Source organism: Megalops cyprinoides, chromosome 16 (genome assembly GCF_013368585.1).
Source record: "Megalops cyprinoides isolate fMegCyp1 chromosome 16, fMegCyp1.pri, whole genome shotgun sequence".
Taxonomy (NCBI): Eukaryota; Metazoa; Chordata; class Actinopteri; order Elopiformes; family Megalopidae; genus Megalops; species Megalops cyprinoides.
In genome coordinates, this window is record NC_050598.1 from 29577975 (window position 1) to 29649452 (window position 71478).

At 47.3% G+C, this 71478-nt stretch overlaps 5 protein-coding genes across 5 annotated transcripts in view; 2 read left to right on the forward strand and 3 right to left on the reverse strand.

The window, feature by feature from the left end:
• Window positions 1-8208: 8208 nt before the first annotated feature.
• Window positions 8209-37496, reverse strand: LOC118790820 (mitogen-activated protein kinase kinase kinase 11). The gene is made up of 10 exons (XM_036547893.1): window positions 35559-37496; window positions 20826-21006; window positions 18375-18523; window positions 17380-17555; window positions 16645-16885; window positions 14964-15080; window positions 12163-12328; window positions 11838-11944; window positions 10835-11377; window positions 8209-9272 (listed from the first exon to the last, which is right to left on the reverse strand). The coding sequence occupies exons 1-10, from the start codon at window positions 36313-36315 to the stop codon at window positions 8656-8658; spliced, it is 3054 nt and encodes a 1017-aa protein (XP_036403786.1). The 5' UTR covers window positions 36316-37496; the 3' UTR covers window positions 8209-8655.
• A 3435-nt stretch (window positions 37497-40931) lies between these two features.
• On the reverse strand, window positions 40932-45335 carry drap1 (DR1-associated protein 1 (negative cofactor 2 alpha)). The gene is made up of 7 exons (XM_036548593.1): window positions 44990-45335; window positions 43674-43746; window positions 43157-43250; window positions 42490-42612; window positions 42121-42211; window positions 41607-41698; window positions 40932-41519 (listed from the first exon to the last, which is right to left on the reverse strand). Exons 1-7 carry the CDS (start codon window positions 45029-45031, stop codon window positions 41342-41344), a joined length of 693 nt encoding a protein of 230 aa, XP_036404486.1. The 5' UTR covers window positions 45032-45335; the 3' UTR covers window positions 40932-41341.
• Window positions 45336-45454: 119 nt separating this feature from the next.
• On the forward strand, window positions 45455-48374 carry c16h11orf68 (chromosome 16 C11orf68 homolog). Its single transcript, XM_036548592.1, has 2 exons — window positions 45455-45529; window positions 46495-48374. Exon 2 carries the CDS (start codon window positions 46524-46526, stop codon window positions 47268-47270), a length of 747 nt encoding a protein of 248 aa, XP_036404485.1. The 5' UTR covers window positions 45455-45529; window positions 46495-46523; the 3' UTR covers window positions 47271-48374.
• Window positions 48375-48613: 239 nt separating this feature from the next.
• Window positions 48614-65393, reverse strand: LOC118791121 (putative transcription factor p65 homolog). The gene is made up of 11 exons (XM_036548384.1): window positions 65209-65393; window positions 58433-58465; window positions 57662-57798; window positions 57007-57152; window positions 55906-55997; window positions 55272-55406; window positions 54599-54703; window positions 53707-53922; window positions 53271-53348; window positions 52688-52774; window positions 48614-51896 (listed from the first exon to the last, which is right to left on the reverse strand). Exons 1-11 carry the CDS (start codon window positions 65213-65215, stop codon window positions 51043-51045), a joined length of 1890 nt encoding a protein of 629 aa, XP_036404277.1. The 5' UTR covers window positions 65216-65393; the 3' UTR covers window positions 48614-51042.
• Window positions 65394-68237: 2844 nt separating this feature from the next.
• Window positions 68238-71478, forward strand: part of LOC118790875 (serine/threonine-protein phosphatase PP1-beta catalytic subunit) — a 21090-nt gene continuing 17849 nt past the window's right edge. The window contains exon 1 of the mRNA XM_036547990.1: window positions 68238-68476. Within this exon, the coding sequence (XP_036403883.1) occupies window positions 68425-68476 (52 nt within the window). The 5' untranslated portion in view covers window positions 68238-68424. The remainder of the gene's footprint in view (window positions 68477-71478) is intronic.

Consider the following 71478-nt stretch of genomic DNA (forward strand, 5'->3'; position numbering starts at 1 on the left):
CACGTGTACCCTATGCTGGAGGAGAAGTCCTACATCCCGTGCCACAGCCGTGCCGGGTCCGAGCACACAGGTGGGCACGCTGGCGACTGCACGATGTTCGTGTGGAAACTGAGTCTGCAGGGGCGGTGCTATCCCGGGAGAAACGGTGAGGTGGGAGTGCATTCACTGCTGCTCTTCTCATTTCATTTATTCTGCTCCGCAAATACATGTGACAAATACTGTTAAAAAAAAACCTATTAACTGGCAAATGTTAGATTTTAGACATCAAGCAGCATATTTGTTATGGTGGCATGGAAAACATCAATAGCTATGATTCAAAAGCCAGTCAAAGTGATTCAGACAGGGCAATCCAGCAGGGGGAGCACTAGCGACCACAGGAGAGTGAGGTTTCTTAAAGCACCAAAATGAGCCATCGTGTATTATCAGTGTTTTGAAACGGATTGCAAAGCCTTCTAATTGGTGCATAATGGTCAGTGATTGACAGCATGTGGTGGTTCCATTCATTGTGATGTATACACTGCAAATCTCTAACAGCCAAAAAAAGCAGGGGCATAGCCACAAAACAGCAAGAAACAGAGACAATAATGGAGAATTATCTGACCTATCAGATAAAAGCACTGGATTAGCATAGCATTATCCCCAGTTAAAATGATTTTTACTTTGATCTTTTTTAATCTCATCTCCTAGAAATTGCCTAGCAACAAACAATAAGGGCAACCATCGGAGCAACCATTAGAGTGACATCAACATTAGAATACACATTGCATCATAACACTAGATCAGATTTCACTCTGGGTAAGGGATCTTAAGGTGCTGGGATCTAGGCGTATTATACGGCTGGGTTCCAGGGAACCAAGAATAGGTGAATAGGTGGGTTTTGACGAAGCAGTAGCAGGAGATCAACAGCAATTATTCCAGTTCTGATTGTTGCTGAAATTGCTCATCCCACCACTGGGGGCACCAGAGAGGTAAAAAGCCAGGTTTAAGATGTATGGCTTCTGCAGGCAGTAATTACCTGGTGACCAAGGAGTTCATGCTGGTGTGTGGTGTCTCCTGATCATCTGTGCTCTTGAGTGGTCAGCCCACTGAGCACCATGGTCTTGAATTTGGTGCATGGTGTGACTGGTGGGGGAGGGGGGGGGGCTAGGGTATGGCTGGACGTGGGCGCATCCAGGGAGACTGAACAGCAATCAATTGGCCCACGCTTTGTTGAATCTGTACATTTAGACCTATGACGTTCGTGGAAAGATGTGCAACATTCACCCAGTGAATGGATGATTCAAATAAAGTTGCACAAACTAGAAATGTCAAGTCCTTTTATCTTATAAATGCATAGCAAAAATGAGCAAATCATTTCTAAATAACATTTGAAGTTTTGGCTCGTCTGTTTTTTGCAACAATATCAGGCACTATTTGAGGGAAAAGAGAATATTTTCCAGCTGAACAGTGAACACTTTTCCTCCAAAAAATGAAGGCACAAATGAATCAATTGAAGGAAATGAGTAGAATTTAAACAGAGTTCTGTCGCAGTTACTATCTGCAGTGATTCAAGGGAAACGGCACACTCCTTCCGTATTCTTACGCGATTAGAACTGAACATATTAATGACAAGGTTTGTGAAATTATCTTTTATAACATAAAGGGTCTACTGCAGACATTTTTTCTGAGGGCACAGTTCTCAGTGTGTCGTTTCCTGACAGCTATTTATGTGCACTTGGCTGTGTGGGACCAATGCAATGATTAAAACGCATGCGCACCTGAATATCCACCCACATAGATCAAGCAGTGGTCTACAGTCACACACACAGAGCAAGGCTAATTACTCGCGTCCAGTTCTGCCCTGCAACATGGCCAAGGGAGTTTCTTTCTCAATGACATTTCAAACAAGATTCATCACAAAACCATAGGAGACACACATTCTGTATTGTAAAACAGTGTCTAATATTTCATTCGAAAAGCAAGCATCATAATTATTTCATAAATCACTTGCTTTTTTCCATTATCTTCGTTTGTCGTGTTAAAAAAGTGCTTCACAGGGACAGCTTAGACGCACTTACAGGCTTTGCATTATTCAGATAATTGTAATAATCAGCCACACAGCACACTTAAAGTAAACATACTGTACCATACAATTGTGAGTTGCCTTGTCTCAAAACCACTAACAGTATTTTCAGTAAAAAGACATACACACAAATTATGGCCTGCATTGAAATATCTGGGCGTTCCTGTTTTGTTTTTTCTCTCCTCCTTCTTCTTCAAATGCTGCAGCGTCACATTCAGAATGCAAAGACTCTCTTCCATCTTCCTGAACACAACATGTCACCGCGGCAACCCGCTGACAGGGCGTGTTCAGTGATCTGTGCTGAACACGAGTCTGCCCGCACCCCTGTCACGCTCATGTGCCCGCCCCGCCTGTCATCACCTAGCGCTGTCCCTGAAAAACCCCTGTCTGCTCGCTAACTGACATGCCACTGAGTGTTCACAGTTCCGAAAAAACAAAAGCAATCCGTTAAACGAACCATAACCAGCCTATCTCAGCTTACGACAGACAAAAGTTCTCAATGACCCGTTCCTTATTATGAAGTGCTGTAGTAGGTCCAAAGAGGTTTAAAGGTGCCCCTGTAATTCAAGATTGGATCACAGTGATGCCAGGTGATCTATTCACCTGAGTTGAATGCAAACTGTTCCATTACACAGGGTTATAGGTTTGATGCCCACTGTTGTTAATTAACCCAAACTGCCTCAATAAACATCCAGCTGCACAGACACCATGTAAAAAGTTCATAAGATCGTCTGCAAAGTCAAAAAAGAAAAAAAGAAAAAATGTACAACCAGAAATTATTATGAACATGGTAAGCGCCCCTCAGCTGACATTTTATATTTTGATTACCATTCCCGTTGGTATGATAAATACATCCATACTTCATTAGCAATGCTAAGGATATGCTGTTTTACGTTTTCAAAAAAAAAAAAAAAAGAAAATGAAAATGAAATAAATGAGATTAAACTAGATTTCTGGATTGTGTTAAATTTTATTTGGTCTCTTTTTGTGTTGTTTTTTTTTTCTTATATTCCACAGGTTAAACCCCATAAAGGTATTTGAAACAGACACACACACACACACACACACACACACACACACACACACACACATGTTCAGACCCACACAAACAGAGCAGATTAGGCCCAGCCCAGTGCGAGATTTCACAAACAGAAAAACAAGATGCGACCATACAGGCATTCCTCAAAAACCCGGCGCTCAATGTTTTATTCATACAGGCAAGAAAACAAAAGTCTGGAAGTTATTTATCCGGGCTCTGAGAAAATGAAACATAATATTCTTTATATAGCCTATGCTTAAATATGAAATAAATTCAACAGAAGAACCTTTCACAAACAAAAAAAAGCAAGCAGGTGTTCCACCAAGAGAGAGCTCAGATAATGCATATGGCTGCCATCATATGTACATGTGATGGGCCTTACGTGGGGGAAAAACAACTAACCACAGCCTGCCCTCTATCAGTTTAACAGTCTGGAACCAATTTCTATTTAATTGCATTAGACATGCTTTTTCCACACAAGGCTACTCTGTGTACGTCTGCCTGATTGGTCGAATTTTTTTCACTTGAAAGAAAAGGTCAGCTCCAATTGGTCAGTTCTTTTCAAGTAATGCTCTTCACATTGTGAGCCCATTGGCTCACCACTGATTGGCAGCAGCGTAGGGCCTCCCCTCTCTGTCTTGGTAGATCAACGTCTCACGAGCATACATTTTAAGTATGGATGCCTGCGGGGGACAAGTGTTCCTTTTGTCTTGCGATTCTCACACAGTACACATGACAATCAATGTCCTCCCAAAACAGGAACTGGCCCATTTCACGATGCTCCTCATTCTGAAATGTGCGCCTAACAACCAGAGGCACTTTGTGTTTGAACACCGATGACAGGGCCTGCGAGTTTCGCCCCCCCACAAGCATCCAAATTTGCCTTTAAAACTCCAGTGAAGACTTAATACAAAGCAAAGTTGCCCAGTTCAAAAGCAATCAAGCATCCTTACATGGAATGTATCTCTTGTCCAAGTAAATCTTTTCATCCAGTGTATAAAGGCCACTTTTTTAACAATATTTGCTTTCTCAAACAGTTCTGCACCTGCTTAGCATCATTTCCAGTGAAATGCTAACCGACACATGTGATGGTCTGCTCTTAACACTGTATCTTCTTTACTGTATAGCTAAGAATATGCTGAAGAGAACAGGAGACTCAATGCTTCTTTCCACACTGTCCCAGCACATCACAATCCTGCAAACTGGATACTGCAAAAAACTAATGTCATGTTTTATTTATGAAATTGCATCAAATGACATTGATTCAAGTAGCAGTGACTGAACAAACACTAAAGGCCCGCAGCGACAACCCCACCTCCCCCCATCCCCCTCCCCCCTCCCCGCTCCACCCCATGTGATTTTTCGCCTTGCTCCGTTTGATTATTGTCTGACATAAAAAGGTACCCAGGCACTGAAGATTGGTCCCTAAAAAACAGGGAAATGCAAAATACGCCCAAAAAGTGCGCTGTTACAGGGCTGTTTTACTGATGAAGCACTTGCCTTATGCAAGCGCGGTATGCTAATACCCAGCGGTTGTCTTGGAAACTGATTGGTGTCCTTGCACAGAAGTCATTACATATTGTTCGGGGCATGTGTGAGAATCTGATGAAGCTGAGAAGTGAGGAGACAGAGTGACATATCTGGCATGATTAGAATATCTATCTAAGGACAATCTACCTGCTGCACTCTCCATACACCCAGACAAACACTTCTCCTGGGTTTTAATTTTTTGAAACACTCTTGGTCTTTCCTACGGAAATGAAAAAATTTCTCCTCCAGCAACTTCTTCAGAAAATAACAGGAACAAATGAACTGTTACAGCTAGGACGAAACGCATCGGTGGTGGAACGGTCCTGACGTTGCATTGTGACATCACGCTGGTATGACCTCATGATTCCAGGGTACACTGGACTTCAGCGAGCAATGGGTGTGTTTTATTAGGGCCAAACAACAAAGCAATGTTGCCGACCATCAATTTACTCCAGACCACTGAATAATTAATACAAAGTGTCATGTCATAAAAGGGAGGGCTGAGGGAACCAGTGGAGTGAGACTGATTTGAAATCTATGCTAACAATGCCAAAACAGAGAGGTGTAATGGCTGTAGCTATTGGCGTGACTGATTTTTATACGGTTACCCCTTTTAACTGTGTTAGCGGCTGACGCGGTGCTCACAACCCTGAGTGCTCCCCGGTGAGGGATGCGCTGTTTGTATTTAATAAGCAGGAGATGATCTCCGCGGCCCTGACGCTTTCCTGGCCCTGAACCCGCCGTTTCCGCCGCCCCGCCGGCGACTCATCGGCCCGATTTACACTGATGGCTCGGGATCGAACGCTCGGAGCAGCCGCCTTATCTCCCCTTGCCGCGTTCCAGCACCCTGTCACCACGTCAACCGGCCCCACCGTCAACCGGCCCCATCGACTTCAAACGATGGGCAGCACACTGAAAGCCTGAACAGGTGGCCACAAACCACGTACGTGGGTTTTGGTGGAAAAACTATATCTATAGAAAGGACACTGCACTGTGAATGAGGTAGGTGTTCTTTCAGATCTTATCCTTATCCTAAATTAGTGAAGTATTAATTGTGGAAATCAGCGTATGACATTTCTTCTGATAAAGGGCTGATAAAGGGCTTCCCGACACAGTCTTCTGCAGCTATTTAGAGGGACTGTGCCCTCATGCAGACTAAGACGCATTGCATTGAGAAGGCTTAAGGTTTCACATAGACCTGCTTAACAAAAAGCCTCCTCTGTGATGCTGTTCTCCATCTCTCCCTGATCCTTCAAAGTGAAAATGGGAGGCTACCACGCTTCAAGAGGAATCTCGGCCGGCATTTATCTTTGGCATTAAAAACAAAGGCAGATTTAATTGCACTGCACCTTCCGGGCGATTGTCAATGCTGGGTGCTTTGATCACTGCAGCCCTCCGTCACAGACAATAAAGGCATCACCCAAACGGATACCAAGTCACAGTAACATATTCCTGTCAAGAGGGAGCCGTTTTCTCCCTCAGAGGGAGACCCACAAGGCTGGGTTTGTCACAGGGGACAGGAGCAACACGCTCCAGTTTACAGCCTGCGTGTTCTTCGGTTGAGTGTTCTCAGGCCAAGCAAACATGGATGTGAAGTTCACCTTTTGGGCTGCCAGTAGTGATGATGAGGTGAGATCTCAAAGACAACAGGGGGATAGATAATGAACATTATGACCTAAATTACTTCATGACGACCTAATGTCGGCAAGGGGACGAATCCAGGAGTCGCGACCAATTCAGCTGCCCTCAGTGGATCTTATGAGCAAGCCCTGCAGCACTACAAAACACTATGTCCTGCTCTGCTCGGTGCCAAGTCAGCTTACAAAACCCAGAGTCCTCTACTGCCCTGCATGAACAGTAAACCTACAATACCCAGAATCCCTTGCACCCCTGCAATGAGAATCAGCTGAGAATCAGGTTAGACTCTGCAGATTTCTGAAACAAAGTACAGTACAGTACATGCACAAAGCACTAATTGGGCATAGACAGGGTGAAGCTACTGGTTAAGAAACAGCCAGTCAGCAGTTCAGTGGCGGATGGAGAGGGTCAGGGTGGCAGAGGGGCTAGCCTGATCTGAGACAGAAAGAAGCTGTGATGAAGACTAATGATGAAGTCCTTCTTTAACACCCCGGCTTGTCATATCTCATGATTATTTTTGAAAACCACTTTTTTTTCGTAGATTTCTCTACTTCTGTTGAATGAGAACCAGCACTGTACAGTGATGTGGATAATAACAATGTTAACTGGTCACCTGCTTCTCTGGCTGCTGCGGACATGAGCTCTTCTACATGCTTCTCAGTAAGGTTCTGCCCTGCCTGCAGTTACAGCTGCCTGTCACTGCACGCATCAGAAGTGAGGGATCTTCTGCACAGCGTGGCAACATTGGTCAGCTGACTGGGCCAGAGACATGCTGGATTTCCACCAACAAGGTCTGTGAAGGTGTCCAAATGGGATTGGACAAAACCCATCATCGAGGGCTGGAGACCCCCTACTTTCCAGGTATGGATCGGGAGCAGAAGTGTCCTGTGACCCTGCGGGCCTGCAGCGGACCGGAGCAAGCGCTCTCTTTGGCATTACTAGAATGTGCGAGGTTATTTCTTATTTCCTGCTTCTCAGTCATCGATACACGGCTCGTCCCCCGCCACCTTCCCTGTCACAAGCACAAGCACGGGGGGGTCACCACCCTGAAAGCAAGCACTAATCCTTCCTCGTATAAATGGATTCTCACAGTGTGTCGTTTACTGACCGTTATAGGAATGTTATTTTCAGGGGCATGAAGGATTGTTTTTCAAAGAAAATGATTATCTGAGGGAAGGTGTTTGATCAGACCCATTTACCAATGATCAATTTGCCAACTGATCAATTCAATCAGACTTCTTGAGGTCATCTACTTGGATGCTTGATGCATCCAGTGAGATATTGAAAAATAGCTTAAAAATAAACCCAGGAACAATTTTACTTCTCAGACAAAAAATTAATTTCAAGCATGAATTATATAGGCAGATTAAGCTATGACATCCGAGTCAAGCACAGGTGATCTCTCATTTAACAGCCCAACGTTAGGTGAACTTCTCGAGATTGCAACACATTTGACCCGGAGCGATACTGCCTCTGCAGCCAAAAAATATGAGCTCCCTCATCTCAGCGCAATAACAGAGTCAGAAGCATGTGGCCACAGGTTAAGGACAGGCAGCTCCTCGGGGTGTAAGATTTACAGCTACCTTCCAATAAGCAACTGTGTTACCTCTGCAACAACCAGCGCGCTGACCCCCATTCCAAATAACGGCTTCCGTTAAACATTAGCGAGCCGAGGCAGACCGTACGGCTCCCCAGGGCAGCACCCGCCCAGGGCCTGTGAAAGAGTGCTACGAGGACACCAAGGGGGCGCCACTTTCACCTCACTCAGCCTTAAAGCACCTGATAGTTTAATGTTACATCCCACAGTACGCCAAAGACCAGGAAACCTTTTAAAGAGGGAAAAACTCTAAAGCAAGGCAAATTCCTCAGAACAACGCGCTGCAGGTTCGGCACACCTCCACAGAGACGAGCGCAGCAACCAGAGGCGTGTCATTCTGACGTGTGCAGCAGAGAGGCAGGGGGGTGGGGGTGGGGGATGGGGGGGTGGTGGAGGAGAAGGAGGCACCGGGGCCTCTATCCTGTGGTCAGCTCTGGGGGTCCCCTCAGACCTCGACCAGGACCAGGTGAGAACGCTCTTCACATTGGAAAGTGGACCAGTTTCTGCGCTTCTGCTCCATTCAGCCCTGTCCCCAGCCTCAGAGCTCCAGTAGCTGAAGGTTATTTCCACTTTAAAAACAGTGATGAGGCACTGCCATTAGGGGGCAGTAACGGGGCTGTGTGGGCCTGTCTCCTACGGGAAGTCTCCAGTGGGGTGTATGTGCATTTCGGAGGATTTGGGAGTGGCAGAGAACCATGGCAGCGCCGCCCCCACCCCACCCAATCCCCCCATCCCCGCGTCAGTGTCCAACCCGTCACTGCGGTTTCCCTCCAGAAAGGGGGCGGTCCCTCAGAACCTGTCATTGGCGAGCTGCGTCGGGGACCTCCAGGGGCTGAGGCCTGTTAGCAAGGCTCTCCCAGGCTCCCGCTTGTCTTTGGCGTCGAGGGGCGGGCTGCCCCTCCTCCAGCCCAGGTCCACCAGGGGGGCGTCGGCGGGGGACAGCGGTGGCACCCTGAGGGCAGACAGGGAAGGGCTGACGTTGGTGGAGCAGGGGGCGGAGCGGGAGGCACGGAAGGGGGCACAGAAGGGGTCGAAGGGTGAGGGAGGCTCCGGGCTGCTGAAGGGGTCCGCCCTTTGGGCGAACGGGTCGCAGTCTGGGGTGGGGAAAGGGTCGCAGTTCGTGAAGGGGTTAGTCGGGGAGGGCTGGTGGCCCAGGGGGTGACAGAGCGGACCCCCGGCCTTGTCCGAGTTTCGTCCCACCCCCCGGCCCCCTCCCCCGGCGGAGATGAAGCTCCAGGGGTCGATGCGGGGGCGGACGGGGGATGGGCGGGGCCGCGGGATCACGTTCACCTCCAGCCGCCGCGTCTTGGGGCTCCAGAGCCGCGGGTCGGGGAAGAGGGCGAAAGGGGGCGGGGTCAGGCTGTCCCGATCTGGGCTGTCCTGCGAGCAAATCGGGAGGTCCAGAACTGCAATAGGAGGGGGGATAGGCAGGGGTTAATCTGGACTGTCCTGAAGAGGTGGATAACTCAGTGTGCTGCAGTGGTAAGGGGCAGGGCTCGTAACTGAAAGTTCCTTAACCGCCTCAGTAAATAACCAACTGTATAAATGGATAAAATTGTAATCTACTGTATGTAAGTCACTCTCTAGTGACTCTCGAGTCTGCTAAATGACAATAATGTAACTTGGCTCCAGTTCTGGACTACAGCTCCCATCAGCCTCTGGTACAATTCAAGGGGCAACAATCCACAGTATCTACAGCAGGATCTGCAGATTTACACTGTGCTTACAGCTAATAACCAAGTATACACAGTGCCCTCCCCTTATATAATCATAGCAATTTCTTCAAAAAATTAATGAAAAGGAGGGGTGAAAAACACCCAAGTGAGGCCATGGAGTGGCACAGGTTTGGTATGTGGGGCTTTACGACTGCTTCTAATATGATTTCACTGAATAAAATGAATTCATCAGAATGGCATCACTGCTCTGAGGTGATATGGATCTGGACATCTGTAGAGTTTGTGCTACAGCAGGGAGCTTCTGTCAGTCCCTGGCAGACTGCCCAGCTCCAGAACACCTCAGGAAGCGGTAAACACACGCTACCATTGGCCCAAGGGGGTGCGGTGGGAGGCCATAAACAAACAATTAGAACCAATCAGGGCTTGACTTTCTGAGCATACCCTGAAGTGGTTACAAACAGAACTGCAGTCGGAGACGGGGAAGCTGGGGAGGATGTCCAGAGGCTGGGTACAGGGCAGTTTCGGATAACTTCACTTGGGTGATAATGAATTCTATTCCAGACCACCACTCAAGCAAGACTGGACTAAGTCTATGCATTACATTACATTATTTTCATTTAGCAGACACTCTTATCCAGAGCAACTTACGTAAGTTACAACTTCATACATAGGTAACGACTATACAGCATATAGGTTACAGCTTCTTACTTTTCTGGATAGTTACTGAGGCATGTCTGGGTTAACCACCCTGCCCACGAATAAAACAGCAGTGCCCCAGCAGGGAATCAAATTACCACCATCCCACACTGCCACTATAACTTGGACCACATGGTTAAATCCATCATTATCTATCTATATCTACCATCTATGTTACTGTGACAGTATACAGTGTAATAATATTACAATGCTGATGGTATACAGTGTAATAATGTTACAATGCTGACTGTGTACAGTGTAATAACGTTACAATTATGACTGTGTACAGTGTAATAATATTACAATGCTGATGGTATACAGTGTAATAATGTTACAATGCTGACTGTGTACGGTGTAATAACGTTACAATTATGACTGTGTACAGTGTAATAATGTTACAATGCTGTGTACAGTGTAATAATGTTACAATGCTGACTGTGTACAGTGTAATAATGTTACAATGCTGTGTACAGTGTAATAATGTTACAATGCTGACTGTGTACAGTGTAATAATGTTACAATGCTGACTGTGTACAGGGTAATAGTGTTACAATGCTGACAGTGTACAGTGTAATAACTTTAAAATGCACCCTCACCCAGCTGTGAGGCCAGCTGACTGTGGCTGGAACGCCTCCTCTTGTCTGGTCCTGCCCCCCAGGGGTCGGAGGGGGGCTCCCCATTGGTGTGGGGCGCCCACTCCCCCGGGCTGTGCCGGAGGGGCTCCGGGCAGTGCCGCTCACGAGGGTTGGGGGGCGGGGGGGTGAGGGGCATGGGGCAGCTCTCGAGGCGGTGCAGGGTCAAATCAAGGAGGGGCTGGGGGACGGGGTCAGAGTGGGAGAAGGTGATGAGGTCGTCCACCACGGGGGGGTCTGCGGGTGGGGTTTCGGGCCTGGGGGGTTGCTCCGTGTCCATTTTCGAGGGGTGGGACCGGGGCGGCACTTTGGGCGGGGCCTCGATGCACCGGCCCAACGCGACGGAGGCCAGCAGGGAGGCTCCACCCAGAAGAGCCCTGTGGGTGACCTTAATGGCTCCGCCCACGCCTCGCTCGGGCCTGGGTGAGCCCGCTGGGGATCCCCCTTCTTCACTGCCAGAATCCCCCTGAGGTAGAGCAGTCTTGGGGAACTCCCTCACAGAGAAGCCTGGCAGACAGAGGGACATCCACACTCACACACCGGCCATACTAATGTCTGCAGTCCTTTCAGCTGCACAAATAAACTCAGAAAAACATTCCTGAACCGGTGATTGCAAAAACTAGCGCAGTGAATTGAAATACATTCAGCAAATAGACCTGGGTGCATTCGTCTCTATTGTACTGTTTTAGATGGAAGATGTGAAAAATGCAGCAATTAGCACAGGGTCAGCCACTGGTTAATTTATGATTATATTATTATCAATTATTTACGTGGTGTGGAAAGTCAGCGCAGGTGTGTGTAGGATGTGTGTAGCGTGTGTGTAGCATGTATGTAGGATGTGTGTAGCACGTGTGTAGCATGTATGTAGGATGTGTGTAGCGCATGTGTAGCATGTATGTAGGATGTGTGTAGCGCATGTGTAGCGTGTATGTAGCGTGTATGTAGGATGTGTGTGTACAGTGGTTACCATTTTGGGTGGACTGTGGTGTGGAGGGTCTGTACTCTTCAAAATCTGTCTGCAAATGCCCGTTCTCACTGCTGTCCGTTTCCAGGAGTTTGGCTCTCATGGAGAGACTGAAACACACACACACACACACACACACACACACACAAAGATCCACAGACAGACGGACACATGGCAAAAACAGCTGTGAACACTTTCAGACCCTGCATAGAAAATCAATATTAGTCTGGTGTACCAGTGGAGTGGAGAAACAGAATCACTGTGGTGTAGCAGTAGAGAGGATTTTTGAAATAGCAGACGGAGAGGTTTTTTTTTGGGGGGGTCGTACCTGTTCTCCTGGGAACTGAGGCGCAGGACTTTGGGACTTTTGGGGCTCTGAGGGGTCCAGTGGGGCCTGATCCGTCGCTCCCCGTTGGGCTGCCGGCTGGGCAGGGGGGGTTCAAGGGGCCACACTGAGCTCAGGCCAAACGCCCTGCTGTTCTGACTTGGGCTGACTGGAGGTGGGGGGGGGGGGGGGGGGGGGGAGACAGAAAGAGGGGAGAGAGTGAGAAGGGGGGAAGGGGCAGAGAGAGAGAGGGAGAGAGGGAGATGCAGAGGCAGAGGCAGCAGGAGAGGGAGAGGAAGAGAGAAAGAGAGAGAGGGAGAGTGAGAGAGAGTGAGCGTAAGAGACAGAGAGATACAGAGAGAAAGAGAGGGGGGGGAGAGAGAGAGAGAGAGAGCGAGTGTAAAAGAAAGATACAGAGAGAGAGAGAGGGGAAGAGAGGGAGATGCAGGGGGGAGAGAGCAAGAGGGAGGGGGGAGAGTGGGAGATACAGAAAGGAGAGAGAGAGAGAGAGAGAGAGGGAGAGACAAAGAGAGAAACAGAGATCTCCAGTGTTTAAACTGAAACACATATATGGTCACATGCATGAGGCCTCACACACACACACACACACACCCCTAATAAAAATAAACAAATGTGGGCGGGCAACCTACTACACATTCTGACAGAGATGTTAAAACACCTCCCTAAACTCTATGGCAAAATTCATGCCAGAGATGTGAATGGCACGTGCTCACACATTACATATGTATTACTGTATGTGCGTATCCATTCGCACCAGAGGCTACAATGTGTGATTCTACACGCTGCTGCTGCTGGTGTACTGATCTCAGGAGCCTCTCTCCACTTTCTGTGCCTCCCGGTCCTCTACGTCACGCCCAGCAACCAGCCTCGGGTTGTTGGTCAGGGACAGAGCCCCTGGCTGTGCAGCTCTGACCCCCGCTGTTCTCTCTGAGGCAGAGACGACACAGGCCTGGTCTTGCACATCATGGAAAATCATGGCTCGCCTTGCTCACCTACAGTCCCGGTTATTACAGGCAAATTCAGGCAACAGCGCTCACATTTCCCTATGCTAGACTGTCCTAACCACTTTAAGTCCTTACCGCTTTGCTTGGAACTAAACAGAAATGATGCAGACATGCGGAATAACTGCTAAATATATTTAACAGCAAGCTGATTATTTTATCAGTGCCTGCAGGAGGACGCCAGACACAAAAACAGGACGAAACAATGCAGTGATTTATTAAGGTGTTTCACGTCCCAGGATGGTTCTGTTTGCCGGGCAGCACGGCCCTGAAGGGAAGAAGCATTCCAAATCACCAAACCAAAACCAAATCCGGTACAGCCGCAAGCGTGCTGCTCACATCCAACACAGCGCGGCGCTCCAGCAGGGAATCACACCAACAACCTTCCGGTTACGAGTCCTGCTCCTTAACCATTACGCTACACTGCCGCCCCAACTCATTTATGGCAGACATATAGCCTTCACTAAAGCACATCACCTGCTCTCATCAGTACAGAAGGGGTTAATCCTGAGAGCATGCTCTCATAATTAACCTCTTTCTGTCTGTCTGACGCTCTGGAGATACCTTACTCTGCGTGCCAAGGTGGGCGGAACAGTGCCACTTACATTACATTTACATTACATTACTGCCATTTAGCAGACGATCTTAAACAGAGCGACTTACATCAATTAAAAGTTTTTTTTGTTGCTGTACTTTCCATGAATTGTCGGTGAAACGCCAATGAATAAGCACACGTATGTTGCAACAGACGTGTGCATTATGTAAGGCGTTTCACCTTCCCTGTCCCAAACGGGTTTCAGCTGGACCTGTACCGTCTACCCAAACACAAAAAATACAGAGCAACAACGTGATTTTCAAGTTGTTACTTGTAACAATTTGAGCTTGGTTGCTTCATCCTGATGGGTCTGCTTTCAGCCAGACGGGTCTTCCTCATATGAAACGGACACCTCTCCTACACACGCACGGTACTTTTTAAGAAAAAGTAGCGATAATCTCGATATTAGCTTTATCAGGCCTAACAATAAAGGCAGGGATGACCACTGAGGAACGAGGAGGAAGAGGTTTTCTCTCTTCAAATGAAAGGCGGTATCTGTTGAACCAGAGTGTGCTCGGTGAAGACTATTTCCTTCCTACCACACAGAAAATGCAAAAATTCACAGTGATGTCAGGAGCTGCTCAGACCCTTGAAGATACAGTAAATAGCCATCTGTGTAGCATTTCCCCTGCAAACCCATGCAGCTACATTGTCAATGTTCAATTTCTGTGACAGCCTAGAAGAGTAACTGGGTAACAAATGAATAAAACATTAAAAGTATGAACACTGTTTGCATGCCAAAACAGCCACAATTAGTTGTTTTTCTGCTTTAAAGGTAAAGCAAGAGCTCCCCCACCTGGTTGAAAAAAAAACATGCATACAACAAAAAAATCATCAGGAGGACAAGCAAACATGAGGCATGGGATAGTCTGACTGAGTAAGACTCTGGCAAGACTCAGCTGAGAAAGGAAGGAATGAGGATTTATTAATATATATATAATCTACATGTATGTATGTATGTATGTATATATGTACATATGCATGTGTTTGTGTGTACGCATGTGTCTGTCAGATGTCTGTGTGTGTATGTGTCTATGGGTGTCTGTGTGCATACTGATGTATGTGTGTGTAAGGGTATGAGTGTGTGTGCAGGAGAGAATGGAGTGAGGGTTACAGGGAGGACCTATGGAGGACAGGGAAGGAGGACAGTGTGAGTCATGGGGGGGAGAGGAGGGGGCAGGACTTACGCTGGATAGCCCGGAATCTGGGGCCGAAGGAGGGGGAGGACCCAGAGCCCAGGTCAGGGGAGTTCTTCCTCTTCTCCAGGCCCGGGGACGCCTGCACCGTGATCTTATGGATGAAATCTGAGGAGAGACACACACACAGCCTCAGAAAGAGAATACCCAGAGACTCACACACACACACACACACACATACACACACACACACACACACACACACACACACACATACACACATACACACACACCCTCAGAAAGTAGATGCCCAGACAGAGAGCTCACACACAGTGTCCGACAGGACATCACAACACAAAGCATGAGCTACCCTCAGATGAACCTCCATACAGCGAAAAAATGCTGAGACTGAAGGTTGGGTCTTTTCACTTGTGTAATATCCACTGTCACAAAGTTTTTAAATCACCATTAAAATTAATCATATAGTCCTTTTCTGTCAAGCATGCTGTATTAGAAAGCTTCAAGGGTGTTTTTACAAGGAAACACAGGGAAAATGTTTGGTTGGGATTACCCAGCATTGAATCATCTGTCTCATAAGGGACTTGATATGTATATCACCAGTGTTCATTTTCAAACATCACTATTATTACATTACACAACTGGCATTTAACAGACCCTCTTATCCAGAGCAACTTACATCAATTACCGTTTTTTACAATGTTATCCACTTATACAGCTGCATATTTACTAAGGCGATTGTGAGTTAGTACCTTGCCGAAGGGTACAGCAGCAGTGCCCCCTGTGGGGAACAGAACTGGCAATGTTCTTGGTTGTGAGCCCTGGTCCATAACCACTATGCTACATTGCCGCCCAAACACTCACAGCTCTGACTTTACCCAGAGGCAGGAGTTCCAGCAGAGGCTGAAATACGAGTGCATTCACAGCAAACAGCCTCTGGTGCCATTTAGCGCTCAGACTCGATGTTCTGAAGGAGCATAAATATTAGCATTGTCCTTATAATAAATGCATGAGTTACGGACTGTGTGTGCGCTGGAAGGTCAGAGGCCTGCAGAGGGAGGCTTGGCTGCCGCACAGGCCACAGTAAGTCACCGCTGTGAGAGCGGAGAGGGACGAGCTCAGAGCAGCACAGCTGGCTGGCCTCAGATCAGTAAGCGCGGAGGCAGGGACACAGGGAAGCCAGCTATTCTAGGCTGGATCTGGTTGCCACGGGAGCAGGAGCGAGCAGCTGACAGGAAGGCAGAGGGCGTGGCTGGATGGATCTCCCTCTCATTAACCCCCACAAGCTGACCACCCTTTGGCTGGACCTGGGCCAGGCTGACCACGGTCAAACCACGGAGTCGCACACAAGCACGTGCACACACACACACACACACACACACACACACACACACACACAAACCTGCACACGTGTGCAGACGCTCACACATAAAAGTGCAAATACATGGGCCAACACAGACACATATGCACGCACATACAAGCCAGAAGGCAAGGGGAGAGGAGCGAATTTGCGCTTGAATGTCTGCTTATTTGAGTTTGTGAAGATTGTGGGTATGTGTGTGTGTGTGTTAGCCTGCTCTGGGCTGTGTGTGTGTGGCAGCTGGCTCTGAGCGGTGTGTGTGTGTGTGTGTGTGACTGAGTGAATCTGTAGACATGTGGACACGTGTGAGAGTGTTCGTCTGCTCGTGTGAAACAGCGCCCCCGTGTGGCCTACCCTGGGGCATGCTGATCTTCTCCCCGTTCTTGCCCTTGAGTTTGTGCTTCTTGAAGGTGCCCTTGCGCTTCTTGACGTTGGGCTTCTCCTGGTTCATGTGCAGGATGAGCAGGCTGAGCTCCCTCTCGAACACGTCCTGCTCCCACTGCGCCAGCTGCTGCTCCCGCTGCCGCAGGAACTCCTCGTGCGACTTCTGCTCCAGAGCCGCTCGCTTCAGCTCCTCCTCCCGCGAGCGCAGCTCCTGCACCACAGCACAGAGAGAGCGCAGAGTCAGCGGCAGAGTCAGCCACACACACACACACACACACACACACACAGACACACACACACACACACACGCAGACACACACACACAGACACACACACACACACACACACACACACACACACACACACAGACACACACACACACACACACAGACACACACACAGACACAGACACACACACACACACACACAGACACACAGACACACACAGACACACACAGACACACAAATCACTCAGAGCAGACTACCATATACACACAGCCCAAAGCAGGCTACCACACACACGGGGTACATGACAATCTATCATACACACGCGCACCCAGCCTACAGCCCAGTGTATCAAACACACAGCACAGTCTCTGCATCTTTCCCCTTCACCCCTCTTTAATCCTCACCCTCCCTCTCCTCTCCTCTCCTCTCTTCTCCCCTCCCCTCCTCCCTTCATGCCCCCCCCCACCCCCTCCCCACCTTCTCCTTGGCTCGCAGCTCGTCAAACATGTCCTGGATCTCCAGTTTCCAGTCCTCCTGCAGGGAGTGGAAGGAGTCCTGGGGCATCTCCTCCATCACCTGCTGCTCCAGCGCCGTCAGCTGAGCCAAGATGGAGGCAAAGCTGGGCCTGTGGTGCGGATCCTGGTCCCAGCACTCTGCAGGACACAACATAGCATACCATAGAATGCATAACATAGCACAGCATAGCACAGAATACATAACATAGCATAGCATAGAATACATAGCATAGCATACCATAGAATACATAACATAGCATACCATAGCATAGCATAAATCCAATGTATACGGTGTAATGTGTGTGCTGAGGTGAGAAGGAAGCGTTTCACTCTAAGAGCAGAGACGGAGGTACAGAGATTTCTATGTGACACGGCTCCTGAACTACATCTCACCTGTGACAGAGAGCTTATCACACTGTCCACTGTCACACTATGAGTCTGTAAGAGCAGTAACAGCAGTAAGTGGGTCTGTCAGTGAGTACTGACGGATTTATCGCCTTGCAGAAACGCTTCCAACAGTGACATATGTACACCTAGATCAATATTTGTGCAGGTGCAATGAGGGGAAAAAGTCCTCTTGACCACTGCATATAAGAAAGAAATCATAGAACCGCAGTGTCCTTAAAATAATAATTGGGGCAATGCGATGAGAAACAACCATGGTGCCAGCAGGGGGCAGTGTGCAAAACTCCATTGGCAGTAATGGAACCCCCACAAAAGCTGTTGTTTAGTGTTGAAGCCAGTGAGTGCACAGGGCGATTAGTTATATGAGGTTGGGAGTACAGCGTGATTGGCTGTCTGAGGTGAGTATACATTGTGATTGGCTGTTCGAGGTGTGAGTACTGTGTGATTGGCTGTTTGAGGTGAGTATACATTGTGATTGGCTGTTTGATGTGTGAGTACATTGTGATTGGTTGTTTGAGGTGTGAGTACAGTGTGATTGGCTGTTTGTCTCACCTGACATGAGCTGTGAGAAGGGCTCGGGGCAGGTGGATGGGATGGGCAGAGTCAGCTTGTTGACGGCCACTCCGTAGGCCACCGCCAGCCCGTCAATCCCCCTATAGGGAGCCTCTCCCGTCAGCAACTCCCACAGCAGCACACCGTAACTGCAGAGAGGGTTACAGCACAGTGCGTACGAGTGAATCCTACAGCTCATATACAATCACACACAGGTGAGTCTTACTGCACATATACAATCACAAACGAGTGAGTCTTACCGCACATATACAATCACACGAGTGAGTCTTACCACACAAATACACTCACACACGAGTGAGTCTTACTGCTCATATACAATCACACGAGTGAGTCTTACCACACATATACAATCACACACGAGTGAGTCTTACCACACAAATACAATCACACACGAGTGAGTCTTATAACACAGCAGATGCACAAACACACACAAAAGACAGTTCGAGCACAGTGAATACAGAAACACACACAAGAGAGACTTACAGCACAGTGGATACACAAACACACACACCCTATCTATTTCACAAGACAGAGGAACAGCATACACACACACGCACTGCAGCCTGTGCTACACATGCCTCGTGAGCACACACGCATGCACTGTACATACAAACGAGGCCCTCTGTCCGCTCCCTTCAACATCAACCTCAGAGAGAAACACGTAGCCGTCACAGAGATTTAAATATCTCGTAAACAACATAAAAACCAAACCCAAAGCCATAAAGTAAGGCGCACACACACACACACACGCACGCACACGCACACACACGCACACACGCACACACGCACACACGCACACACGCACACACACACAGACGTGCGGGCGCACACGCGCGCGCACACGCACACACACACACACACACACACACACACACACACACACACACACACACACACACACAGACGTGCGGGCGCACACGCGCACACACACACACACACACACACACACACACACACACACACACAGACGTGCGGGCGCACACGCACACACACACACACACCATGCATGGTGTGGCCACTCAGAGCCATTTCACACTGTGCACAGAGATGACCTGGAGCTCTGGCACTGGCAGCACCACCCCAGCAAGCCACGGCAAAGACCGTTCAAGTCACGGTTTCAATTAAGGAACCCTTTAAGTAGAGTTCACAGCGCAAAAAGTTTATTTAGGAACTGTAATTATGGGATGTGAATTGTGACTCGGCAACAGGAAGTTTTGGGGATTTTTTTTTTTTTTTTTTTTTTTTTTACCCTGAAACAAGGCAATCTGTCAAAGCACAGAAAATATGAACCATGCAGTCAGACCCCACAGAAGAGAAAAGGAAAAGAGAGGCAGATGCACGCTCACGCACTGAAGCGAACTGCCACCATAGGCTGCTCTCTCCAAAGTATCGGTTGTTCTAATTCAATGCATGCATCTTGACTTAAAATACATTTCATGTTTTCTTGAGTGTTTTCTCAAGTGTGTTCAAATTTCGCAGTGAACTTCAGGGAATATGTCTGGTTGGACGCATCATGTCAGTCATGTGTGGGGTGGGGTGGGGGCTTTTATGCGCCAAGTACATCCAACAAAACACTTTCCCGTGGTTCCATCTTCGCATTCAATCACCAGCCCCCCACCCCCAACACTAAAGCTCACTCTGAAACATGCACAAACCATGCCACTGCTGAACGTACTCAAGACTTCCCAACAGAACAGAACGTGCGTTACTGCCAAAGAAGCAGCGACACTCACTTCCCCCGTCCCTGTCATGGAGCTGCTCTGTAGGGAAGAAGTTCAGACTTCATTCCGATGCGCTTTCTACGCTGCGTTTCATTTCCTCTAAAATTAACCTCACCTTACCCTGGCAATAACACCATTCTGTATCAAAGGTAATGCAGTATCAAATCTTCCGCTATTCAACAGCATGTGCAACCTGTGGGCCGCGCCTAATTATTTTCTACAGTGTGGCACAGCGGTTGGACACAGAAGCAGGAGGCTGCAGGTTCAGTTCAAGGGGGTTAGTGATTTCTGCCGTTGCAGTGAACGAGGTTTGCAGCCCAAAGTGCTTTTGTAAATATCCAGCTATGAATCGCAAATGAATTACTTGTAATCATATAAGCAGTGCAAGACGCCTGGCACCCCGCCTGCTAAGCAAATGAATAATCACCTGCACAATGTGATTGCGGCCGGCACGGCGCACTCATGACAATGAGCACGGCTCACCCCGAGTTACCTTAATGACTCCCCAGCAGTGCGGGGGCGGGAGTGAGCCTCAATCCATCCCAGACCTGTTCTGAACCACCTCTTCAGGTACCGGGAGGAACACGGGCCCCTTACACTGTTCGTACACCGTGTCCCCAACTTCCTCAACATGACACCACACACTTCCCCTCCCTGTCTCACACCCACACTGTCTCACCCCCACCCTCCTGACAGCCCCCCGGCTCACCTCCACACGTCGCTGCCCTTGGAGAAGGTGGAGGACTTGATGACCTCAGGTGCCATCCAGGCATAGGTGCCCGCCGTGCTCATCTTGGTAGTTTTGTGCCACTCGCGCGCCAGCCCGAAGTCCGTGATCTTCAGGGTCTTCCCCTCCATGTTCTCATTCTCTATGGGCTGGGACAGGAGAACTGCAGGACACACACACACACACACACACACAGAGACACACACACACAAACACAGAGACACACACAGACACACACACACAGAGACACACACAGACACACAGACACAGACACACACACACACACACACACACACACACACAGACACAGACACACACACAGAAATACGCGTGCACACACACACACGCACAGAGACACACACACACAGAGACACACACACACACACACACACAAACACAGAGACGCACACACAGACACACACACACAGACACACACACAGAAATACGCGTGCACACACACACAGACACACAGAGAGAGAGAGAGAGAGAGAGAGAGAGAGAGAGAGAGAGACACACACACACGCACAGCGTAAGACTTTCGTTTCCCCTTCTGCTTCTGTGTTGTAAAGAACAGCACGATCGCACACTGAATGTGGGCTGTGTTAAACATCCTGAAAGTACCATGTTTCACATCACTTTACAATGAAATGTGGAACAGCGGAAACCAGGCCTGTGGCCTTTCCTGCACTCAGGGAGCGGCTCGCTCACCAGCCATCCCGCTAATCAAAGCGCCCCAGACAGGGGACGCAAATGCGCGATACACCCACAGGGGAAAATCACACGGTGCGACCCTGAAATGCTTCCCCCAAGTCATTTCCTTTCATTTACTAAAAACAAGCTTCACTGCAGACCCGCACAGCACAGTGAGGACTTCCAATCAACTGCCTCCACAGCAAAGAGATAAGAACAGCAGCAGGGCATTGGCATTAGACTCATCACCAGAGGGTTGTGGATTCCATTCCCTCTAGTGCGACCAGTCACAATATTTACTAATGTGCTTAACCTGAACAAAGTAAGCGTCCAGCTGTAACTGGGAACACACAAAAATGAAACCTCGCTTACGCAAGTCGCCCTCACCAAAGGCATCTGACAAGGAAATGAGTGTGAAAACGCTGGCATGAGGACAGAGAAGTGATTCTGGGCGCGATCAGGGAGCAGGGGCGAATGGGACGTGACTGTGACACGCACTGGGACAGGTGGCACGGGGCCAGCGTCGCGTGGATTACAGCGCGCAGCCCAACCCTCACAAGACCAGGCATGCGGACCTCTCCCCGCTGCCAGTCTGAGCAGGGAGGCCACGAGCAGGACTACAGTATAACTAGCGCTTCCGCACCCGCTAATAATATTTTCGTAGGGGAATGTGTAATTTGTCTGTCTCTCTCTGTGTCTCTCCGCCAGGCCTCTCCCTCTCTCTCCTGCCGTTACCTTTCCCCGCTCTCCTGTGCCTCTCTCCCGCCCCCCTCGTTTGGACAGCCACCCCGCGAGCCGCCCGGCTGCACGGTCACAGCCGCTTTGGCGTCACGGTGGAATGTGTCGCGGCAGAGCCAGCTGTCTGGGGAACAACGGCGTTGTGCAAGAGCCTGGGGCCCAGAGCAGCTTTCCCAACGCTGGAGTCACCGCTGGAGTCACACACGCCGAGGGAGTCACTGTCACCTGACGCTGGCTCGGGACACGCAGCCATCCCCCCGAAAGGCCGAACCCCCCCCCATCGCTGTGGCCTCACCTGGTCTGCGATGCCCCCACAGCCACGCCCGTGCCTCGGATCACAGAGGCGCTGCCTCACGGGTGTGTCTGAAGCCTCTGTCTCAGACTTCCTCTTTTTTTAAAATTCTATTTCATTTTTTAGACTTCAATGCTCCGCTACCCAGAGCTGTGCCTACAGCTCAGCACTGAAAAGGAACACTTACAGTGAAAAAGCGATCTGTTACAGGGTAATACCTTTTAAACAATGCAGAAATGGCAGCAGCGCACACACTACAGCAACCCCGCCCTCTCAGTAAACCGTGTCACAGGAATAACACACGTGTCATTAAATGGTGTAAAGGTGCATATCTATCACCTTTCACCTGTACTGAGGAAACACAGGCTCTTTATCTTCTGTTCAGCTCTGGAAAAAGTAACATAAGAAGGTAACATAAGGTAAATTAACAATAACTTAAGGTAACATAAGGCAATTCAGGTAACATAACAATAAAGTGGGTAGCAGTGTGGCATAGTGGTAAGAAGCGAAAGGCTGCTGGTTCGATTCACCGCTGGGGCAATGTTGTACCCTTGGGCAAGGTACTTAACCTACAGTTGACATTAATGTAATGTAACGTGAAGGTAACACGCTTGAAATCGTCTAAGTCTAAAAAGGAGCTGTTTATGATATCATACTTTTTAAAAGTGCACTTATGTTTTAGATAGAAACCAGTGTTCTGACTCCCGCTGTGCTTTTTGCGAACAGCAAAGCCCAGTCTGGCCCACTTCAGCCCATAAGACCCAGCACAGACATTCTGCTCACCTGTCCTCATCTCGCAATGTATTTCTGCTGACACGTCCTATCAGTGCCTGCAGGTGCCGCCGGCTGTCTGAAACAGACGTGAGCAGGCGAATCTGTGCTCACAGTGAGAGAGAGCAGAGCAGCACTCAGTGAAGCAGGGTCAGAGACACAGGGAGTTCTGCTCCCTCTCTGAACAGGAGAGTCTGTGTTTCTGACGCACTGACTGCATTCTTACCGCTGCACATAAGTCTCTCTCTCGCTCTCTCTCGCACACACACACGCACGCACGCACACACGCATACACACATGCACACATACACTCTCACACACACACACACACACACACGCAGCAGAGGACCTTTCTGCCCTTGTCTGTCTGAACACCACGGCGATTCGCTACCCTCAGGTGCGAATCAAACTCTGTGTCTGTTTAATTGTTCATTCGTTAAATGCTTGTTAACAGGAAGTTGTCTGTCGATTTTCAACCTCGTCGGTAACCGAGCTCTTTCATGTCGCTTAAGTCTGAACAGGATACTTGTTAATCTTTTAACTGTAATTGTCTTTGCATCAGATGGCCATGGGTTAATCCACCTCCCCTGCCGATCACGCCCTAGCAAATACACGTGTGTGACTGCAGTTGTGCACTCAGGTTGATTCTTTTCGTGTGGTGTTTTTTTTTTTTATAAATTATTGTTATTTGAATATTTGCTCCGTTGTGTTCTTTTTGTGAGAAGTGTTCCGTCAGAGTAGGAGAGTGCAGGAACAGCGGCTGCCTGACTCTTTAGTTGCAAAAGTTCTGCTGTGCAATAATGCATGAAAAACAAGTATTGGCAATAACCACAGCACTTCCTGTGGCCTGCACCCATGACCTCACACTCAGGAAGTGAAGCCCATTGGCTTAAACCCTTCCTTTCTTTTTTAAAAAAAAAAGGAGAAAAAGAAAACACAGTTCTCCCTACAATACAAACAAAATAGCAGAAATGGAAAATCTATTCTTGACTTGGGGTTAACATAGGCCGCAGCCTTTAGCCTCTCATGGGGTCTGTTACACGAGCAGAAATGACTCAATCAGCTGCAAGCTTTCCGAACGCAGGGCAGACAAGGAAGGGGCTCCACAGGTCTGCTCCTCCAGGGCAGGGCCTGGCTCAGGTGTCAGCTGAAGGCTGACCTGCTGTGACCCCTGCTGGACGACCACACCGCACACCAGCATCTCATCAATCTCCCCACAAACACAAGTCCCTCCTCCACATCCTGCACTCAAGCAGAGTGTTCTACAGCTTTCAGACCACACAACCGCCACTCTCTGCTCTCCACAGTCAGACCGGCAAGCTCGGCAATCACCACTGCTGTCCCACCAGCAGGAACTTACAAACCAAAGTGGAAACCTTAACAGGTATCTAGTTAACATTTTATTATTTAAAAAATTTAGCTTGGGAGGCAACTGACAAAATCTAATATGGTTGGACTGTGTGAACCTTCATAAACCACATAACACAATGAACCATCTGCTGTAGGTGCATCGGGAAACCGAACCTACCTCCACCCTGCTCACTGCCAGGTCAACTCACCTCTTAATTTTCTGACCTGGCAACCCAACACAACTCTACCTATCTACCAGCTCAGCAGCCTGGTACAACCTAACCCGTCCAACCCAAGCAATTTGCTTTAAGTTTTCCACTTAAACTCAACACACTCAGTCTGGCAACCACCAGGAAAGGCTGCATAGACCCATCTTAGTACTGGCATTTATGTCACATTGTCCAAGCACCATAACCATAACCCACCATAACATTCCTTGCTTCAATATGTCATTTAACCTTTGACCTTCCAGTATCAGGGCAGAGACTGATAATGAAATAGCCACAAGGCCACTGAACCCTCTCTGATCCACCTTCCTGAACATGCCAGGAATATACCAAGACTACCAAGGCAGAGGGGATTCTCTGAGAGGCTTTCACAGCCTGAAATCACTGCTCTAATAAAAGTCTTTCACAGTAAACCGGCCTCTCCATGAAGGTGTTTTTTTTTCCCCTGAGGCCATGTGTTTTGCTTTGGACTACAGATACGGCCAACCCCAATCCTAGCCTTTTCCAATATATGACTGTAACCCAACGACTGGCCACTATCTCGCTACTTTTATCAGTTCAGTCAGGGAATACAAATCAGTGAGTTGTTTTTCTGAATTAAAGTAGGAAATATACAGGTAACACAGAATGCCACAGAAGCCTCAGTAAATAATAATTTAAAATGGTTCGCTGGCAGGAGACACTGCCATTGTCTTCTCTAATAAACGGATGTGGAAAACTTCATCAAATCCCCAATAAAATCTTTCCTTTCCTGTATTTGGTCTGAATGAACCGCTTATTCAAAGAGTCACACAAAACCCATACAGAAAATCAGACCAGTCATGGGCCTGTAGTTTAAAAAGAAACAGGGGTAGTCGATCAAACATTAACAAATTCCCCTTAAAGAGGCGAGGACTTAGTGTGTGCCCACTTCATCCAATAAACATTTACTTAGTCACTTTTACCAGGAACGCTAAAAATACATTTCAGGTTTCAATTCAACAAAAAATGACCTAAACGTCTGACCTTTTCCAGAGACAGCTCTAGTTTTGTTTTAAAGGTGAAAGGAATCTGATAATGATACAAAGCGAGACAGTATCCAGCAGGTTGCATCTCTGCCTGGGTTCGATGCATTTCCACACATTACACTTGATGATGTGTGTCTGCGGCTTCTTCCAGGCGTCTGCAGGGACTGAAGCCACGCATGAGGGCTCAGCAGAAGAACAATTCAAAAGCGTTTCTCCGTGCAAGAACGTGACCCCGTCTTTGCTGACGTCACCCGGGACACCAGGCCAGGAAGTCCTCCAGAGAGGAAGGGGAGCTGGGGGTGGACAACTGCAAAAGTCAGCCATCCATTTGTGATTCTGCCAGGCGCAGAACAAGCAAAGACTGACGAACAGCGTGACTGCCATCATCATCATCATCATCATCCTCAGTAGCAGCAACAGCCAGGCAGAACCTCCAGGAGTGACATCAGCAGTAGGACACGCCCACCTGCGCATAAAGAGGTGTAAATGCTTGGAATGCTCGAGGGGGTGGGGTCGGGTGGGTTGGGGGGGGGTAGAATGGTTCCGCTCTCCGTGCTCCAGCCCCCCTTTCCGTCTGTGCTTCACCAGGCCACACTCTGCCCGTAGGCGACGGGAGAATTCGGGGAGGGTGGGGGCTTTCCCAGAAAGAACGGGGGCTTTGTTCCGGGAGGCCTCTGCGGCCTCTCCGCCGAAACAGCCTCAGGGAGAGAGGGAGGGAACAGAGATTGGGGGGGGGGGGGGGGGGGGGGGGGGGGGGGGGGGGCATCGGCACGGGGGGTGGGGGGGTAGGGAGACAAGCTCCAGCGGCGTCAGGCAGCTCAGGGAAAAACCTGCCGCCTTAGAGTCACGTACGCTCAGTTTCAGTCCACATTCCTGAAAAGGGACGATGACCCCCTGACACACTTCAGTGAACCCCCCCATGGTGGGCTGACCTTCCTCTGACCAACCACTATCCATCGCTTACCAAAACTAACGGGTTTGGACCGAAACAAATAAAAGCCACCTGCCATAAAAAGAACTTAAAAGTGCCATCAATGAGCGTAAAAGTCTGAGTGTGTCCTACACAGCCAGACGGCACCACTCCTGCCTCGACTCACCCTCTCAGCACTTTCCTCTCACCATCCATTAAATTACATTCAGCAGACACTCTGATCCAGAGCCACTTACATTGGATACAGTTTTTTTAAACAATATTATCAATTTATACAGCTGAATATTTACTGAGGCTATAGTGGGAAGTACCTTGCCCAAGGGTACAGCAGCAGTGCCCCTGTGGGGAATTGAACCAGCAACCTTTTGGTTATGAGCACTACGCTACACTGCTGCCCTTCCTCTCATTCTCCCCTCTGTGACAGCCACCCGCTCACCCCTGGACTAAAGTCAACAGCCAGCCTAAAGCGCAACAAGCCGCAAAAATGCCTCAAACATTAAACTTTACACGCTACTTCTTTAACAACCAGTAACAAGTAGACTAGGAGTAGCTGCACAGTAGCCAAATCTGAAACTGTAGACGAGTATTTAAAAAATGAAACTGAAACAAAAAAAAATTCATAGAAGATATCAGACAAAAAAAAGGATAAAAAACAAAATGAAACAAGCTTGTGTTCAGTTACATTAAATTGTTTAGGTGAATAAAAGAAAAATATTTTTTTCATATGTTAACTTGTTTTTATTTCTCAATAGCCTGGGGAAGAGATAACTTTCCTTTATTTAGACTAAATGCACTACCTCTATTTTGTTCATTTTTAATGAAAAATTTAAAAAAAAATCCAAACATACTGAAATTTTCTTTAAGAAATGGATTATGTATGTAACTTGATATCTTGGTAATTATGTAAGGTTTTTCAAATTATAACTCTCTTAGACTAGTGACAGATGCAGTTTAATGTAAATTGTACCAATACCAAGCATCTGGATTGGTGAAAATTTCTGTCAGTCGAAACACAGGCTTTGCCCCAAAAACCCGGCTGTCGTCTTTCTGAACCAGCGTTTCACACCAGTATCCAAAGTCAGCCCGAATGGCCTGAGAGCGGTGCTCTCTTTGGGTCGAGTGCCGCGATCTGGAGCCACAGGCCCTGTTTTTCTGAGAAGTCCCCATTTAAATGCAGGCGTCAGAGAGCGTTTCCTCTCTGCCAAAGGCAGAAAAGATGGATGAACATGAGCTGAAAAGGCTTTCCTTCGCCCCCCAGACCAGCTGCGCTTTTGGGTCTTTGTGTCTGATAATTAATTAAGCCATAAGTGAATAGATGCTTCCTAAAAACAGTTTAAATGCGTTCTAAAACGGGATGCCTGCACTGACAGTAAACAGTCCCCAAACATAGTCCCTACAGTATCCTAACCCCTTACCTGGTCACCTTTTCACCACCGTCACCTATTTAACCGTTTGTCTAGACAGCCGATACGGGGTGGTGGTCTTTGAAGCGAGTTGAAGTTTAACTTGCGCTCCTTCGGGAATCTGGCAAACACAGGCCTCTCTCTCTCTGGCCGCACCAGGGCCAGCGTTTGAGGGCGGCGACTGGCTAAATCGCGTCAGGTGTGAGCGCAATCTCGGTTCCTCTGAAATCTCGACCCCTTGCACAATTCCCTCCCAGGCTCTGGGAGCGTCACTTTCTTGCGCTTCTGGGCAGAAGTGCAAACCTTTCCTTCCTCTCTTAATTCAAGTGGAAAGAACTGCATCTTTTACACGTTATCACATTCCACAGCTCTGTGCCAAGTCTACTCTCCACGTCTAGAGCTGCTCATCTTAATGAAACAGACCGACAGACGAGAGACAAAGGACAGAGCAGAACAATAAACAGAGGCGAACAATAACCTCCTTTTTCAGCAGGCCCAAACCGTTACACAAGGGTGTTGTCTCCGTTACACAAAACCACAACAAGAGCTATGTTCTTCCTGCAGTCTCTAATGCTCATTTACCTGCAATTTCAAGGCCACAAACAGGTGTGTGGCGCTCTGGGAAGCTTGACTTCACACACATCCCTCCAGACCTGGGAGGGGGAACAGGCCGACTGCAGGGATCCACCCCAGAAAAGGTGGGACAGGTAGTCAGGGTCCGGTCCACCCTGCAAAAGCCTCAAACAGGACTCTGCCTGCCGCAGGCCTCAGAATCGGGACAGAGGCGTCTCAAACTCAAGGGGTTAAAACGCGCTTCACACGGGATCATAACATAAATATCAGCGCGGTCGGGCAAACCCTCGTCCCCCTTCCCTTTCCTGCGAAGGCCTCTCCTTTTCCTCTCCCGCCTGGCCCTGTCGGGTTTCCTCTCACCCTCTCCCATCTCTCCTTCCTCCTCTTTGTTCTGCTCTCTGCCTCTTTCATGCGTTTGTTCTCTCTCGCTATTACTTTTTCCACAGAAAGCGAACAGAACATTTCTGTAGAAAGGAAGTTTAAAAAAAAAAAAAAACAACAACAGAAAAAATCGTCTGGAAGTGCCAAACTCTGGCGAGGAGGCGGCGAGACGGGCCCCCCGAGACCCCGCTCGCCCTGAGGGCCACACCGCTCGCTCAGACTCACACGCCAAACCTACATCCCTCCTCGCGACGGGTCAACAGCAGCGGTTTCCACGGTGATTTCTCTACACATGTAAACACTCTGCTCATGTGTAGAGTTATTGTGCAGAGCTGTGTCTGGCATTAAATGTTTACCTTCCATGACTGCCCTGTGAGCACACATTCACATGTGTCCTAACCAGTTCTACATGAGGAAAATCGCATTATTCAACACACTGAGCAGGGCTACATACGGTGCAAATAGCCCTTGTACAGCAACCCTCTAAGGAACAACTGATCCTTCCACTGCCACCAATGACATCCATTCACTGTCAGCACTGACACCAGAGCACTCTCAGCACTGACTCCACAGCACAGCACGGTCACCACTGATACCAGAACACCGTCTCTACTCATACCACAGCACTGTGATTACTGACACCAGAATACTGTCAGCACTAATACCAGAGCACCAATGATACCACAGCACTGTGATTACTGACACCAGAGCACTGTCACCACTGATACCAGAGGACTGTCACCACTAACACTAGAGCACTGTCACCAACAATACCTCAGTACTGTCACCACAGATTCTAGCACACTGTCACTTACACAGTTGGGCACTGTCACCTACAACAGGCAGCTGTCACACACCAAATCAAAACTGGCTGTAGAACTAAATCCTTTAGCCGAATGATATCTGCTCTTTTCAGCAGTGTTATGCCATCGCTGCTGTTTAATGTAGAGTACAACCCCCGTAAAGCATGAGCTCCACTCCACTCGCCAAGACCAACCACAAAGCAGCCATGAGCAGAGCTCTGTGGTTAGAAGTGAGAAACGTTTAAACAGGCCCAGCAGCTACCAGGCCTGCACCCAATCAGCCGGATGCTGAGTGCGCGGTCCATCGTGCCAGTATGAGGGCACCCCGTGCTTCAGAGCCTGACTCCTACTTGTGTTCTCGTTTCTCTGGGCCATCTCTGTATCCAGACTGACTGCTAGGCAACACCCACTTATCTTCTCTATGCATGACTCCAATGAACTTGCAACCTGGGGGTGCCCTTGGAAAAGGGTACACAACCCACATTTTGGCATCACAGGACACAGCAATCACCTTGCTGACACAGGTAATAGCAGACTGTGATAACCCACGCTCTTCACAGGATTTAATTGGCCGTATATAAACACACCCTCCTCCTGAGGGGTGCATTTTCCCCGAAGTTCAGACTGTGCAGACTATCAAGTTTTTCCAGGGCACTTTTCGGAAAAGACAGCATTCTAGGAAAAAAGACTGTGCCTTCTGTCTTACACCTCATCTGAACGTGATAAACAGCAGGAACCGCCATTTGTATTAACAATCACCAACCGTTCACCCCAAACACATTCAGCTCATTCATTACTGTTCACTCCAAACATTCATCTAATCACTGTAGACTTACAGGAGGACTGAATTAGTGAAATGGAATAGCTAAGCAGGTATTTTGCTTTGTTTTTTGACGGCTGGTCATGAGCAGGTCCAGCGCTGGTGCTTTCTGCTCCTTGCAACACAGCTTTAATTCATGTCTGCTTGAGGCCCTCATTTCCAGTGGATCCCTCTGCTAAATACCACACAGTTCTACAGGAGGGGCTGAGTGGGTGACATTCCCCTTCCCTGAACCCCACGACATTCGGGCATGAAGGCCTGTCTGACTGCAGCTCCCTCCTGACTGAGGCTCTACAGTGTGGCCTTCTGAGCCCTGCGTAAAATATGCTGGTGGGGCGATGTATCGGGCGCTTGTGCGCTGAACCCTGATCTGCCTGAGCTCCTCTTGAAAGAGACCAGTGAATCAGACTTCCAGGAGTGCTTGGTTTGGCCTTTTCCCACGATTCCCCACAATCCGGGAGAGAGTGTGTGTCCCTTCTGCGTGCGTGTGGGTGTGTTTGAGTACGGGTGCGCACATCTGTTTGTCTACGTGTACAAGTGTGTGTTTGGCGGTGTCTGTCCGCCAGTGGATTTATGTACACGTGTGTGTTTGTGTGTTTATTTGTGAGCATGTGTGTAAGGGTTGTCTGTATTCCAGTGTGTGTATGACACTATGCATGTGTATACATTTCTTTGTGTGAGCGTGTGTGTATTTCAGTGTGAGTGTGTGTGTGTGTGTGTGTGTGTGTGTGTGAGAGAGAGAGAGAGAGAGAAGATGTGTGTGTGTGTGAGAGGAGGGAGAGAGAGAGAAAGAAAGAGAGTGTGTACATTTCTGCATGAATGCTTGTGTGTGCGTTTCTGTGTAAGAGAAAGTGTGAAACTGTGTGTGAGTTTAAAAAAGTGTGTGTGTGTGTGTGTGTGTGGGTGCACACGTGTGTATGTGTGTGGTGTTGAGAAGCAGCTTCCCGCTCTGTCCAGTACCCTGTATTTACTTTGAGTGGAATTCCAGTTATGGCTCCTGGACAGGATCCAAGGCCCTCCTCAGAGCAAGATCTGCAATGATCCTGTTTAATCAGCATCTTCCACATAAAGGAACACACACACCCACTCACAAAGAAATACACACACACACGTATACACAGACAAGACACACAGGCACTCTCACACACACATATACATAGAAACACACACCGCACACTCATAATGGAATACATACACACTAACCTAGGACGATATACATTAGAGGGGAACGTACACATGCCACGCATACACACACAGTGGGTCTTTGAGCGCACAGCAGTCCTCTCCTAAAACATGTCACTTTAGAGACCCAAACAGTGGAAATCGTGACATAAGCCTCCATTCACTAAGAGCTAACTTCACCTAAGAGCTTCCTCCACTCCTCCACCACAGGCCATTCAGAAGAAAAGGACAACATTTTATCCGTGTCGTAAGTTTGCGATATCATTTCACGCACGAGGGGATGTCCTCAAACGCCGAGGGGATGTCCACCGAAAACGCAGTCTCCCTGCACCTCTACCATCCCACCTTTTCTGACAACCACTCTCACCACAGAGGCTCACTTCACTTCAAAAGGTATCACTGCTGAGATCAGAGGAGGGAACCTCCCCCCCGAAAAGACACCACGAAAGAGGTCTCCAGAAACATCTCCTTGTGACAAAAGAACAGAAAGGCAGGATCCCGCACACGGGCGTAACAGAACCAGAGAGACAAGTAGCAGCAGGTCTGTGACAAAGATTACAAACAACGTTCAAACAAGAGGAACAGGCGGCAGCGGTAATATCTAAGGGTACAGGGAGGGTTTGCGCTCCATCCGAAACTCCACATACAAACCGCCAATCTGCGTACACAAGCGTTCTTTACGAAACAGAGGGGCTCTGCCCTCCCAGGCCACTGAGAGGAGTCCCAAACTCAAGGCTCGAGGGGTGAGCAGGTGGGGAGAGGACATTTAATCGTTGGATTGAGAGATCCGGTCCAGGCGTCACAAGTAATGAGAGATGACGGACGCTTCGTATGTAATGTAATGAATGACAGAGGCTTGGTGGCGTTATGCTTTCGCACTGGAGTCAAAATGAAAGCATGTGCATTCTGAAGACTTTCAACCATGAGACCAGCAACAGCAAAACCTACCGGCTACAAACTGAACCCAGTACAGCTGAAAGGAACCACTGTGAATGCAGATGACGCACACATTTCGCATGTGCGAAACTTAAAAATATTAATCATTTACTGATCCCATAGCTGAAGAAGTCAGCCATCCTGTAATCGCTCTCATGACTACCTGCTGTGACGTCCCCACGATTCCCTACTACAAAGTCCAGCTGTTAAATGCGACGGTGTGTGACTGTACCCGTTTCATAACCTCCGCTGCCGCTGTTCCCCTCTGTATCAATGCGCATTTTCTGTTTCGCAACATATTCCAACAGCTTGTGCTCCTCCTGCTTTCTGCTCCGGATCCTCCTACAACACACACTACGGACTGTGCACCAAGAGCAGCACCAATATGATGCCATTATTATTAATATTCAATTTTTTTTGTTCTCAAAATACACACTTAAGATAAACTGCAATAAAAAAACAGGTTTTTTAGGTAGAAGTCATTTCTCATTAAGTTCCTATATTATGCATGTATGTAATAATTTACTTGGACTGAATACTGTGTTACCCAAGGCCACTTACTGAACCCATCCATTTGTCATTATTTTGTTCATTTATACAGCCCAGCACTCCACTGCAGCATTTCAGGGACAGCACTTTGATAAAGACTGACACCGCAGTGCCCTACGAGGAGCTCAGACCTGCAACCAACACATCTATTTCTGTAACTACAGCAACCAACACGTCTAATTCTGTGAGTACTCTAATTCTGCAACTACAGCAACCGACATGTCTATTACTGTAACTACAGCAACTGACGAGTGATTCTGTGACTACACCAACCGACATGACTAATTCTGTAACTACTCTGCTGCCACTGACAAGCAGGTGTCTAAGCTCTATCCATTTTTAAAAAAGGGTAATCCACTCAGGTACTCCCCTCAGATGGCACAGGTGTGAATCCCACAGACGTGCTCCTGAGTACCGGTACCTGGGCAAGCAGTCTCCTGGAGCACCCAGGATAAGGCATTCCTTGGTTATTTATGCAAACTGATATCCCTGCGATGGAATCTCAGGATGCCATCAGACCAGCGCCAGGTCTTTTTGAATACTGTACCTGATGGCTGGCTGTATGACGGGGAACTGTCTCTTTGACTCTCTGTATCTCACTGAATTCACTCCTATCAGTCTGCTGATAACGTTCTCCAATAACTGTCAGACAGACAGCACTGCTGTAAATGCAGGTGCCATGTTTCTCATTTTTGACCAGACAGGCTGGACTTGTTGCCTCCTGGCTGCTCAGGCTTATGGGACTGGAAAAAAAAAATCCATCAGGAAAGGTTACTTACATAGTACATTTACTGCACTTTGCTTTGTGGGCACTCTCACCCAGGGCAATTTACACAGTTTGTCATTTTTACATGTCATCCATTGATACAGCTGGATATTTAATGAGGCAATTCGAGTTAAGCACCTTGCCCATGGGCACAACAGCAGTGTGTCATTACATTAAATTATTTAGCAGATGCTCTTCTCCAAAGCGACTTTCAGCACAGAAGAACACGTGTCTCACCTGTGAACTTAACCTGTACCTTTTCCCCTAAACCATACTGCTGCCACTCTTTATTTCTGTAAATATCTTTTCAACCAAAATCCTGAAACTTAACAAGAAAATCACTGGCCTTGGTAGTTTGGTGTTAAGGTGTTACGGTTTCAAATAATGTAAAAGCACTGGAGATTTTGGCTTCGTATTTTAGACTTGGGATGCATCATATTTTAGAAAACTCCAGCTTTAAATCTGTAAATACATCTGGCAACCTGGGCTGTACAGCCGGCACCATGTGTTTAGGCCATGTGACACAGGACACCATGTGAATCCAGGGTGACCGGATGCATTCACAGACCGAAAGCTCAGGAATCATCAGGAATCTGTCACAGATGCCTGGCTGTGAGGAAGCACTGCAAATGAATACAAAACTACAGGTACGAGGAGGGGGAGGCTTTTTAAACAGCTTTGAAATGAAGAACCACATAAAGCTAGACAGGCAATAATAAAGCAACAGCTCTCTGCGGTCTCTTCCATACTTTCATAAGGACCTTGCATTCTGAAACAAGGACACACACTAGCAGTTGAAATAAGCAGGTATTAGTCCAGGTTACTCTTTTTCTTTTTTCAGACTTCTTTTTCATTCATTTTTCAACATACTCTGCAAATGTGTGACTTCTACATGCTTACTGCAGTACAAAGCTGATGAAGGCCACAGTCATGGCCTGCAAAAGCCTTCTTTTAAAAAGCCCAATAACCTTACCTGTGGACGTGTTTACTGTAAATCAAAACAATCAATCATTTACTGAAGAGAAATGAACAGGGTGATATTGCCCAGAGTGAAAAGCGAATCCACGGAAATTCGAACAGGGTCGCCAGAAAAGCCTTATCAGGCAATGCCAAATTGAAACCGGCTGCGCTAGCAGCTAAATTAATCATTTACCTATGTAAACCAATCAAGGTACTTTTCCCCTTCACACTGCTGTAATAAACAACGTCTAAGGCACGTATCATTGGCGGGCCCGCCACTTCTGCAATTTAATCGTTAAATAATGCCATATACATTTTAATGATGGCCTGACTTACTGTTGTTAGACTTGAGGTCCCGGTGGATGACAGGGACGATCGCCTCGCTGTGGAGGTAGAGCATGCCCCGCGCTATCTGCACGGCCCAGTTGACGAGGATGTGCGGGGGTATGCGGCGCCCGGCCAGCGCCCGGCTCAGGGGGCCGCCGGAAGCGTATTCCATTATGAGACACAGGTTGGGCTCCTGTAAACAGACTCCTTTGAGGGCGATGATGTTCGGGTGAGTGAGCATGGCGAACAGCCGCGCCTCCTGCCGCACGTTCTGCGCCGTCACGCTGATGTCCTCGTCCGGATCCTGGCGGGCCGCCTTCACGGCCACCAGCTCGCCCCTCCAGGTGCCGCGGTACACCTTGCCGAAGCCGCCGACCCCGATGACCTCCTCCAAGCTCAGCTCCCTAAAATCCACTTCTTCCGGTTCGAACTGCCCCACCACCGCTGTGCTCAGCTCCCCGACCACCGCCGATCCCTGAAGTTTCCCATATCCGCTTGGCTTGAACGAGACATAGTTTGATGGAAATATGCCCACTTTATTGTTGACCTTGCCTGCCCACCAGCCTTCGTCTCCGGATATCTCCGAGTCCAGAGACAGCACTTCCACCAGGTCGCCTTTGCGGAGCGTCAGTTCGTCTTTCCCCGACGCTTCATAGTCGAACAGAGCGGTCCATACGGGGTTGGTAAAGTTACCCCTCTGCGATTGTTCGAGACCTTTCCAATTTGACAGCGGACCGCGGGCAAAAATATTCTTCAGCGGCTCCATGGAGCTTCACACTGCGTTTTCATTGAATTTTAATCGAAGAGAAAATAAAGTACAAAAAGTACTTTACAGCGCCTCGCCTCTCTCCCTTTCCGCTCTGTGTATTTAGGCTCATCAGGAACCAGAAAATACATACAAGAGCCAAGCCCACAGATAAAAAATGTATATCCTCAAACCTGACTGATTCTAATAAGAATCCCTCATAAATTTAGGCATCTGATGCTTAGGTGTTCATCTGAGTTGGCAGCCGCCAAACGAAAGAGTAAGTTCTGTGTACAAATAATTCTGTCAAGTGTGCCAACGCGTAAAAGTACAAAATTGGCTCCATTCAGCAACTTTCTGTGTAGGGTCCAGGTGGAACACAGCTTTTCTCAAGCGGTCGATTTCCGAACACAGCCCGCGTTCAAAGCCAACAAATTGCGAAATGTATCGGAAATGTTAAAAGTAACCAGTGACTTGCAAACAAATGTAAAACAAGGAACAATACATTTCAGTATAGCATATTTTCGATATCAGTAGTCAAAATGCACTAGCGAGCGAGTCACTTGTAGAGAAAGTTGTTGAAATACCGCACAGCAAAATTATCAAAACATGTCGGTTTTAGTAGTCCATCTTGACTTTTTGGATAAGTCTGTATTTTTAGCCATTCACAACGGCAGTCATCGTAAGCAGGAAGCGCAGAGAAGTGGAGAAGAATAGCAGGAAAGAGGCATTCAGTTCTGCGTAAATGTGCTTTACGGCAAACTTGTTCCCGGAGTTGCCAAGGCGGCTCTGTGCAGCTCCGCGGCGCTTATACAAACTTGTTGTATTTGTCAGCAGATTCCACGTCCATGGCCGTTTTTTTAAAATATTTTTTGTTTGTTACTGTTAGCACCAGACGACCGTTTCCTTGGCGAGTCAAGTGTTCGCATTTTCCTTACGTAGGTAAAAAAAAATCTTTTAAATTGAGTTTTAAACAGGAAGGACCGTACAAAGTTGCTCCGTCGATGTCTTTTAAAGAGAGAGGCACGCAAATACGGCCCTATTCGGTTCGCCGCGCGTCACCATGTTTCTCGGTCGAACGACGGCGTTTTGTTATTGTTGTAAAATCCCAAACGCGTGATAATATCAATCTCACATTTTGTTGTCATGTCTTGTCTTTCGCCGTCTTCCCTCGTCCCGATCGCGAACCACACTACAGCTAGTCTCCGTTTACAGTTAGAAAAGAGGGTGGGGTTTCGTAACTTTTTTTTCGACCCAACAGGAAAAGCACAAAATCTGAAACAACACATGCACACACGGCAGTACATTGTAACACGCTGAAACTGTAACAATCAGTGAGGCCTATGCAAATGGTAGTGATTGATTGAGAAAAATGTCACAATTGACATGGCAGAATATCTGATCCAAAAATCTTGCAATAACAGTGCGATTGGGAGGCATGTTAGGACTTACTCGATGTCTGTTCCAATAAATGATCAAGAGTGAGAAATATTAGGTTATTGGATATTATGTAACTTTCTGAACACTTATAGTGCGCATATCATCTGAAAAGGCTTGTGATTGTGATACTTTGCTTTAGAAAATCAACAGGGAAAGGTGTGGAAACATTTAGTGTTATTGATAGAGTTATTATTATTAAGAAGTTGTCATTTTATTGACTGATCAAGAGTGAAAAGATGACGATGATGTTGTTGTTGCTCAGTGCAGTCCAGACCCACTGTAAGCCAGGAAAAAAAGATGTATCACCAGCCATTTTCCCCTCTTTAAACCAGCAAGCTGTTGACTTAACCGCTAGTGCTCTGCTCTGTCTGTCCAAATCCTGTCCCATGATCCCCTTTAAATGAGGGGGGGCACGCGTGGGGTCGCCTCTGCTCTGCCCAGGGTGAGGAAACGGTGCGTTTCCTTTTTGGTGCTCTTTGATATCTCCCCTGCTCCTCTGGCCCGCGTCGGTGGGCACACCGCCCCCCTCCCCCCCAACAGCCCGTTGCTGAGTCATCTATTCTACAGGAAGGATGCATTTGTTTTTGCAGCTCGGTGGAGTCTGAGAGAGGGCCACTCTGTTAGCGTATCTGTAACAACACCAAGCAGCAGAGGTGGAGCGCTTGGAAAAGAGCAAATACAACCCCACTACAGCCACAAATATGCGACTTTATACAGTGCTTTAAACTGACATCGAGCCACCTCTTACACAGAGGGATCCCTGATCTCCTTGATCACCACTGGCGTGTGGCACAGGTCTCTGGGTGACGGGTATTCAAACACCGGCTTCACACCAGCTGAAACAGCAGGAATGTCAGTCGCACATCACTGGCTCGGACTTTGTGACCTTGCGCGTGGTCTTCAGACCAAGGCATCAGAGACTTCATAATCCTTCAGCAAATGCTCCTGCTCCGTCCTAAAGCTTGGAGAACAGTGTCTGGGGCCCCACACTCTGCCTCAGAGTGAGATGACAGGCTGCCGGTTCCTTGGGTTTATTTATACTATGGATAAAAGGCAAAGATTATATCCTTTTAAAGTACATGTTCATGGGGGTGAAGTAATGAGGGCAAAAAGTTCTAGAACTACAAATACACTAAATAACGAGTTCAATAAGCAAAAAATTGCCAAATGTTTTGCATTAGTGTCGACTGGAGGTGACCCCTTTTAAGTGTATTCAAGCGTATCCATACTTCAAATCCCATTGGTCCTGTTCAGCGTGTTGCCCTTTTATCTTGCCTTGATTTTAACATATTATGTCCTTTTAAAACAAACTCTTTCTGCTGCATTTTCTTCTCTCCTCAGAGATCTTAAGTAGTACTTGAAATCTGTTGACTGTTGTTTGTTATATTTATTTTTGTGCAGGCCAGTTTCAGCATTGAAATTGTCACTTTTTCAAACGCAAGTCTTTACGTCATACGGACGCAATTACGTCCGAGCCGACCTCTTACCGTAATGCCCCGTGTAAACGCGCATACACAAAGTGCAACCCATTTCTAAACAATTAGTTATTTGCTGAACCAGCTGACAACCAACTGCAACTTATCAATTACTATAAATATCTTTCTTTGGCAAACGCATTTTAAAGAGACACTTTCAGTTTTGTCCGAGTTTTGCTCTATTTATTTCCTAAGGAAATAAATATATCACCAGACTGTTGTACTGAAACCTGAACTTTATTTCACTCATACAAAATAAAAAAGATGTTAAAAGTTTACAAACACCAAATTCACTCGCCTTTCAATTAACATTTAGATGTGAAACAAAAATGAGCTTTCTGCTCCACATGTTCTCACTGTGTACATTAAAACAGTTTAAAAGAAAGAGAAAGAAGAATATTTTATATAAAAGAGAAAACTATTACAAAGACATGATTGGGGTGGAGTGGGGGGATTGAATCCTTTTGAAGTTCACAAAACAAAGAGCCATCAGATTTCAGCCTTCTTTCCTCTCAATGAAAAACTTAAATGATTTAAACATGAGGTTGATCCGTGTGCCTGTTCCGTTCCCTTTTTGAACTCATTTAGGAATCTGCTTTTAAGAACATAATGCAAAATTACGCACAAGCACTTAACGTGAACGGGGGCAATCAACTTATACCACAGCGCGGCGCACGTGAACATCTCAACTTCAGAAATAATAATAAAACTGCTTCTGTCCTGATGGGTCTCCAGTTCACAGGAACGCAAGACTAAAGTGTTGTATGGGCGCCCACGTAAAAGAGAGGGGAGTCTTAACCCACTTGGTGTGGAGGGGAGCGGGGGATGTAAAACAAAGGATTAAATGTCATTGATTTAGTACAGTATTCCGGTGTTGTTTCTTCTTTTTTTTTTTAACTGGCCTTGAATATCCAATGGGGGATATCAACCGCAATGTTGTACTATCTGATGAAAGTGTACATTTGAAATGGAGGGCCCCAAGGTGTAGAACGGCTGGAAATGTGTTTTTAAAAAAAAAAAAAACAATAATCAAAAGTACTACAACTGTAACGTAGATACTGCAGCGAAATTCGATGGTTAACATCTGGAAAAAGGGTCCTCAAAGAATTTTTTTTTTTATATCTCTTCAGTAGATGGGAGGAAAACAAAAAACAGGACCCAGGACACTCACTAACTGCACTAACAATACAGACTGAAGCCCTGCTGAGGCAGTGGCACTTTTATAAACCTTTACACAAGAGGGAAAACTGAGGAGAATCTGCCATCCTAACTGGCTGCATTCACGGCCTACGGTCATGTGACTGCCTCCCCATTCAGCTGGCCTGACCTTCGTCTCTCTGAGCGTGTTCGCCCGCGCACTGGGCGCGGTCACCATTTCCCCCGGCAGCCAAATGAGAGAGGATTAACTGAAAACAGCGATTACAAAAAACTATAGTAAGTCACACCTTTGGAGTTCTGAGGCTGTAAAAAGCTGGGTTACCTGGCTGTTAGTGGCTCACTGAGACAACTTGGCTGAAGTTGGATGAAGCCAAGGAGACCTCTAGGACACCACCTGCTGAAGCAAACGGCATGTGGGTGTGACAGAGGGTAAGCAAAGTGCATTCTACGAGAGGCCTTTAAATCTATCCCATACTCAAGCCCCTTTTTAAAACACTTACTGACATTTCTGGGGTGGGAGTGGGGGGTGAGGTGGGGGGGTCAAACAATTGTGTTTAAAAAAAAAAACTCAGTTCAATTTTTCTCCATGATAAAGAATTAAAAAAGGTTGCACTGTACACTACAGTGGCTTTGTGCCTGTGCAATTACATATGTACATACAATGTAAGTATTATGTACATACATGTGCAATCACATCATATATAAGTATATTTACATAGCACAGACATTGTAGACAAGCATGTAATTACACAGGAGCAAAGCCAATTTAAAGTGTAAAGAAAACTGGGGGGGGTGGAATCAATGGTAAAACACATAATATACAAATTATTACTCATCAGAGGAGGAGACACCTGGCCACACCCCCTTCTTCCCTGGAGCAGCTGGGTTTCCCCACTGACTTCTCCCACGCCCCAATGCCGTCAAATTAAAACAAAGTAAAGTGTAAAAGAGTCGGGGGGCAGGGGGCGGGGCAGCTATGAGTCATAGTCTTCGTCATCATTGTCATCATTGTGAGGCAGGGGGGCGGGCGGGGGTGGCGCAGAGCCCATCAGGGAAGGGTGAGGGGCGAAGGGGCCCACGGGCATGGCCAGGCCCGGCGCGGGTGGAGCTGTGTGGAGGTACTGGTGCTGCAGGTCCGGGCTGATGCCAGAGCTGGAAAAGGAGGGGGGACACAGGTTAGTTCCACCTGGGGGAGTGTCCAGACTCTGACAGCAGACCCAAGCCATCCCCAGATCGCACCTCTGGAACCGGGACGCAGGCTGCAGGTTTGTGCTGGACCGAGACCCATCATCCTCCTCCTCCCCATCCATGTCACTGTCCTCGGAGTCCTCCTACAGGGGGGTCGGGAACACAGGGCTGTGGTCAGGCACGGTCACATTGTCATATGGTCAGGCACGTTCGCACGCTCACACGGTCACACTGTCAGGCACGCTCACACTTTCAGGTACGGTCATACAGTCAGGCCCGGTCACAAGCTCACACAGTCAGGCACGGTCGCACTGTCAGGAACGGTCACACAGTCAGGCACGGTCACACTCTCACACAGTCAGGCACGGTCGCACGGTCACACTGTCAGGAACGGTCACACATTTAGGCACGGTCAGGCATGGTCACACAGTGAGACGGCTGCTCTAACACTGTGCACCCAGGACCCGCACTGCCATCGCGCTGACCCCGCTGACCCCAGCCATCAGCCCTCAGAACCGCCGCGTTCCAACGGCTCTGTGAGACAGCGCCAAGGCCGCGCCCCCACCTCCTGCTCAGACTCCGTCCCCGACTGCTTCTTGTCCTTGCCCTTGGTGCCAGCTCCTCCGTTCTTCCGGCCCGACCCCGGCTTGCGGCCTCTGTGGGAGTGGGAGGAGAGCAGAGATATCCCATCATTCTCTGCAGGAAGATCAGGCAGCATGACACCCCGTTTCCCACCTCCACCCCCCCAAGCCTGCATTTCAAAGAGACTCCCAATCACAGGTCCCAGATTTACTAAAATATCATTAAAAAAACATATATTATACACAAAAAATGGTTACGGCTGATCCAAGATCAGTTCACCAGCATTATGGTACACCTTCCCTCCACACCGTGCTGCGCCCCCACCTGTTCCTTCGCCCCCACGTCCCCTCACCTGCGGGACACTTTCTCCCCTCCCTCGGTGTGGTTGTCCTCAGCTTCCCCTTGCATGTCTGGCACTGCCGCCACCAGGTCCTTCAGGAAGTCAAACTGCTGCTCCAGCTCAATGCACTGCTTTCTGAGGGTGTACAGAGATCCAGGAGCGGGCTTACCGGACGCTCACTCCCACCCCTCTCTCTGCACACCCCAACCCACCTTTCCCTGAACTGATCCTTCCCTTTATCCTCCACTGTAGAGACACAGCCACCAGGGCAATCGCTCTCACAAGAATACTCATCTACACTCCTAAAGAGCAGAGTATGACCAGGTTAACAGGTCTCCATTTCCCACAAAGTGATATTGACTTGTATGATACATGGCACTGACTCACATCTTACCACTTAAACACTCAAATTCAGTTCAATTTCACTTGTATTAAGCTTTTTACAAATGACATTTGTGAAAAAGCAGCTCTACAGAGATCCCAAGCTTAGTCTGTATCAATGCATACATAAACGTATACCCACTTTCAAATCCAACCATCTCTTACAATACAGCGACAAGCACTGTCAGCACTAACACTGTGACTGCCCCAGCCGTCACACTCTGATGCTAACATTCCCAGCACGCACGCACACACACACACACACACACACACAGAGAGAAAGAGCAGAGAGCCTTACAGATGTGATGTCGTCATGGTTTTTGCATTCCGCGATTGTGTGACTTGACAGGCTTTTGTCAGAAGGGACTCCAGGAAAAGCTCAAGAGCCCGTGCTGGTGTTCAGGTCAAGGGTAACCCGCTATTCAGGGCAACTGCTGTTTTCTTATGCATTTTTCAAGCGTAGCGAATACAAGACTGTAATTCATTATGGCGGATATAACTGCATTCACACTGGTGTTCTCATTTACAAACCTGTCCAGTGCCGTGCTAGGTTCAGCACAGTGTATATAAAGTATCTAGGTAAACTTGACTCATGACCTGTTACAATGACCACCTGATGAAAATCTACAAAGTACACTGAACACGTAGCATCAACACTCAGCATAAGGAAGTCAAATGACCAACGCTTCCGCAACAGGTAGCCATATGCCAAATTTAACTCGGCAAATCACAGAACGGGGGTCTTGAGCGTTGCTAAGAAAGCTCACGGTGCGACACACAGATCACATGCTTTCATCGGCTGTGGGAAAGTATACAGATGATGACAGGAACTGGCGCGGCCACTTTCCCTATCTCTTCATCCGTCTGCATGATCTTCTTAATCCTTGCCTGAAATGGAAGAGGCAGAGGAGGGTCAGGTTAGCATTACTGCCTGCCAAAACCAGTTTGAAGATACGGTTCGTTCTGCAAAACATGCCGCAGTTGAACCAGAACTCGTTTGCTATTGAATTTTGTCCAAGTCCTGTCTAGCTGGTCCTACCAATAATATTGCAAAATATTGACGATATACATAATCAGAGGTGAATAAACACATTTTACTACCGTGAACTGCTTAAATATCTGCCGTAGACAGTCGAGCAAGTTAGGCAAGGTTACTTCATACCAACAATAAATACATGATTGACCGTCCGTGGACCTAAACAGATGGGCTGGTTAAATTAACCGCAAACCACAGTAAATTAACCTACGGGTTGTGAACTGATAGGCCGAGATACATTGACAGTTCATTTTTTCTCATGCTTCGTGACTAGTTAGCTAGCTAGCTAACGAAGTTGCACAGCCAGCCGACAGGTCAAATTCAGAAAATATAAATTAAAGCGAGCAAATTTCACACCTAGCATTGCGTACCCACATGGCAAAATTATTACTTAAATTAACCTGGCTAGTTAACAACTATTGCACAGTAAAACGTAGCCGGCAAGTTAGCACCACATGATTAGCTGTTGTACGCATATTTAGCTGGCATCCATCTGTTTGATTTGCATTGTAAATTCGGTTGAGTACACGTCTTATCCGGGCCCCTTGATCAAGGCTGGCTTTGCCTGCCTAAAGAAACGCTTTATAATGGCTGTATAGCAAGCATAATAATGCTATCTAGCTGCCCGATACGGTACAATTTTATGCTTAAACTTTACATCTCGGACATTTCCGTGCTTGTTGTCTCCGTCGGAGCACCCAAATCCTAATTCAATTGCAATGCCTGGATATGTACTGACCCAACAGATAAGCTAAGTTAGCTAACTTAGCAACTCCAGCTATTTAGACTGTAGCCATTTGGCTAACATTAGCGAAGTTGATTTCAGTGTGAAGTCGGTCCCTCTCTGCGCGCATTAAAGTAATAAGACTTTTGTTAGCCGTTACAAAAAAGCGCTAAATAGCGTTCGCTTGGATGCAAAGGTCAATACGTTCAACAGCCGACCACTTCGACATTAACAGGCCCGGCAGACGTCTTGAATCGAGCCCGAGGCTCTGAGATGTACAACATCCTGACTAGGCCTTATCCCCTCCTGGATAATGTTTTCAATGCTCCGAGGCCTGTTTTAATGTGGATTATCTTTTTTTGTTCACTCACCGGAGGAAATCTGGCGTTGTATTTCTTTTTTTTACTCGGCATTTTAATAACTAATTTTTATATTTCTAATGATTCTTATTTTTGTTATTATTTCCCCCTTCTCTTCTGACACGGTCCCAGGTAGCAACGCCTCCTCTCGGGGAGTTTCTGGGACTCCGCGGGATCTCGCTGCACGACAGGTTTGCCCTCTCGCCTATACTACCATTCCGGTGGGGCAGTGCACCACCACAAATACAATTATCCCAGGAACCGAATGGCACTAAAATATCTCAATAACTTTTAATTTCTTCGACATTCGTGGTCCGCTGAGTGTTAGGTAACTGGCGATTTACTTGGTTCCTGTCGGTCAAAGGTTCTTCTTAATTTTGACCAAAAGCAGCTGCGCTTATCTTCGTTGGTTTACGGTAAAGTCACTGCATGTTCCAGCTTCTGAGTTTAAATAAAGTTGATATTTAAAACGGAGACTCCGGGGGATGCTAGCTAATGTTAGCATGGAAGCTAGGTTTTAAATTTAGATAGCAGTGACCCACCGCTACGTATGTAAGTATGCCCTACTACCTGGGCAATTACTGTGTAAAGCAGGCAGAAAGCTGAATAGCATAATTTTGTCACATACAAAATGCTCATTTTTTGCTAACTCATCTAGCGAAATAAATTTGGCCTTTGGTTTAGCTATCTAGCCAGCTGTCTGGCGTACATTGAAAATAATGCAACCATTTGTAGCTGTGCTTTTATTCGCCTGCTATGCATTTAACTCTTAAGTTTATTAGCTACATGTTAGCGCCTGTTTACTTGCTAAACAACAGTAGCTAACGTTAGCTCTGTGAATAGCTAATGAACATGCGTGCTTGCCTGTCAGTCAGCGTACCGAAGCTGATCTTAGCTGAATCATTTCAATCGTTATTTGCCAACATTGTTCTAGAGAAATATCCACCCGCGACCACCATTGTTTTTTCAGATGCTAAGGGAATGTGGAGGGTAGCTAAATTAGCGTATTAGTAGGGAGCGATATGGAATATTGCTTTGGTCTACCAGCGCTGAGGGAAAATGCATTTAATATCATACTCATTGTAACAATACACCTTGCTAATTGTAACCATGGAATCAGGCTAGAACCAGGGTAGTCACTTAAAGCATTGTCAGGCGAAATAAAATAACACTAGCTAAATTCACCTTCTGGGAAAATACTACTACCTCTACATTTACATATACATTTAGTCATTTAGCAGATGCTCATCCATTCGGCTGCCAAATGACTGCCAGTATCTGTGCGTCACGCTGTCCATGCAGTGCTGTTTTTTTTTTTTTTTTTAAATGGTGGGTGAGAAAGGCGCATAATTAACCTTTATTCTTCCTCTGATACCTCGGACTCTGGGTGGGGAACCTGAGTCCTGCTGCATGACCTGGTGGGCAAAGTGTGGAGTCCTTTCCTGCTTGGAAAAACCTCGGCTCTCAAGTATGAAGGCGTTCCTCCTGCTTTTTCCTGAAGTTGTTTCTTTTCACAGTTCGACTAAGGTCACCGCCCATAGACAAGATGGAGGATGAAGCAGGCGTAGAGGGGGAGGTGGAGAACCCGGAGGCCTTCTCGGCAGAGAACTATGCCGCCGAGGCCATGGCGGCCGACATGGACCCCTGGATTGTGTTTGACGCCCGCAAGACTCCCCGGGCAGAGTTTGAGGGCTGGCTGGAGTCCAACCGGCCCTCGCTGGTGAGTCGCTACGGTGATGAGGAGGGGGGCTCAGGCCCCGTGGGGTGGATCGCCGTGGTAGGGCCCGACCACTTCCCCAGCACGGGGGACGTGGCAGGGCTGCAGGAAGGCTGGGAGAGACTGCTGGCTAGCGGCAGGCCTGTCAGCTTCCAGACGGTGAAGGAGCTGGCCCTCAACCACGGCGTGCTGACGGGCAAGTGGCTGATGCACCTGGACACAGGCTTCAAGGTGGACCACGCCTGGGCCAGTGTCGCCCACGCTGTCCTGGACGGCAAGATCTCCCTGGCCAAGGTGAGCCCGCGAGACCCCAAGCCTGACAGCAAGCACGTAATCTGCGCCTACAACCAGAGCTTCACTGAAGAGGACCAGGTGATGAGGCTGGACGCAGTCATCCGGGCCGCCGGGGTCAAGTGCCCGCTGTCCTACAAGCCCGACGTCTACACCTACCTGGGCATCTACCGCAACAACCGCTGGAAGCTCTGCCCCACCATTTACGAGAGCAAGTTTGACCTGGAGTGCGTGCCGCGCCGGTCGCACATTGTCAACAAAGTCACCGGCACCGAGGTGACGTAGGCCCTGCCCGGGCATCGTGGGAAGGGGGTAAGGGGGCAGAGTCCCCCGGACAGGTGCACTCCCCCGGACAGGTGCACTCCGTGAAGCTTACCTGTGCAGACTTGTTTGGTTCCATTTGTGCCATATAAAAAAAAGCTGAGACTGTGTGCTTCCGTTTCTACAAGCTAAATCACTAAATCACTTTGGTACACTAAATCTCGGCTCCAGCTGAACGAGCTGTGGATACACTGATTCTATGATGAAGTCCTGGTGCATCTTATTGTGGCTTCAAATGTGAAAATATTAAGAGTTTAGTTATCCACCCACCTGTGTTCATGGTTGCCTTCAGATGACAAGATTTTGCAAACTGATTCATTTTGAAAATTTTTCATTTTTCAAGTGTCATTTTGTTCACAGGACATTGAACATCACTGTTGATTTAAATTAAATGCTGCTGTTGTCTTAATACCAGCACTAAGTGGAAGAGAAAGAGAGGACTCAGTTTTTACAGATCATACAGCTGAGTTGCAGGTACAAGGAGTGTCATTAGTGTCTAGCCATTCGCTCTGAACGTTTTGGCAAACTGAGTGAGTTTACACTGATTGGAATAACATTCATCACACCAAGCCAGAGATGAACATTTAAGGGCTGTATCCAAGTAATGTTTTCCTTTTTTTCCAGCACTTGGAAAGAGATTTTTGTTTTTATTTTATACTAGGATGAAAGGATGAAAACCTCTTGTACACCTGTCTAATAACATATTTGCCAAATAAAACATTGGAACCCGTCTGTTTAATTTGTTAGATCTCCTGTAGTAAGACAGACATATTTGGCTGAATATACACATCAGCACATTGAATTTAGCTATCTACAGAATTCATTCATGGGATTTTTACACATCAGGCAAAGACATGTTGTCGCCACAAGAATAGCCAGATGAAGTTAGATGGGTTGCCTCCACTCCTGCAGACAACTTTGCGCCAATATATGTGAAAAATGACGGCAGTTTCTGTGCAGCCAGTTTTGCATTCTAATTGCACTCCTCTCGCATTGGTCCAGACGAATAACATGGGATATCTGGACCACTCATAGATCTGTCTAAATAGTGGCCAAGTCACCTGCAAGTCACCCCCCCCCCCCCCAATTTTTAAAAAACACCTCTCATTTATATGAAAAGGGGTGAAACAAAGCTCTTCAACAGGGAACAATCTGCTGTTTCCTCCCCATTCAGCAAGAGTCATGAGAAACTGCTAATAAAGAAAACACCTTTGCAAGGCCTCAGCTTGGCCTCAGACACATCAATTATTGGCGAAATACAAAAGTAAGGGCAAGTCTACACTAAATAATGAACAGTTCAAAGATGATTGGTTTGTGTTTCCATGATATATATAATTAATATATACTTGCATACATAAATTGTACAAAATATCCACATAGATTTGATTGTTTCACACAAAAGGCAGTGCAGACTGATTGTGGCTACAGATACCTAAAGGGGAAAGCAGATGCAGATGCTTTAGCCAACGCTACCGGAGTTTACTGTACAATCCTGAAGCCTTCGATTCTTCAGTAAAAATAAGACGTGTAAACAGCTTACAGTATTTGCAAAGGGGTAAAACTCCACATCATCTTAGATAAGAGCATCTGATTACAAAATAAATAATGTAACGTTCTCATGCCAGTCACTTTGTCCTGAAAAACTGAATAATGTAAAGGCAAAGCTCTATATTCACTTCCTCACACACTGAATTTTCTCAGAGCTTTTATCAGTGTATTTGCTACCATTACTTTTTCGATGTTACTTCACATCACTGGCACCTCTGAACGCAAATAATGTAGTGCTAAAACAGGATTTTAACATTTACTTTGATATTGCCCTAAAATGAATTTATGTATGAGAATTGTGTTTGGCAATACTCCGAACTGTTCTTGAGGGAGAAGTGACACATCTGTCAACAATTAAGGAAACTCAGTATGTCCAGTCTCCACATTGAAGCATAAAAAACAGATTTAACTAGTGCAAATAGTATTTAGTATGCACTGTCTACAGAATTGCTAATGTACAAAAATTGACAATATATGGTTATAAAACCTTCTATCATGCAACTTGTAAAAGCAGTCCTCTTTTTCTGGAGTATATCTGAATTACTCTATAAGATACAGTTTGGCTGGTCTTTTTGAGATGAAATTCCGAAACAGAAATGACATTTTGACACGGCAGAGAAGAGGCACACTACAGAAACAACCGCAAACATACGCATACATACAAACTACAACTCGGAAGCCCGGGGTAAAATACTCCTTACTGTGTACAAAATCGCTTGAACGCCGCACAAGAGGGGATGGGGGTTTTTGCATGTCTTCATTTCCCTTTTGGAAAACAAGCCTGCCCTTTGCGCAGGCAGACTGACATGTCAGAGTCTGTCAGTAAACTGCAGCGGGGCTTCTCAAACCTGGTCCAGGAGGCCTGCAGTACCTGTAGGCCCACGTTCCAGCCAGGCACCACACCAGGGGATCTATCTAACTCAACCACCATTTCTTTATTCTTTATTTCTTTATTGACTTGACACTAGAGAATCAGTGATTTTTTTGTGCTGGATGACCGAGCAGGCCTGCAGCCCCTGCTGCCCCCGGAGCTGGCGTTGAGTAGCCCCGCTAAACCATGGCCACAGTGGCGGTGGCACGGTTGCCATGTAAGGCACTTGGATCCCTCCCGCAAAGGAGATTTCCTCTCCAATCAACCCCCCTGTCTAATCCTTAGCCACCTCATCTGATGAAACATTCCCACCCCGCAGGAGAACAGTCAGATCACCTTCCTGCTGCACCACTAGACATGACTGGAATATACTTACTACCTTATTGCTAAAAAGACCCAGACCCAGACACCATCTGCTGCAAAGTAGCAAATTTTTTCCAACATGATGAGGACACTACTGAGTTAGCTTCCCGTCTCAGGAAGCAGGAAATATACTGAACTCCCACTGTGAAATTAAGCAGGTATTCTGCACCGTCACATGATCCAGGGTGGGCCAAGCCTTTTTGGAAACAGGAGTAGAATTCAGTTGACTTGTGTCTTGTAGTCCTTGGGGAGAGGTCTCTTTCTAAGAGGACTTTACAGAAAATCAAGGGCCAAGTTACATCTTTTTCAGCAGAGGAATATACATGACTATACTAACTAGACAAGTGTTGCTGGAATCCATGTCCACATCCATGTCCACTTTGTGAACTTTGAATTATGCCAACTTTCTGCAGCAAACCGCAAAGCCATAACGTCATAAAATCTTGTGCTGTTTTTAGCCACAATTCAGATGATTGGCCATTTATTTTGTATATAAAAAAATCATGCTTTTCTTCAATCAAAGGCTGCCTCTGTTTCCGTTGTGTAGGTGCAGTGTATATACATGTATGTGGGTTTAATTTCTCTGGAGTTGTCATTCGAGACTCATGAGACAGTCTTACAACAGGCAGCCAAGCACGAGGGAGCCATCTGTGAAGACATGGAGCTCTGCAGCTCAGCGCATCTGAACGTACCCTGATTTCCACCCCCCTTCATAGAGTAATACCTGTCCAACAGGCCCCCACAGAGCACTAGAGGTCCTTACAGAGCCACCCTCATGAGAAAGGAATGATTCTCATCCTGTAGGTCTCATTCGCCAAAAAAACCTTTCATTTGTGTTTCCGTGAGGCCTTCCAGCACTTAAAGAACAACCGTGGAGATCACAGGTGCGGAGGAGGGGGGGTTAGGGTGCAGTCTGGTCCGTGTGGAAGCGGAGGGGGCGGGGGTGGGTGGGAGTTAGGTGGGGTGTCCCGACATGAAGCTGGCGTGGGTGGTGCTGGACAGGATGGACATGAGACGGTCCTCGTCCATGGAGCTGAAGTCTTCCAGGTCGTCCAGGGTGCCGGGGAGGCTGGGGGGCGTGGCCACAGGGGCGTCCATCATGCCCTCGTTCTGCAGCAGGCTCAGGATGCTGTTGGGGTAGTTCATCCAGGTGCTGCCACAGCCGTTGTGGCTGGCGGACGGGTCGGCGGGTTTCTGGGCGGTGCCAGAGGAGGAGGCGGGGAGGGAGCAGGAGGAAGGAAGGGAGCAGGCCGCCACTTCCCCCGCCAGCCCGCCCTGACCCAGCAGGGCCTGGAACTCCTCGGTGTTGATGCTGTCCAGGGTGACGGACGCGTGGCCGTCGGGGAGGCTGGGGAACTCCGGCAGCTCCTCGTCACACAGGGTGGGCTCCGCCCGGAACCGCGCCCCCAGGGCCCCGAAGGAGGAGCCGGGCTCGGAGGGTGCGGTGGCCTCCGGGACGCCCGCTCCGCCTCCTCCGCCTCCGCTCCCGTCGACAGCGCCCGCTCCGCCCCCAACGCCCTTCCCAGACCCGGGGTCCTGGGAGCTGGTGAAGTCAACGTAGTTGTAGTCGTACAGGTCGGTGAGGTTGACGGTGTGGTAGTCCTGGGAGGGGGCGGGGTTGGAGACAGAGAGGCCTGCCACGGGCGAGGCTTTGGGCTGGGACTCCAGGGTGAGGCTGCTGAGGAACTGCCAGGGCTCGGAGGCAGGCGCCGCCTCCGTTTTGGGCTGGCTGGTGAAGAGCTGCCCTGGCTGCTGGCCGAAGAAGGCCTGGGCCTTTACTGGAGCCACAGGGGCCACGGGGTTCACCACTGCAAGGACCAGGCAAACACCTCAGCTCCCACTGCCTGTGGTACCATCACACTCCTAACCTCTGTGCTTTCTCTTACACTGCATTACATCACTGCCATTTAGCAGACACGCTTATCCAGACCAACTTAGGTTACAATTTTTACAGGTTATCCATTTATACAGCTTCAAGCTTTATCTCTAGTCTACCTTCTGCTCTATATATCCTATCTATCCCTGTTTTCTATTAAAAAAGCACTCTACACTAGTTTAGCACTTACCTCTGTATTTTACTGACCTCTTGTAGTACATTTCGATAACTACTCTTAGCATTGTGATGCACTTATTTGGAGGTTGCTCTGGGAAACGGCATTTGCTAAATGACGTGATATAACGTAATGTACAGGTGGAGATTTACTGAGGCAATTCAGCAGCAGTGCCCCAGTGGGGAATCGAACCAGCAACCTTTCTGTTACGAGTCGTGCTCCTTACTACTATGCTACACTGCAACCCTTAGAACATAACAAAGCACCCTGTGTTTAGCTCTGACTCTAAGAACATTCCCTATGATTGTTTATGCTTCTCCATGTCATTCCTGCCAACAGAGTTGAAAGAAAGGCCCTTGTTTTTCATGTTTTGATGAATTAGCCTAGTTTGCTGATAAATGTCCTGATACTGAAAACTGCTGGAGTCCCTCTATGTGCTGGACTGCGACACTGCTGATTCACTGATGCATGATCTGTGGATCTGAGAAGCAGGCCCGAAAGCTCTGACATCTCTCAGCTGTCTGATCAGTCGTAGCTCTGGGTCTTACCAGCCTGCCCGCTAGCGACCGGAGGCTTGGGTGCAGTCACTGTTCTCCTGGCCGTGCTGAAGGGCCTCCTCTCCCCAGAAATGGACCCTGGAATTCACAAACTAACAGTCACGCCACGTCCCTATGTCCCGCTGTCCCACTGTCCCTACTGGACACCAGGGGGCGCACAACAAGTTTAACTCATACAGGGGTCATGCTTCAGCATCATAGGATATTCTATCCTATAGATTTATCATATATCACAGAATGAATATTTATCATAGGATTTTATATTTTATATTCATTTTTAGTATATTCATTTCCTCTTGTAGGTGTAGCTTTTAGATTGAGAACTGTGTGATCCGGATGACTTGGTTAAGATGACTGGCTTTTAAGACAAGGAAGACATTACTACGCTTTACAGCTGATGCAAACAGCCATCTCAAATGTTATCAAAAAAGTAGTCCTTTTGAAAATACAATATCAAAGAGATGAAAACTCTTTCATAAAAGAGTTTGAAAGAAATCACCTGTATCAGCATGATCAAAGTAACCCCCCCCCTGCCCACCCCAGCCACACCCAGGAGGACACCTGAACCACACACCTGTCATGACGCTTCCCAGCTTCAGGTTCTGGAACATTCCCTCCGTGCGTTTCCTCTTCTCTTTCAGCCTGTACTCGTCTGTCCATCGGGAAGAGCAGAGGGAAGATCAGTGCGCCGCCGAGCGACAGAAAAGAACGCCATTCTCACCACAAGGTGAGAGTAATGAGGCAGATTCACGAGGTCGTTTCAAATTGAAGTATTTTTCCTATTAAAAGACGCGTTCTGGTTGATCTGGTTCTTCAGGTTGTTTTTCTTATGGGAGATGGAAAAACTGAATTATGTAATCGGACTCCGATTCCAACACTGTTACTGTTACATAACATTTCCATTGGAATGGAAAAACACTGCCAATGAGACACTGTAAAAACAATGCTGCTCTGTTTGTAGTGTAAGGTGCACACTTCCTTACAATAACAGAGTATGGTACGGTAGTGACCTTGGTCTGCCGGCAGGTACTGGAAGTCCACCGACTCGCTGACCTCGCGGTCCGAGGGCCGGCGCAGCTGCATCTTGACCCGCACGGGTTCCGTCAGGTTTGGGTCGCTGTAGGGGGGCGTGCGGAAGACGATGGCCACCTGCCGGTGAACGTCGGCCTGGGAGAAGGTGCCCTTTCCCTCCCAGGAGTCCAGGTAGAAGCGCACCTCGATGTCCTCTGAGGGTGGGAGACGGGTGGAGGTGGGGTTAGAGAGAGTGCAAAGGCAGGGGGGCAAAGCAAAGAGGGGTGGGGAACCAGGGGGGCAAAGCAAAGAGGGGTTGAAAGGTTGCTGGTTCGATTCCTCACAGGGGAACTGCTGCTGTACCCTCGGGCAAGGTGCCGAACTCACAACTGCCTCAGTAAATATCCAGCTGTATAAATGGGTAACATTGTAAAAACCTGTAATTGATGTAAGTTGCTCTGGATAATGCAGTGTGACTGTAATGACCCAATCACTCCAGTCCTCACACCCATCTGTTGTCACTGGCAGAGGGATGTCACAGGTGTTAACACCCCTCTCTTCCCAGAGGGGCTCTTTAGCTGCCATTCTATAACGTAACCTGTATCTAATTATAGCTCCTCACATTGGGCCAAGGCCCCATTTAAATGGGGCTATGAGATAAGGACATTTGGAAAATGCTTTGCGGGTCTCGGGAGTGAAATTTTTATCTGTCTCTTGCATGACGTCACACCTACACCTGCCCCGACAAACTTTCAGACTGACAGCACAGTAAGTACCCTCAAGTTCCTCAAGGTTTAGCAGATTCACAGAAGCAGGAGAGAAAACACCAGGGTAGAGAGGATTCCTCATGCGCTTCAGCAGAGAGCGGCGGACGGACAGACGGACACTGACCTTTCTGCACTTTGTCGCAGAGCAGAAAGATCTCGTCCCCCCCTCTGCAGCTGCCGGAGTTTCTGTTCACGCGGCAGATCTTCAGTTCTGCAGTGTTGGGAGCCCCTGAGAGAGGAGGAACGCTGGTTGGAGTGAGAAACGAATCCTCGCGGTGCCAGCGCGGGTGTGAGAAACACCGCGATGAACTGCTGCTCGCGGCTGGGGGACGACCGGCAGCGCAACACCAGACACCAGAGCTGGGTGAGGTAAGGCGTGTGTGTGTGTGTATGTGTGTGTGTGTGTGTGTGTGTGTGTGTGTGTGTGCGTGTGTGTGAAAACAAGCATACAGTAAAAGGCATGGAAGTGAGAATCTGCCTGTATGATGTGTTATGCATTTGCTTGTGCACACCGCAGTCCATGTGTAAGCAGGTGGTGGGTGGGGTTAGGTGGGGTGTAAGGATGTGTGGTACATACAAGTCTCTGCCACTTCAGTAAAATACTATGAATGGAATGTGTGCTTACAGTTGCCTGTGGTGTATCTCCACGTGCCTGTGTGCTGTATGTGCCTGTATACGCACGCTGCCCCTGTGCCTGTGTGCTGTATGTGCCTGTATACTCACGCTGCCCCTGTGCCTGTGTCCTGTATGTGCCTGTATACGCACGCTGCCCCTGCGCGTATGTGCTGTAGACTCACGGTTGTCATAGATGGGCTGGGACACCACCGGCTCCAGGGGGCACATCTCCCCGGTGGGCAGGGTGATGGAGGCCTGGAAGCAAAGCCGAACCGCATTCAGGTCGTACTCCTCTGCCCAGATCTCCGCCTCAGAGACTGCGGACACAAACACACACACCAGTGAGTCACTCCCACACACACACACTCACACACACACTCATACACACACACACACACACGCACGCACGCACGCACGCACACACGCACACACGCACGCACGCACGCACGCACACACGTACGCACACACGTACGCACACACACACGCACGCACACACGCACGCACACACGCACACATGCTCTCACACACTCTCACTCTCACACACACACACACACACACACACACACACACACACACACACACACACACACACACACGCACGCACGCGCGCGCACGCAAACACGCAAAAATGCTGGCAACAGCAAAATGTAGTGCAATGATTCAGTCCAGCGTCGGTCCAGTTACTTTTGAAGGCATCAAAGAACTCAAACAACCATGTGAGTGACTAAGTGACTGAGTCAGTGAGTGACTTGAGTGAGTGTCTGTCTGTCTGTCTGTCGGTTCATCCACCTGTCTCTGTCTATGTGACATACTCACTGTTGTAAGGGTTGTTATTTGTCTGCAGCCTGCAGGAAATTGCCTCGGGCACATCCTTCTTCTTCACGCACTGAATGCCCAGATTCTGAAAGCTGAATGCAGAGAGGGGCAAAGGCCACCAGAGGGCGCTTTAACCAACACACAGGAGCCGCAGTGCGTCAGAGCCCGGTCAACCCTGGAGCTGGAGGCCTGCAACCCGGCACGTTTCTCAGCCATCTTGACACCGCTAGCAGTTTCAGAATCGGGGAGGGAACTGGGTCAAGCGTGTTTATTCACATCTTGAACTGATGACTGTCATGCCTTTGAGAAAGTTCTCTGCGGCAATTCAACAGGTCAATACAGGTGCAACATGTAAGTTTGTTTTACGTGATTCACTGGCATGGCTGTAAACTGAATCACAGAGGAGAGTTTTGCAAGAACAAAAGCTTTACAACACAAGCCCCAGTAATGTGCTTTTGTATCTTTAATTTTTCATTCGCATGTTGTCATTCTAAAAGCCTAATTATACTACTAATGGCAGCCCTCCAAGTCCAAGGTTAACCTTTCATCGCACCTTTTCATCATATTCCAGTTGTCAGCATGCACAAAAATCTCAGCAGTGGCGTGGGGAGAGGCGAGGTCAAACACATTCACTGCTGGAGATAATCATTCAGCGGCACCAGCTACTCGGTGCATGTCCTCTTATTTCCTCACGGCACTGAGCTCAGACAGTCTCTGTCACTCCGTTTCCCACCCTCCAGCACACACCGACGTGCGCGCCCCTACCTATGCACGCAGCCCTACCTGTGCACGCGGCCCTACCTGTGCACGCAGCCCTACCTGTGCACGCAGCCCTACCTGTGCACAAACCGACGTGCGCGCCCCTACCTGTGCACGCAGCCCTACCTGTGCACGCGGCCCTACCTGTGCACGCGCCCCTACCTGTGCACGCGGCCCTACCTGTGCACGCGGCCCTACCTGTGCACGCGGCCCTACCTGTGCACGCGCCCCTACCTGTGCACGCGCCCCTACCTGTGCACGCGCCCCTACCTGTGCACGCGGCCCTACCTGTGCACGCGGCCCTACCTGTGCACACGCCCCTACCTGTGCACACGCCCCTACCTGTGCACACGCCGCTCCTGCAGGTCCGCTTCGTAGTAGCCGTGCTTGCAGTCCTTGCCAACCAGCTCATGGGGGTGTGGCTTGTAGGGCGGAGTCTTGGTCACCAGGGAGATGCGCACACGGAGCGGCCCATTGTAATTGTGCACCTGTTAGGGAGGAGGGAGTGACAAAATGGCTCAACCAGTATTAATGCCACACTGCTGCTGAAGATAAAAGCAGATAGTCAGAGTAGAAAAGAGTACAGATTCAAACTGAACTCAGTGCCCTTTGTCCTAAGTAACAAATTTAAACACGTTTGCCTGTGTTAGGCTCTTTCTCTGTAAATTCACTGACACCTCATTCGTCATGTTGTAAATGGAATGGAAAAAGGTATGCATGCAAAGACTATGCACAGAGAGTGTGGAGGGCACTGGGAGAACTACTGGCCTCACTGTATACAGTACAGACAAAGATAGGAGTATTATTGGCCTCACTGTATATAGTACAGACAATGATAGGAGTATTATTGGCCTCACTGTATGCAGTACAGAGTGTAAAGACAGTATTGCTGGCTTCACTGTATGAAATGCAGAGTGTGTTCACAGTGTAAAATGCGTACTGCAGAGAGCGTGCATGCTCTACGCCCCGTGAAAGCGGGGCGTGTCGGCACCCTCACCTTGATGGCGGGGTGCGTCTTGGTGGTGTCGTTGCTCTTCTCCCCCGGGATGCTGCCAGCAGACCGGCCCTCGCACTTGTACCTGAAGCGCATGCCCCTCTGTTTGGGCTGCTCGATGATCTCCAGGTAGGGGTTCACTGCGGAGACATTCGAACCCGCGTCACCTTCGCCCACCCCCGACACAAGCACCACCAGCTGTTCCTGACCAATCACAGCCAGACATTGCGTCTGGCTGGAGGGAACAAGCATGCCTCACCTGGGCCTCCAGTTTCACACTTTCTTTGCATCTCTTTTTATAAGCCTATTTACCCTTTAAAACTGGCTGTATGTATGTATTATTGATATTATTCACATTACATTCATTTAGCAGATACTCTTATCCAGAGCTTTACATACTCTTACATAAACTTTTAATTAAATGTGTATTCGAAATACAGTCTAAAATTTATTTCAAAGTCCAGTTACAAATACTAAACAATAGAAATTCTGTAGGGCTAGTAAACTACCACTTTCAGAGAAGAAAGCTTCATAGTATTCAAATTTAAGAGACCATTTCAAATACAAAAACAGTGCTCTAACAGTGACCTGTAATAAGAGAACATACCCTTTGCCCAATCAGTTTTCAAACAGGACAATTCTAAAGACTTTATCAAAGCGTATCCTCTTACTTTCCTCCATCAGTGAAAAGAAAAAAAAATGACAAAGGACAGCTCTTCCTGTCTGTGTTTGTCAGTGTACAGCACCCTGCAGAAAGCTGGGAGTTCTCCTTACCCTGGTTCATGGTCTCCACCCAGTTGAATAACCCTGCCAAAACAGACAGTAAAGGCAACATTTTAATAATGAGGCAACACATGAAATGTATCAAACAGTCTAAATGAACTTGCTAGCAGAGTTTCACTGGTGAATCAGGTAAGAAATGCTGGGTAATTAATTACTATACTGTAGTTAATTACTGTAATTAATATACTAGGCACCTACATTTACCCGCATCATACCCACAATAATGAGTAATACACAATGGATATGCAACAATTTCAATTCAGATCGAAAAAATGGGAGAATCAAACCTCAGTGTCAAAACAGACACAAACTTCAGATGAATGTGACTTAAATTTCACATTAAAACATCCTTGTGTATTTTGTGTGCCCTCTTTTGCTTTTAATGCGAAGAGTATGGGATTTAAAGATAATTTCCACCCACACATTTCCAGGTGGATTTATATGTGGCCATGCTATGCTATCTGTGCACAATGCCGTTTCCTGCTGGGACATCCACCAGAGACAGGAGCGGTCTCACTGAGGTCAGTTGCATCCAGCAGGATTTGCGGCCATTTGCGGGTTGGGCCGATGGGACGATGCCATGATATTATAATGTAGAAAAATATATTTATTACTTATTTGCGGGGATTTCCCCAGGGACCAACTTGAGCCATAGAACTGATGAATATGTATTTCAAGAAGTGTCAGCCAGAGAGCGCAAAAATGAAGGATGGGTTTATTCTAATTATTATATTAGCTCCTTGCGCCTGATTTAAAGGAAAAACTGCTTATTTAATCACACTATACTGCCCAGTGAAATCATGTTTTAATTTCTATCTGGTTTGCACCTACCTAAGTAAATCGGGGCGAGTCTTTATTTGTATCGCAAAACTGAGGATTGAAACTTTCCTACAGAGCAAACTCTCCCGTTCTCTGCTCCCCCCCCATGTCACCGCAATGTTTCACTGTAGACATCGTCATATGCCAATTCGGTAGATGTCACCCAACCCTGACGGCCACCTTTCCCACTTTACTGTGATGGACGGTCACGAGGTCAAGTGTGACACCAATCCAAACGCTGGCCTGAAGTGGAAGGGCAGCAGGAACGCGGCCGGACTGGGGCAAGCGTGCCAAGAGGAATTCCTGTTTCGCAACCCCAGTTCCGCCAACCTCGTGTCTGGAACTCGATGTACGAGGACAGTGAGTGAGACAATGGCGGCCACTCGCGCTGAGAACCACCACCCCCCCTCCCCACACACACACACACACACACACACACACACACACACACACACACACACACACACCCCGCTACAGGCACAGAAACACAGGCTCTGACCCACATCCTACTGCCGCTGTAATAAAACACTGCCGTCACGCTCAATTACCGGGACACGGCCCTGTTTACCAGGCTGCAGCACATAGGGAAGCACTGTCAGGGGAAAGCAACTCAGAGCGTCAAATTACCACCTTTTTTTAAAAAAATCCTCCACAGCTCAGACGTGCCTTCAAAACCAACCTGCGCAGAGCGGCCTCACGTTACCAGGTGTCCCAGTTACACCAGTTAGCCCCGCAACTCTCAAAAAACAGATCCACAGATGCGATCTCCACAGAGGCCACTTGCTGTGTGATTCGATCGCAGTTTTTCCCTGTAAAGGTGATTCTGTTCCTTTCAGTTTTGAAATTGTTCCTTTCTCCTCCTTTTTCAATGGCTGTTGGAACATGCTTAACTGGCGCCACAGTCTCCAGACAGGAAACTTAAATCCCAGAACCACCCTGCTTGCCCAGCTATGACTGACACCAACGCGGTTAAACGCGCGCAGATCTGTGACAAATCCTCACAAAAGGGGCCGATCAGTTCCTGGAAACATATCAGAAATGGCTTATCTGGAACAGGCAGGGGAGGGTCAGCCTTGCTTTCCAGCCAGGGGTACAGCCCACGAACACACCCGCTCACAGCTATACTCTGCACTGAGGAGAGTGTCCACGAATGATATAAGAACTACTCCATTTTTTCATTGAAAACGGCAAACATTTAAATGGTCGTAACTTAAAATGCATTATTTAATATAGTGCATTTAGGATCTCTGTGTTTGTGAAGACCACTGCCTCACTTACAGTGGTGAAACAAAGTGGATTTATCATAAATATTATCAGTCATTTACCACTGGCTGTTAACCACTGATTTTGAAATGCAAAGCTGATCACGTCTAGCGATTGATTTAGGAGTGATAAGCCATGAATGTTATTTTTAGAGGAACAGGTTGCTTTTCATTGAGGAAATGTGCTGCGGAATGGGAAACATTCGACAGCCAAAACTTTACTGGGAACTCGGCAGCAGGGAATTTGAGGAAAAATAGCAGGGCACTGCACCCTTGTCACCTGGTTTAGGCAAACACCTGTCTGTGCTTACTTTTCTCGGATAAGCACAGGGTTGCCAGATATGTGCAAAGTCCTCTGAGGGACCCGTGTCACGGCTGGCAAGCGAGGCCAGCAGGGACAGAGAGAGGAGTCAAGGAATACGAGGACATAAAATGGTGGGAGGGGGAACTCGCTGTCACCCGAGCCAGCCCCCAAGGGCCTCTGGCTGAGGTTTGCAAATCGAGGAGGAAGTGACCGCAGAAACACTGGGAAGATTCTGAGCGAGGACTACTCAGGGACAGCCTGATTTCCCCCACCCCCTCACGCCCCCCCCCACCCCCGCACAAAATCCCCCGTCCCCACACAAACCCACTGCTCACTGATCAGTGCTCCTCGGCACGTCCCGGGTAGCAGCAGTGTGTTTGTTTCAGTCACCAGCTAAGACACAGAGAACAGGGCGGGGCTCTGGACTGTGGCCACTGTCTAGCTCTCAGGGGTCTGGTCCAGATTAGATCAACTTCCCTGCAGTACAGAGTGTCAGTCCCACAAGGCCCCGGCCACCACAACCATGCTCAGCTCCAAAATCCTGTATCTCCCACAACCATCTCATGATACCCATTCAAAGTACCAAGAGCCAAGAACGGAAGGATACATGTACTGAAATGCACTCCCAATTGTTTTTTAAGCAATAGATTGCAACACATTAAAAATTAACTGAGGAACAGCAAGTTCTAGGGAAATATTAAATGTCTTGCTCGAGAGAATGAGGAGAGAAAAAAGAAAACAGAGACTAAAGCGAATGTCTTCATACTGCCTGCGACTCCTCTGCTGACCTTTTTTGCCTTCTGGTGCCTCTAGTGGTAAAACATAGTTACTACAACAGCTGCTGACTTTGTCAGTGACAGGTGGTGAGTGACACTACCATTCTCCGGCTTGCTTCTGCCACTCACGCCCAGTGTGACCACATTGAGCGCAGTGACCACACTGCATTTCCTATAACAGACTGCAATTCCTGCAGGCCCTGCAGCCAGCGTCCTTGCTGACAGGGTGGTTTGTGTGCCTGCACTTAACAAAAAAGGTCTTTCTCTGTGTTTTGACAGAGTGTGGTTTTCATTTCTGACATTCTCTGAGATTAGTTAGCAAGATAACCTCCAAAGATAAGTCACTTTCAGCGGACACGCATTCAGCTCTGTAGACCGCTGCAAGCCCACGACCAGTCGCTAAAATCGTGCACCCTTTGGTTGAGCACATCCAATCAAAAAGCGGGTTGAACAAAAAAAAAGACCAGTAAAAAAGCAGACTGTTCAAGCTCAATGTAGTTACTACTGTATAAATGGGACACATTACTCAAAGTAAAGACACAGCCACTCTTTTTTAAACCTTACACTGCTAACACACCAGAGGCATACAGGACCCGGGTACTACAGATTCACTCAAATTGACCCCCACAAAGTTCAGCAGTCCCATAACTTGCAGTTGAGACTTCAAGGTTGAGTTCCTGCAGCCTGATAAAAGGCAGTCGAGCAGAGCATGCTGGTGATATCCAATCAGAAACAGTAATACAATGCTGGTCCTGATGACCTCACTACACAAAAATGCGCCTGTTACTTGGAGGCTGTAGCAGCCTTGCCTCTGACCTCACCCACACCTTTTACAGTGCTTTAGCCTCGGGCCGTTTCCACGCAAATATCTAGCCCTGCCCACGCTGGCACACACAATTGGATGGGTTCACCTGGGTCAGCTCTCCAGTGCATCTCTGCACAGATTCACCGACCTGTATAATACCTGGATCAGATTGGTCACTCATGATTACAAGACCAGTGGATCTGCAGAAAAGCGATGCAAACCCACCCTTAACAGCCATGACTACTGTCTGTGTGTGATAATGACAGTGAGGTTTTGATGATGACGACAATGATAACAAAGTTTTATATTGATGCAGAATCAAGTTCAGAGAGAATGTAAGCTGTAATTCTACCATCTACTGAAATGCTTCAAACTACATGGCATATATTATGGTAACGGCTCAATAAACCTTTCAGGCTTCTTTGGGACATTACATTACATTACTCTCATTTAGCAGACGCTATTATCCAGAGCAACCTACATAGGTTACAGTTTTTTCTACAATGTTACCCATTTGCACAGACAGATATTTACTGAAGCAATTCTGGGCTAGGTACCTTGCCCAAGGGTACAGATGCAGTGCCCCAGCCGGGATTCTTTCGGTTAAAAGCCCTGCTCCTTATTTCTATGCAACACTGCCCCCCTCCCCCCCTCCCCCAAGACAAGTCACATGAGTGATATGGCTCAATCTCTTCAATACAGCGCACCTGAGAGCCTGTCAGTGAATACAGTTTTCAGTGTCACACAAGGTTTTAGCATGATGATAACAGTAACTGACCGCATTTTAAAAGCGCTTCTCATGGGTGTAAATGTGCCTCACGGCGATGGGGAGAGACTCACCACCTCAACCACCATCGCTGTATCACACCCACCTGGGTGATGCATGGCAGCGTTTTTGCACCAGAACTCTCACCACACATCACCTGGGGTGCAGACCAAACGATTTCTTCAGCCAATTAACCCGAGTACAACAAGATGGACAGTCTGAGACTCGGAACTGGGTGGAGGCAGAAGGGAGCCCTGTGCTCTTGGGATTCAACAGGATCTTTAATGACTGCAGTGAGTCATCTCCTCATCTACTCATCTTAGCATCCAGAAGACAGCATACAGTGTCCTACAGCACAGTGTCCCTTGCTATCACTGCACAGGCCATTGACTTTCCCAAAGGAAGACTGCCCCCTACTGGCCTGCCAATATCGCAGGATGATGTGAGCATTGGTATTGCACTCAAAGTGAAACTGAGTTTCCGGTTCAGAACGCATCTGGCACCACTAGGGGGCAAGAGGGGGCTTTGCCCCCTCAGTTGTGTTTTCTGCCCCACCCCCCTGTAGAAAAATAGCATAAACCACAAAAATACTGGCCGAGATACAAGTGTCATAGAGCCGACAGTAATGAAACACAATCGTTCATAAATTCTACTATTTTGCGTCTTGCAGACCTACGTTCCGAGTGCTCCAATTCCCTAAATTGCGCCAGGACACTAAGGTTTAATACTGGCTTCACCACTGCTGTGAAATAAATGTATTATTTGATTCTGAAACAGTAGTCTTTTGTTGTTATTTAGCCTTTCAGAAGCTAGTCAAAACGCCATTATATTGACACCCGCAGGATGAAAAAATGCAGAAGTAGGCACAGCAGGATGATAACCTACTGTTTTACTATATAAAAAGATTTGCCCCCTCGCCATTTTTAACTGCCCCCTCAGTCACTTCATCCTGGCGCCGGGGCTGGTTCAGAACCAGGCTTGCGTGGAAACTGTTTGTTTGTGCATAGGCTACGGTAAGAGTTCACTGCACCGAAAAGCCCACGATCACAACAATCTACGGGAAATAAAAGTGGACCAGTAAGATGCTGACCACCCTTAAGCACTATCCATGAAGAGGAAACGTGACAAAACACGAGCCTATTAACGCGTAACAAAAGGCCAAGTCTGATATATTTATCCTTGCATTGCGTTTTAAACCCAACATATCACACAGACGACTGACATGCCACTGTCAGGTTGACACTTGGGTAGGTGCACTATTTTAAAATTGTCTGTCGTGTATGAGGGGGGAGGGGGGGGGGGGGGGGTCATGCAATAGTTTTTCCACCAGAATCTGGGCAAAGACAACTAGCGCAGTTTCTGCAGCGACGGTTACTGGCAGACCAAAAAAGTGAAACTGTGACAATAAAAATGTCGCAACAGTCTGAATGAGCCATGCACTGACTACACTGCCCTGACGTCAGCCATTGAACAATGAAGAAAAAAAAACATTTCAAACACTGGATAATTGCAATAAATTATCCACATTCTATGTGCAGGAAAAAACCTGTTGGGTAGCTACCTAACTAATCGTCATATTCATCAGAGCATTTTGTTTGCACTGTAATATCTCGTTATAGCTCTCAATAGAACAAACAGGCCCGGCTGAATGTAGTGTAACTTCACAGAACCATGACTTAGCAATGTCAAATGGGGGAAGAATCACCAAGTTCATACCTTGAACCAGCGCCAATTATGTATGACATCAGGAACAAATGATGTGCGCAACAGTAGCCCCCAAACTAGCTAACTTTACAAGCTAGCCAACTACTCAAGCAAGGAGAGTGACAAGACTGTGAAATAGTAGTTTCGATCTGATACAAATCGAGGAGTGTGCTCTCCGTTAATTTGCTGCCGACTCCCTCTGGTGCAATCGACCCATGGAAACGAGGGGGATTTCCCTGAGACGAAAACAACTATCCGAGAATAAAATATAATCATTTAGCTAGATTGTGCGAGGTAGCTAGCCAGCAAGCTAGCTAGGTGGATAACTCACCATCCATTTTCCTGTTCCAACTTCGACCTTAAGTTTGAATTGAGCCTCTGTTTGTGCTTTGTCTAAATGAATCGCCAGACTTTCGTTCTCGGTTATTTTCAGCAGGGCTTGTTTTTGTGTGTTTCTCCAGCTTGAAGAAGTTTGCACTCTCGCTCGACCCTTCCCCTCCCCTCTTCTTTCGTGCGCAGCCCTCACGGCTGCGCCGTTTCGCCCCGTCCTCAAAGTGCGGAAATACCCATATGACGTAATTTAAAGGAACAGAAAAACGCGTGGGCCGGATCAACAACAGCGGCATCACATCCAGATTCGTGGCCCGATCACAACAGAAGGTCGAGTAGGCCATAGAGTTCATATCCCAGTTACATTACATTATTATCATTTAGCAGACGCTGTTATACAGAGTGGCGTACATACAGTAGACTACAACATTTATACAGCTGGATATTCACTGAGGCAAGTGTGGGTTAAGTACCTTGCCCAAGGGTACAGCAGCAGTGCCCTACTGGGAAGCTGAATCAGCAACCATTCAGTTAGGAGCCCTATTCCTTACCACTGTTCTACACTGTTGTAAAGTCCTGTTCATAAGTAATCAATGCTTTTAATTTCATTTGTCTATCATTAATCCAGGGAGACCATCAGAATAAAACAACAACTAAAATACCCGAACATAAAAATGCAATTACATCTAACGGCATGAATAGACCTTTAAACCCATCTAGATGCATCGTTTTGGCTATAGTCTAAAGTGCATCTAGCCTGGTCTTGAACACACACGAGTTGTCTCTGTTTCCTCTACATGCCCCGGTAACAATTCCATTGATTTATAACTTTAATAGAGAGGGCTACTTCTAGTGTCGGTGTAAAATATACCTTTCATTAATTTCTCTTGTTCCGCTGAAAGAACGGCACTTGGAATAGATTCTGCAATCAACTTTATTAACATCTGTAAAAATTTATAAAGTCTCAATCAAATGTCACCCATGTATCCATTTGGCAACACTGGTAATATTACATATAGGCTTACTCAACACTCAGATTGTGCATTGTGCATAGTGTTTATGAAAAATATGTAGTTATATCTCTGTTCACCTATGTGAACTTTCTCTGAATTTAATTGAGAACACATGTCAATGTAAAACTTGGCCTTAGCTACTGACGCTAACCTTCTACTAACTCCAGTTTTGCTAGCAACATTACTTCCGAATAACACAAAGGCAGTATCCTTGATGATATCATACAGATACGACACATATACAAACATTTCATTTTGGTTTTTGAGTTTTTGTCCATTGACCTTCAATAATTGTATTGTCTTTATATGCATGCCAACATTATTTGGTAATCTTTCAGCACTTAACTGATGATAGTCTAAACTACTGAATGATTCTTGCATCCTACCTTCAATGCATTGTTTTGTATTTTTTCCAAAGGAAACATTTATCATTCTAATCATATGACTTCACTTTTGTTAGCTAGTATATGGAGGAGGCCAATCAGGAAACAGCAATTTTCAGACATCAAAGCAAGATATTGTACCCCGCTTGGAAACTGTCACCTGTGATTTTGCATTTTTCCCCCAACTTCAACCAACTCCAAGCAGTTGCTAATTATCACTGTTACCCACTGCAGTGACCACCACTGAACCCACTCGGGCATGCCTGTGGAGGGGTAGGCAGTCCTCTGACACAAAGTCACAGCAAATACAAGTTTCTACATGTCAAGTCCCATGGCTACCAGGGGGTAAAGGTCGTTGGAGGACGCCAAAGCAACTCCCAGGGTGCCTAGAGCAGAGAGACGACATCCTCTCCTTTCCAGTGGACTGGTGGTCAGCAAGTGTTGGTTTTGAAACTGTAGGGCTCAGCTTTCCTTTATTGTCTGAGTCACTCAGGAGCTCTGTTAAACGGATCGTCAAATAGCCATGCTGGACACGCTAAAAGGCAGAATGTGAACAGCCCGTGAAATAAGTCATGGTGGTGTCCTTTACCAACTATAGGACAGGAGCATTGGACACTGCAGTGACAGGGGGCGGAGTCGGAGGGCTCAGTTACGGAAATTTTTTGACTCATCCGATTAATCATTTTACAAATAAAATATCACACTTACGGTCATGCGGAAGGGTATGCTTTATGCACACCTGCGCATATCGATTACGTTAGGACCAACAACGCGCTACTTCGGTAAAACTCTATCTCCATGCGGCCAATAGCTGATCCAAGAACAGCTTTCTTTATTTACCATTATTTAAAATGGTTGGAGTACCGGATAAAGGCAGGGTTGCTGAACTCAGCATCAACGCTTGGAGGCACTGTTTACACGGAACCTTCAGACTGGGGTCATTTTGTACAGTGTCGTAATTCACTGGATGTAAAATTAGAGGGCTGCAACTTTTACATTTCTACTGCAAAAATTGTTTGGAGTGACATCCCAATTACCAAGATACCATTACAGAAATAACACATTCCACACAGATTAAGAGTGTCGTTTTTAAAGGGATATGAATCGATATTACCTAGTTTAGTTCCCAGAACAGCGATTCTCCGAGGTTAGTGGGACATTTGGTCAATCAAAATTATAATGCGTGTTCTTTCTTAAAAATACAAAATGAACCAACTAACTTAAAACAAGCGAAAGCATATTTAGCTGGAATACAAGAATACAAAGGTATGCTACGAACTTACAATATAGCCTACATGATCATAAGCTTAAAACGAAGGCTACTAACAAACTTACCGAAAAGCCATTCGGTATAAAATACTTTATAGAATCATGAAATACCTTATAAAATATTTTGATCACATTAATAACCTTATATTATTCTCAGTAAACCACAAAACCGGCACTATCTAAAATGAAAGGTGAATGACCATAATTAGTAATGTTATGGCAAATGCCTTTCCTTATTCTTATGATTGGATGTGGTAATTAAGAGAGTTGTTACTGCTGATACAAAAGCTTCAGACACAGTGCCAACACAGCTTCTTAAAAAAACAAAAATAGCCAATATGTTCGATACAATATAGACGGCGTCACTCTCACACAACGTGTTGATCGGGCAGCGAGACCCGGGGGGTTGCATTCCGGTGCTGCGGGGTGGCTGCTAGGTTGTTGCCGCCTGGCAGCGTGTGTGTGCGTCTCTGTGTGTCTGTGTGAGAGTGTGTGTGTGTGTGTGGCAACACTGAGCGAGACGGCTTTGACAGCACCCAGCTACACACAGAAATGGCGGAGGGGGAGTTGGACGTTGACTCGTTGATCTCCAGACTCTTGGAGGGTGAGTTTTTGATTTCTTGCTGTTCGTATCTCGTCGGAGTGTTTAGCGAGCTGAATCGCAGACGGAGAAAGTCGTATCCCTTCGCCCTGCTTTACTGACACTCTGCAGGGACGCCCGACCAGCAACAAGAGGCCTGGTTTGGGGGGAAGGAGAGCCCGGAATTGGAGAATGATGTCTGACCCTTGTTCAAAACACACTCCCGGCTCACAGCTAGCTTGCTTTTGTCTTCGTCCGTGTCTGCTGCGAACCTTTCATCCTTTTTAGAGGACATCGGGCATACCGTAAATTCCCTGGGCGATTTTGTAGCTAGTTTTCTCCGGGATTATCTCAACTATCTTTTCTGCTCAGCCAGTTGGACTAGCTTGGTTTGCTAGCTGGCTAGTCAAGTTACAGTGCTGGCCAAAAGTATTGGCACCCCTGCAATTCTGTCAGATAATGCTCAATTTCTCCCAGAAAATGATTGCAATTACAAATGTTTTGGTAGTAATATCTTCATTTATTTTGCTTGCAATGAAAAAACACAAAAGACAATGAAAAAAAAATTAAATCAATTATCATTTTACACAAAACTCCAAAAATGGACCGGACAAAAGTATTGGCACCCTCAGCCTAATACTTGGTAGCACAACCTTTGGACAAAATAACTGCGAACAACCGCTTCCGGTATCCATCAATGAGTTTCTTACAATGCTCTGCTGGAATTTTAGACCATTCTTCTTTGGCAAACTGCTCCAGCTCCCTGAGATTTGAAGGGTGCCTTCTCCAAACTGCCATTTTCAGATCTCTCCACAAGTGTTCTATGGGATTCAGGTCTGGACTCATTGCTGGCCACTTTAGAAGTCTCCAGTGCTTTCCCTCAAACCATTTTCTAGTGCTTTTTGAAGTGTGCTTTGGGTCATTGTCCTGCTGGAAGACCCATGACCTCTGAGGGAGACCCAGCTTTCTCACACTGGGCCCTACATTACGCTGCAAAATTTGTTGGTAGTCTTCAGACTTCATAATGCCATGCACACGGTCAAGCAGTCCAGTGCCAGAGGCAGCAAAGCAACCCCAAAACATCAGGGAACCTCCGCCATGTTTGACTGTGGGGACCGTGTTCTTTTCTTTGAAGGCCTCGTTTTTTTTCCTGTAAACTCTATGTTGATGCCTTTTCCCAAAAAGCTCTACTTTTGTCTCATCTGACCAGAGAACATTCTTCCAAAATGTTTTTGGCTTTCTCAGGTAAGTTTTAGCAAACTCCAGCCTGGCTTTTTTATGTCTCTGGGTCAGAAGTGGAGTCTTCCTGGGTATCCTACCATAGAGTCCCTTTTCATTCAGACACCGACGGATAGTACGGGTTGACACTGTTGTACCCTCGGACTGCAGGACAGCTTGAACTTGTCTGGATGTTAGTCGAGGTTCTTTATCCACCATCCGCACAATCTTTCGTTGAAATCTCTCGTCAATTTTTCTTTTCCGTCCACATCTAGGGAGGTTAGCCACAGTGCCATGGGCTTTAAACCTATTGATGACACTGCGCACGGTAGACACAGGAACATTCAGGTCTTTGGAGATGGACTTGTAGCCTTGAGATTGCCCATGCTTCCTCACAATTTTGCTTCTCAAGTCCTCAGACAGTTCTTTGGTCTTCTTTCTTTTCTCCATACTCAATGTGGTACACACAAGGACACAGGACAGAGGTTGAGTCAACTTTAATCCATTTTAACTGGCTGCATGTGTGATTTAGTGATTGCCACCACCTGTTATGTGTCACAGGTAAGTAACAGGGGCTGTTAATTACACAAATTAGAGAAGCATCACATGATTTTTCAAAGGGTGCCAATACTTTTGTCCGGCCCATTTTTGGAGTTTTGTGTAAATTGATACTTGATTTGACTTTTTTTTCTTTCTCTTTTGTGTTTTTTTATTGCAAGCAAAATAAATGAAGATATTACTACCAAAACATTTGTAATTGCAATCATTTTCTGGGAGAAATTGAGCATTATCTGACAGAATTGCAGGGGTGCCAATACTTTTGGCCAGCACTGTAGGTGCTGGCAAAGTTCCTGGACTCTTAGAGCTAGCTAGTTAGCTAGGCGTTACTGGTTGTATTCTTATATATGGTAATACATGAGTCCTGCATTCCTACCTCTGGTTATTTTTAAGTCTTGTATAAAAAGATCCAGCTCTTCGTACTTTGTAAAAGTTATATTTATATTGTATCTCTTTCAGACTAGATACTGTCGATGTGCTGTAGCCTACACTACAGGGTGCGCAGTGTGTTTTGAGAATTCGTCCTTAGCTGTCATCTAACGATAATAAATGTTAAACCATTTATTTGTTTAAGAAACAGCCCATAACAGGAGATCCCGTCTGGAAAAAATATCGATTATACGGAATTCAGAACCGTGACACGGTAGATTGGGACGGACCGATGGATGTAGCTACGTAGGAAATGTCAGTTTTAATCAAGTGGCTGGCAGACTGAATTTAGGAAACAAGCCAACGTTAGCTAAATTCTTATCTTAACTGGAACTGGTTATGATGTTAAAAACACAGTTGTGCAGGTGTTGTTACTTCGACAATTAGCTCTATCGATACCTATGTGACTGCTTTTTGAAATGGTGAATTTGGTGAAATGTTAACATTCACTGTGATTCAATCATTTACTATTTAATGTAGAGTTGTCGGAAATTGTTGCTGGACGCGGGCACAGTGCTGCATGTTCGTATGAATGAATTAGGGGTATCTACTGGGTAGACATACAGGAGCTGCCAGTCTTGTGGCCCGAACTGACATTTCCATTGTTTAAGAGTGAAAATCAAAACAACTGCGCCCAACAACCCTTTCAAATAAACATTAGAAGTTTGTTAGTAACAAATTTAGCTAACTAGATTACGTTGCATTATAATATCCTGTAATCGCCCGTGTCCCTGAATCGACTTAGAGCGGGGTATGTTAAACTAGTCTTTAAAACTAATCACCATACGCTTGACAATGCATTTTATTCTTTTCATGATTTA

Bases quoted from the DNA above. Each gene is read 5' to 3' on its own strand.
- LOC118790820 (XM_036547893.1), bottom strand. From the start codon at position 36,315: ATGGAGCCGCTGAAGAATATTTTTGCCCGCGGTCCGCTGTCAAATTGG. The intron at 18,524-20,825 runs GTGAGCCGGGGG...CCCTCTCTGCAG, and splicing joins AAGGGCAGCGACGTGTGGAG to TTACGGTGTGCTGCTGTGGG. The intron at 16,886-17,379 runs GTGGGGAGGGGG...GCTGTGGTGCAG, and splicing joins AGCTGCGAGCCAAGGAGAAG to GAGCTGCGCTCGCGGGAGGA.
- drap1 (XM_036548593.1), bottom strand. From the start codon at position 45,031: ATGCCGAGTAAAAAAAAGAAATACAACGCCAGATTTCCTCCG. The intron at 43,251-43,673 runs GTATACTTTCCC...CCTGAACACCAG, and splicing joins GCCAGTTCCTGTCATCATCT to CACGGGCTCTTGAGCTTTTC. The intron at 42,613-43,156 runs GTAAGGCTCTCT...GTACACCCTCAG, and splicing joins ACCATGACGACATCACATCT to AAAGCAGTGCATTGAGCTGG.
- c16h11orf68 (XM_036548592.1), top strand. From the start codon at position 46,524: ATGGAGGATGAAGCAGGCGTAGAGGGGGAGGTGGAGAACCCGGAGGCC.
- LOC118791121 (XM_036548384.1), bottom strand. The intron at 57,799-58,432 runs GTAAGGAGAACT...ATGTCTCCGCAG, and splicing joins GGTGGAGACCATGAACCAGG to TGAACCCCTACCTGGAGATC. The intron at 55,407-55,905 runs GTGAGTATGTCA...TTGTGTCCGCAG, and splicing joins AAATAACAACCCTTACAACA to TCTCTGAGGCGGAGATCTGG.